At 43.3% G+C, this 72,089-nt stretch overlaps 1 protein-coding gene across 1 annotated transcript; it reads left to right on the top strand.

Moving 5' to 3' along the window:
• Nucleotides 1-26,170: 26,170 nt before the first annotated feature.
• Nucleotides 26,171-61,090, top strand: LOC138747927 (microtubule-actin cross-linking factor 1-like). The gene is made up of 7 exons (XM_069907576.1): nucleotides 26,171-26,490; nucleotides 44,501-44,592; nucleotides 50,208-50,436; nucleotides 50,669-50,985; nucleotides 51,844-52,011; nucleotides 53,515-53,694; nucleotides 60,722-61,090. Exons 1-4 carry the CDS (start codon nucleotides 26,415-26,417, stop codon nucleotides 50,830-50,832), a joined length of 561 nt encoding a protein of 186 aa, XP_069763677.1. The 5' UTR covers nucleotides 26,171-26,414; the 3' UTR covers nucleotides 50,833-50,985; nucleotides 51,844-52,011; nucleotides 53,515-53,694; nucleotides 60,722-61,090.
• Nucleotides 61,091-72,089: the final 10,999 nt, after the last annotated feature.

Raw genomic sequence — 72,089 nt, 5'->3', positions numbered from 1 at the left:
GTTTTCCGCTTACTTTTCCGTGCTCTTCCCCATCTGTTCCACAATGTTGCCCATTTACCCTGATGTTCACCATTGTTCCCCATCTGTTCTGCACTGTTGGTCAATTTTAGCAATTTTTCCACTCTTCCCTATCAGTTCCCACTGTTCCACAACTGTTCCCCACAGTTCCCCATTTTTCCACACTGTTCCACATTTGTTCCACTCTGTTGCCCCTTTTCCCCAATATTTCCCACTGTTCTCCACTTATCCCATTGTTCCCTATTGTTTTGCAACTCTTCTCCACTCTTCTACAACAGTTCCTCACTGTTCCTTACATTTCCACACTGTTCCCCACCAATCCCAAAGTTTCTTAGCAGTTTCCCAACTGTTACCCACGGTTGCCCACTGTTCCCCATCTGTTCCCCACGTATCCCACTGTTTCATTCCTGTTCTCCATTGTTCCTCATAGTTCCCCACTGTTCTGCCCTGTTGCCCATTTTCCACAATGTTCTCCACTGTTCCCCATCTGTTTGCCAGTTCCCTATTTATTCCACTGTACCTCACTGATTCACACCTGTTCTCCACGGTTCCCCACTGTTCCCCACTGATCCCCATCTATTAGCCAGCTGTTCGACATGTGTTCCTCAGCAGTTCTTCCCCATTTCTCCAGTGTTCCCCACTGATCGCTACAGTTCCACATCAGTTCCACATCTTTTCCAAACTGGTTCCCCCACTGTTCTCAACAGTATTCCACATGTTCCCCACTGTTCCCAAGCTGCTTCCCACCAATTCCCCACTTTTCCCCAGCTGCTTCCCACCATTTCCCCATTTTTCACCACTGTTCCCCTATGCTCCACTGTTCCCACCCCCTCCCCACTGTTCACCTGTTTTCCAGGTGGTCCTGAACTGTTCCCTTTTGTTCCCCACAGTTTACCTTTGCTCCTCATTGTTCCCCATTTTTCTTACTGTACCCTACTGTCCAAATCAGTTCCCCACAGTACATCACTTTACTCCACTGTTCTTCACCTATTCTCCAACTGTTTACCACTCCTGCCCACCAATCCCAAATGTTTTCCAGAAGTTTCCAACCTGTTTCCAACTGTTCCCCATCTAATCACCACTGTTCCCAAGCTGTTCCCCTCTTCCCCACTGTTGCCCATTTTTCCTACTGTTCGTCATCTGATCACCACTATTCCCAACTATTCCCCACAGTTCTCCACTGTTCTCCATCTCTCCACTGTTCTGCAGCTGTTCCTGAACTTTTTCCTACTGTTCTCCACTACTCTGCACTGCTTCCCAATGTTCTCCACTGTTCCGCAGTGTTTCCCATCTGATCCCCCTATACCAAATTGTTCCCATCTGTTCCCCACTCTTCCCTATCAGTTCCGCACATTTTCACTTCTGTTCTCCATCTGATCTTCACTGTTCCCCACCCATTCGACACGCTCCCCAGCAGTTCTCTACCATTTCTCCACTGTTCCGCACTGATCCCCACAGTTCCACATCAGTTCCCCATCTGTTCTAAACTGTTTCTCACATGTTCTCCACTGTTCCACAACTATTCCCAACTATTCCTTACTTTTCCCCACTCTTCACCATCTGTTCCACACTGTTGCCCATTATTAGCAATGTTCCCTGTCACATTTGTGGCCCGAAATGTGAAGTTAATAAAACATTAAACACAAGATTTATCAGGTAAACTTTTCAGTGGCTTTTTTTTTCCTGTTTCCTTTGTTCTCCTGCTTGTGTTCTGATCTCTCACTCATACCACGTGACTTCCGGTTTATCTCATACATATTCATTATCATGACATCCCTGCTTTAATCAGAAATAAACTTTACCTTCACTTACCAATATCCCTCGGAAACATACAAACATTGTAACTAATGGTAATACTATAACACAACTACATAAAGTTTACTTCCTACAGCACTCATACATGCACTTTATGATATAAGATTAAAATACTGTCCCAAAGTTCTTATTAAAACTATGGTACAAAGTCTTCGTATCGTTTGGGCGGTTTCCAGTTTCGTTTCAGCCTGCCTGCGATATTGTCATCGCTTCTCGGTTGTTCACTCTCAGCGTCGGAAATACTGCTCGCCACTGCTTCGGGTGTTTCTGGCGCTTTAGTCACTTCATCAGGAGTGCTGGTAACTGCCTCTGGAACATCATCATGTCTCCCAGTATCAACATCTCGTATTGGCCTTTCAACCTCTTCGCTCGATGTATCTCTGGACTGGTACCTTTTTACACCTGCGAAATTTCTCTTATACAGGACTCCAGTCGGAGACTTGACTGTCACCATAGTGCCACTTCTGGATACGACAGTATAGGGTTGATGGTAATAAGGTGTGTCTAGCTTACCACCAGTTTCATGCCTCACTAGAACATTATCTCCTGGCATGATGTCTGAGTACTTGGCTCCACATTGCGAATCTGTGTACAGCTTTCCTGCACCTTTCTTTTCAGCATCGTGGTCCTTCATCTCCTGGTCGTCTCGGATTTCCTTTATTTCTGGCATTTTTGTGCGGATTTTACTCCCAAAAAATGCTTCTGTAGGACTTTTTCCAGTGGTTGCATGAGGCGTTGCTCGATAGACAGCCACATAAGATAGCAATGCTTCTCGCCAATTTTGTCCTTCTGCATGTGCAATCCTCAATCGTTTTTCAATGGACTGATTTTGTCTCTCTACTTCTCCGTTGGCTTGCGGCCATTTCGGAGTTACTTTATGATGGTGGATGCCTGTGGTACTCATGTATTCCGTAAATGTCTCTGAAATGAATTGTGGACCATTGTCAGAGTATAATGTAACAGGTAATCCATATCTTGCGAATATCTCTGCTAACACTTGTATTGTATTTTCAGTGGTTGTGGACTTCAACACCCTGTACTCATAGTATCTGCTGTAGTAATCTATCACTACCATAAATGATTCACGCGTCGGTAAAAGTCCAAGGAAACCAACTGCTACGTCGATCCATGGTCCTGTCGGGAATTGCGTACTCCGGATCGGTTCTGGCGGATTACTCCTACTTGTGATTTGACATCCGTGACAAGTTTTAACAAATTTCTCTGCGTCTTTATCACAACCTGGCCACCATATTAGGGTAACAGTTGGGAAACTGCTAAGAAACCTGAGGTTTTGCTTGGTACCAACAATACCTAGGTGTCCTTCATGCGCTAAGGATACGATCTTCAGTCTCAATCTTTGCGGTATCACCAATCTGCAACCTCTTAATACACACTGTCCGATGCAACAAAGTTAATCTCTAATGGGAATGTAAGCCTTGTGAGTACACTTGTCCCATTGTCCACTCTGTATGCATTCTCTTACTTCCTTGAGTTCTGGATCACGTTCGGATTCTCTCTCGACTTCCTTCATAGTCACAGCTTTCAGTGTCGCCTGAATAGCTACGAAGCGTACAAAGCTCTCTGTTTCTGTTCCCAATTCTGACTTGGATTGTGGACCACCATCCTTCACCAATCTGGACAGCGGATCAGCAATGTTTGCTTTCCCTGCAATGTGGATTACTTTATATTTGTAGGGTTGTAGTCTGAGTATCCACCAGCGTTGTCTCCGCTCCATCCTCAACATCCATTGGAGCGCTTACACCCCTAACGTCGAAGTACTCGAGATGGCAGAGGTCGACAGCATCGAGTCCACGCTGCTGAAGATCCAACTGCGCTGGATGGGTCACGTCTCCAGAATGGAGGACCATCGCCTTCCCAAGATCGTGTTATATGGCGAGCTCTCCACTGGCCACCGTGACAGAGGTGCACCAAAGAAAAGGTACAAGGACTGCCTAAAGAAATCTCTTGGTGCCTGCCACATTGACCACCGCCAGTGGGCTGATAACGCCTCAAACCGTGCATCTTGGCGCCTCACAGTTTGGCGGGCAGCAACCTCCTTTGAAGAAGACCGCAGAGCCCACCTCACTGACAAAAGGCAAAGGAGGAAAAACCCAACACCCAACCCCAACCAACAAATTTTCCCTTGCAACCACTGCAATCGTGTCTGCCTGTCCCGCATCGGACTTGTCAGCCACAAACGAGCCTGCAGCTGACGTGGACTTTTTACCCCCTCCATAAATCTTCGTCCGCGAAGCCAAGCAAAAGAAAGAAGACCCATCTCTCTATTCTGGCACATGGTTTGGATCTAGGTGCATAGATCACCTCTAATGGCTTATGATCTGTGATGAGTTCAAATTCAATGCCGTATAAATATGCATGGAACCTCTCACAGGCCCATACAAGTCCGAGTGCTTCTTTCTCTGTCTGAGAGTATTTTCTTTCCACATCTGATAATGATCTGCTGGCATAGGCAATGATTCTTGGGTCTCCATCATGCATCTGAGCCAACACAGCTCCTAAACCAACCGGGCTGGCATCCGCTATGACTTTGGTTGATGCCGCCGTATCGTAATATCCAAGAGTGTTTGCATTTGTCAGGCTTTGCTTCAGCGCTGTGAACGCTTTCTTCTGCTCAGATCCAAAACGAAATGGTACACCTTTCCTGGTTAGTTTCCTTAGTGGTTCTGCCACTGTAGCGAAATTAGGAATGAACTTCGCAGAAAAATTGACCAATCCCAGGAAACTCTTCACCTCTGTTGCGTTCTGAGGTGCACGTGCCTCTGCAATAGCTTTCACCTTGGCCTCTGCAGGGTTTAGTCCTTTCCGTGTAAGTCTGTGTCCCATGAAGTCCATTTCTGACACACCGAACTGGCACTTGTTTCCATTCATGGTAAGGCCTGCCTCCTGTAGTCTAGATGGTACACGCCTCAACCGTTTGTCATGCTCTTCCTTCGTTGGTGCATGGACTATGATGTCGTCAGAAATGTTGGCAACTCCAGGAATGCCTTGAATCACTCGATGGATTTCATACTGGTAGATCTCCGAAGCTGCATTAATTCCAAATGATAGTCTCTTGTAACGATACAATCCACAGTGAGTCACAAATGTTGTTACATCTTGGGAACCTGGATCCAGTTCTAATTGATAATAGCCCCATTTCAGATCAATTTTTGAGAATATCTTACTGGTAGTCAGTTCTTGAAGTATTTCCTCCACTGTTGGTATAGCGTGTCATTCTCTAATTATAGCTTCATTGGCCATTCTCATGTCCACACATAGTCTTATGTCACCCTTTGGTTTGGGCACAATCACTACAACCAATTCAAACCATTGTGTCGAATGTTCCACTGGTTCAATAATGTCTTGTTCGATCAATTCTTTAATTTTGGCTTCGACTTTCCCATGAAGTCCAAACGGAGTTCGGCGCATTGGTTGTGCCTTGGGTTTGACTGTTTCATCTACCGCTAGCTTCAATTGTCGACTTTTCAGCTTTCCTACTCCTTGGAAGACTGCGCAGAATTCTTGCTTCATATCCTCGTATGACTGAATTGAATTGACACAAGCTCCAATATGAAGTATTGCCATGTCTTGCGCTGTGCTTCTACTCAGCAATGGTTCTCCCTTCTCTTCTATGACCATAAACTCTGCTTCGGTGTACTTATCTCCAGCTTCAACAGTTACAGTAAAACATCCAATGGTCTGCAATGGCTTGGTTGCTGTGTATGGATACAGTTTCTTGGAACACTTCTTTGAGGTACAGATCATCTTTTTCTTTTTCAACTTCTCCCATAAATGTCTATCAATCACATTACTGTCACTACCTGAGTCTACAATGACCTGCACTCTCACTCCACCAATGATCACTGGGACCTTATCATGATGTACTTCATTCAACGTAAATTGGTAACAACTCTGTTCCTCCTGGGTATCATCATCATCACCGTCTATCTGGCGAATGGTATCTTTCTTTCCAGGATACTTTTCTTTCCCCCAGGCTTTGCCTTTGGAAGTTTTACTCTTCCTCTTCTGGTCTGCATTGGACTTGCTTTTGCACTTCTTTGCAAAGTGGTCCTTACCTCCACACTTTCTGCAAACTTTGACTTTGGCCGGGCAATATGGGTCTTTTCCAAAGTGACCTCGGTTTCCACATCGATAACACTCCACGTCATGTGTCGGCGTATATCTTGGCTGATTATGGCGATGTGAGAGCCTCTTAATTTGCTGGCTTGAGTTTTCTTTCAGGGTCATGGTATGAAATTGCCCTTTAACAGCCTCTAATGCAGCAGCAATGGTTAAAGCATCAGTGAGTTCCAACTCACTCCCTCTTTCCAGTTTATCTGATCTGCAGTGCTGTACAACTTGATCCAATAATTGGTTGTCCAAATCAGCTGGCATGTAATTGGATCCAACAGCTAGCTGGCGTAGTCTCATCACGAACTGAGCAATTGTCTGGCCATCTTCTTGTCTCATTCTCCAAAATAAATGCGTTGAAATGTAGCATTCGGTGTCACTACATAGTGTGTATTTAATGCATCTACCACTTTCCGGTACTCATCTTTTCTTCCAGTATTCAAAAGTGTCTTAAACGTTTCCCAAACTGTGGGTCCCGCAGTGAAAAGAAGTAACGCCCTTCTCTGCGCTTTTTGTTCAACTGTACCGGTATCTAGAAATAGGCCACGACTGTCGGCGTAGGTTTCAAATTCTTCTAGCCATGCCTTCCACTTCACACTTACAGTACTTGCATCACCAGTCGGGTCAAAATGAGCAATTCCACTATGTGTTAGAAAGTCAGTTTGCACCAGCCATGAGGAAATATTCCAGCCCCAAAAGTACTGAGACAAAGAGAAAATTCTTATCACCTTGAAGTTGTCTGTAATCCTCTGTAATCTTGTTTAGTCTTTAATTTTCTTCAAGCTTCTTTCATCCTCATCACCAATGTCACATTTGTGGCCCGAAATGTGAAGTTAATAAAACATTAAACACAAGTTTTATCAGGTAAACTTTTCAGTGGCTTTTATTTTCCCATTTCCTTTGTTCTCCTACTTGTGTTCTTATCTCTCCCTCATACCATGTGACTTCCGGTATATCTCATACATATTCATTATCATGACATTCCCCACTCTTCCCTATCAGTTCCCTATGGTTCCCCACATTTCCACATCTGTTCCCCATCTGATCTTCACTGTTCCCCACCCATTTGACACATGTTCCCCAGCAGTTCTCTACCATTTCTCCACTGTTCCGCACTGATCCCCACAGTTCCACACCAGTTTCCCATCTGTTCTAAACTGTTTCCCACTGTCCCTTACCTGTTCCCCAGCTGCTTCCCACCAGTTCCCCAATTTTCACTGTTGTTTCCCCATTCTCCACTGTTCACCATCTGTTTCATGCTGTTCCCGCTGCTCGCCACTGTTTCCCAGATTTCCATCTGTTCCCGAACTGTTTCGCAGTGTTCCCCTTTTCTCCTTAATGTTCCCCTTTTTCCCCCACTGTATCACAATGTTCCAATCTGTTTCCCACAGTTCGCCACTGTTCCCCATCTGTTCCCTTCTGCTCTCAAAATGTTTTGGAACTGTTCTCTACTGTTCTCCAGCTGTTCCTAAACTGTTCGCTACTGTTCTCCACTTTTCTACTTTGTTACCCTTCTGTTCCCCATTTATGCCACTGTTCCCTACTGTTTCGCACCTGTTCTCCACTGTTCCACAACTGTTCCGTCATGATAATGAATATGTATGAGATGTACCGGAAGTCATGTGGTATGAGAGAGAGATAAGAGCACAAGCAGGAGAACAAAGGAAACTGGAGAATAAAGACTCGGAGATGTTTACCTGATAAAACTTGTGTTTAATGTTTTGTTAACTTCACATTTCAGGCCACAAATGTGACATTGGCGACGAGGATGCGATAAGCTTGAAGAAAATTAAAGACTAAACAAGATTACAGAGGATTACAGACAACTTCAAGGTGATAAGAATTTTCTCTTTGACTCAGTACTTTTGGGGCTGGAATATTTCCTCATGGCTGGGGCAGACGGTGACTTTCTAACACATAGTGTAATTGCTCATTTTGACCCAACTGGTGATGCAAGCAATGTAAGTGTGAAGTGGAAGGCGTGGCTGGAAGAATTTGAATCCTACGCCGACAGTCGTGGCCTATTTCTAGATACCAGTACAGTTGAACAAAAAGCGCAGAGAAGGGCGTTACTTCTTTTCACTGCGGGACCCACAGTTTGGGAAACGTTTAAGACACTTTTGAATACTGGAAGAAAGGATGAGTACCGGAAAGCGGTAGATACATTAAATGCACACTATGTAGTGACACCGAATGCTACATTTCAACGCCATTTGTTTCGGAGAACGAGACAAGAAGATGGCCAGACAATTGCTCAGTACGTGATGAGACTACGCCAGCTAGCTGTTGGATCCAATTACATGCCAGCTGATTTGGACAACCAATTATTGGATCAAGTTGTATAGCACTGCAGATCAGATAACCTCAGAAGATGTCTACTGGAAAGAGGGAGTGAGTTGGAACTCACTGATGCTTTAACCATTGCTGCTGCATTAGAGGCTGTTGAAGGGCAATTTCATACCATGACACTGAAAGACAACTCAAGCCAGAAAATTAAGAGGCTCTCACATCACCATAACCAGCCAAGGTATACGTCAACACCGGACGTGGAGTGTTATCGATGTGGAAATCGAGGTCACTTTGGAAAAGACCCATATTGCCCGGCCAAAGTCAAAGTTTGCAGAAAGTGTGGAGGTAAGGACCACTTTGCAAAGAAGTGCAAAAGCAAGTCCAATGCAGACCAGAAGAGGAAGAGTACAACTTCAAAGGCAAAGACTGGGGGAAAGGAAAGTATCCTGGAAAGGAAGACACCATTCGCCAGATAGACAGTGACGATGATGATACCCAGGAGGGACAGAGTTGTTACCAATTTACGAGAAGGTCCCAGTGAACATTGGTGGAGTGACAGTGCAGGTCATTGTAGACTCAGGCAGTGACAGTAATGTGATTGATAGACATTTATGGGAGAAGTTGAAAAGGAAAAAGATTATCTGTACCTCAAAGAAGTGTTCCAAGAAACTGTATCCATACACAGCAACCAAGCCATTGCAGACCATTGGATGTTTTTCTGCAACTGTTGAAGCTGGAAATAAGTACACCGAAGCAGAGTTTATGGTCATAGAAGAGAGCTGAGAACCATTGCTGAGTAGAAGCACAGCGCAAGACATGGCAATACTTCATATTGGAGCTTGTGTCAATTCAATTCAGTCATACGAGGATATGAAGCAAGAATTCCCCGCAGTCTTTCAAGGAGTAGGAAAGCTGAAGGGTCAACATTTGAAGCTAGTGGTAGATGAAACAGTCAAACCCAAGGCACAACCAATGCGCCAAACTCCGTTTGGACTTCGTGGGAAAGTTGAAGCCAAAATTAAGGAATTGATTGAACAAGACATTATTGAACCGGTGGAACATTTGACACAATGGGTCAGTCCCGTAGTGATTGTGCCCAAACCAATGGGTGATATAAGACTATGTGTTGACATGAGAATGGCCAATGAAGCTATAATTAGAGAACGACACCCTATACCAACAGTGGAGGAAATACTTCAAGAACTAACTACCAGCAAGATATTCTCAAAAATTGATCTAAAATGGGGCTATCATCAATTAGAGCTGGATCCAGGTTCCTGAGATGTAACAACATTTGTGACTCACTGTGGATTGTATCGTTACAACAGACTATCGTTTGGAATTAATGCAGCTTTGGAGATCTACCAATATGAAATCCATCGAGTGATTCAAGGCATTCCTGGAATTGCCAACATTTCTGACGACATCATAGTCCATGTACCAACGAAGGAAGAGCATGACAAACAGTTGAGGCGTGTACTATCTAGACTATAGGAGGCAGTCCTTACCGTGAATGGAAACAAGTGCCAGTTCGGTGTGTCAGAAATGGACTTCATGGGACACAGACTTACACGGGAAGCACTAAACCCTGCAGAGGCCAAGGTGAAAGCTATTGCAGAGGCACGTGCACCTCAGAACGCAACAGAGGTGAGGAGTTTCCTGGGATTGGTCAATTTTTGTGCAAAGTTCATTCCTAACTTCACTACAGTGGCAGAACCACTAAGGAAACTAACCAGGAAAGGTGTACCATTTCATTTTGGATCTGAGCAGAAGAAAGCATTCACAGCGCTGAAGCAAAGCCTGACAGATGCAAAAACTCTTGGATATTACGATCCGGCGGCATCCGGATGCCAGCTCGGTTGGTTTAGGAGCTGTGTTGGTCCAGATGCATGATGGAGGACCAAGAATCATTGCCTATGCCAGCAGATCGTTATCAGATGTGGAAAGAAGATACTCTCAGACAGAGAAAGAAGCACTCGGACTTGTATGGGCCTGTGAGAGGTTCCATGCATATTTATACGGCATTGAATTTGAACTCATCACAGATCATAAGCCATTAAAGTTGATCTACGCACCTAGATCCAAACCATGTGCCAGAATAGAGAGATGGGTACTCAGACTACAACCCTACAAATATAAAGTAATCCACATTTCAGGGAAAACAAACATTGCAGAGTCGCTGTCCAGATTAGTGAAGGATGGTGGTCCACAATCCAAGTCAGAATTGGGAACAGAAACAGAGAGCTTTGAACGCTTTGTAGCTATTCAGTCGACACCGAAAGCTGTGACTACGAAGGAAGTCGAGAGAGAATCCGAATGTGATCGAGAACTCATGGAAGTAAGAGAATGCATACAGAGTGGACAATGGGACAAGTGTACTCACAAGGCTTACATTCCCATTTGAGATGAACTTTGTTGCATCTGTCAGTGTGTATTAAGAGGTTGCAGATTGGTGATACCGCAAAGATTGAGACCGAAGATCGTATCCTTAGCGCATGAAGGACACCTAGGTATTGTTGGTACCAAGCAAAACCTCAGGACCAAGGTATGGTGGCCAGGTTATGATAAAGACGCAGAGAAATTTATTAAAACTTGTCACGGATGTCAAATCACAAGTAGGAGTAATCCACCAGAACCGATCCGGAGTACACAACTCCCGACAGGACCATGGATCGACGTAGCAGTTGATTTTCTTGGACCTTTACCGACTGGTGAATCAATTATGGTAGTGATAGATTACTACAGCAGATACTATGAGTACGTGGTGTTGAAGTCCACAACCACTGAAAAATCAATACAAGCATTAGCAGAGATATACGCAAGATATGGATTACCTGTTATATTATACTCTGACAATGGTCCACAATTCACTTCAGAGACATTTGCGGAATACATGAGGACCACAGGTATCCACCATCATAAAGTAACTCCGAAATGGCTGCAAGCCAACGGAGAAGTAGAGAGACAAAATCAGTCCATTGAAAAACGATTGAGGATTGCACACGCAGAAGGACAAAATTAGCGAGAAGCATTGCTATCTTATGTGGCTGTCTATCGAGGAACGCCTCATGCAATCACTGGAAAAAGTCCTGCAGAAGTATTTTTTGGGAGAAAAATCCGCACAAAAATGCCAGAAATAAAGGAAATCCGAGACGACCAGGAGATGAGGGACCACGATGCTGAAAAGAAAGGTACACAGATTCGAAACGTGGAGCCAAGTACTCAGACATCATGCCAGGAGATAATGTTCTAGTGAGGCATGAAACTGGTGGTAAGCTAGACACACCTTATTACCATCAACCCTATACTGTCGTATCCAGAAGTGGCAGTATGGTGACAGTGAAGTCCTGTATAAGAGAAATGTCTCAGGTGTAAAAAGGTACCAGTCCAGAGATACATCGAGCGAAGAGGTTGAAAGGCCAATACGAGATGCTGAAACTGAGAGACCTGATGATGTTCCAGAGGCAGTTACCAGCACTCCTGATGAAGTGACTAGAGCGCCAGAAACACCCGAAGCCGTGGCAAGCAGTATTTCCGACGCCGAGAGTGAACAACTGAGAAGCGACGACAATATCGCAGGCAGGCCGAAGCGAAACTGGAAACCGCCCAAATGATACGAAGACATGGTGCCATAGTTTTAATAAGAACTTTGGGACAGTATTTTAATCTTATATCATAAAGTGCATGTATGAGTGCTGTAGGAAGTAAATTTTATGTAATTGAGTTATAGTATTACCATTAGTTACGATGTTTGTATGTTTCTGAGGGATATTGGTAAGTGAAGGTAAAGTTTATTTCTGATTAAAGGAGGGATGTCATGATAATGAATATGTATGAGATGTACCGGAAGTCACGTGGTATGAGAGAGAGATAAGAGCACAAACAGGAGAACAAAGGAAACTGGAGAATAAAGACTCGGAGATGTTTACCTGATAAAACTTGTGTTTAATGTTTTATTAACTTCACATTTCGGGCCACAAATGTGACATTCCCCACTTACTTTTTCCCACTGTTCCCCATCTGTTCCGCACTGTTGGCCATATTTCTAATATTCACCACTATTCCCCATCTGTCCTGCACTATTGGCCAATTTTAGCAAATTTTCTACTCTTCCCTATAAGTTTCCACTGTTACACAACTCTCCCCAACTGTTCCACACAGTTCCACACTTTTACCCTCTGTTCCCCACTGATCCCCTCTGTTGTGCACAGCTATGCAGTGTTCCCCACTGTTTCCCAATGTTCTCCACTGTTCCACACTGTCCCCAATTTATCCAACTGTTCCCCAGTGTTTCACACCTGTTCTCCACCATTCCACAACTGTTCCCCATTGTTCCTTTCTTTTCCCTACTGTTTCCCATTTGTTGCGCACTGTTGCCCATTTTTCCTACGTTTACCACTGTTCCCGATCTGTTCTGCACTATTGCCCAATTTGCGCAATGTCCCCCATTCTTCCCTAGAGGTTCCCCACAGTTCCTAATCAATTTAACATTCCTCATTGTTTACCCCTTGCTCCCAAATATTTTCCTCTATTTCCCATTTTCTACAGTGTCCCCACGGTTCCACACAGATCCCAACTTTTACCCACTGATTCTCAGTGTTCCCCAATGTTCTGCCCTTTTGTCCTTTTTCCCCAATGTTCCCCACTCTTCCCCATCTGTTCTCCACTGTTCCACAACTGTTCCCCACTGTTCCTCATCTGTTCCACACTGTTGCCCATTTTTCCTAATGTTCACCACTGTTACCAATCTGGTCTGCACTGTTGCCCAATGTTCACAATATTCCCCACACTTTCCTCAGTTTCCCACCTGTTCCCCACTGTTCCACATCTGTTACCCACTGTTCTCCAGCTGTTCTTGAACTTTTCCCCACTCTTCTCCAGCTCTTCCTGAACTATTCACCATTTATCCCATTGTTCCCTTCAGTTTCACTCCAGTTCTCCACTGTTGCACATCTGTTTTCCGCGCTCTTCCCCATCTGTTCTGCAATGTTGCCCATTTACCCTGATGTTCACCATTGTTCCTCATCTGTTCTGCACTGTTGGCCAATTTTAGCAAATTTTCCACTCTTCCCTATCAGTTCCCACTGTTCCACAACTGTTCCCCACAGTTCCCCATTTTTCCACACTGTTCCACATTTGTTCCGCTCTGTTGCCCCTTTTCCCCAATATTTCCCACTGTTCTCCACTTATCCCACTGTTCCCTACTGTTTCACAACACTTCTCCACTCTTCTACAACAGTTCCTCACTGTTCCTTACATTTCCACACTGTTCCCCACCAATCGCAACTGTTTGCCAGCAGTTTCCCACCTGTTCCCCACTGTTCTGCATCTGTTACCCACTGTTCTCCAGCTGTTCCTGAACTGTTCCCCACTCTTCTCCAGATCTTCCCGAACTGTTCCTCACTCTTCTCCAGCTCTTCCTGAAGTCTATCCCATTTATCCCATTGTTCCCTTCTGTTTCACACCAGTTCTCCACTGTTGCACATCTATTTCCCGCTTACTTTTCCGTGCTCTTCCCCATCTGTTCTGCAATTTTGCACATTTACCCTGATATTCACCACTGTTCACCATCTGTTCTGCACTGTTGGCCAATTTTAGCAAATTTTCCACTCTTCCCTATCAATACCCACTGTTCCTCAACTGTTCCCACAGTTCCCCATTTTTCCACACTGTTCCACATTTGTTCCGCTCTGTTGCCCATTTTCCCCAATATTTCCCACTGTTCTCCACTTATCCCATTGTTCCCTTCTGTTTCCCAACTCTTCTCCACTCTTCTACAACAGTTCCTCGCTCTTACTTACATTTCCACACTGTTCCCCACCAATCCCAAAGTTTCCCAGCAGTTTCCCAACTGTTACCCACGGTTGCCCACTGTTCCCCATCTGTTCCCCACTTATCCCATTGTTTCATAACTGTTGTCCACTGTTCTTCACAGTTCCCCACTGTTCTGCCGTGTTGCCCATTTTCTCCAATGTTCTCCACTGTTCCCCATCTGTTTGCCAGTTCCCCATTTATTCCACTGTTCCTCACTGTTTCACACCTGTTCTCCACGGTTCCCCACTGTTCCACACTGATCCCCATCTATTCGCCACTTGTTTGACGTGTTCCTCAGCAGTTCATCCCCATTTCTCCAGTGTTCCCCACTTATCGCTACAGTTCCACATCAGTTCCAAACTGTTTCCCCCTGTCCTTCAGCTTTTTCCCACTGTTCTCAACAGTATTCCACATGTTCCACATGTTCCCAAGCTGCTTCCCACCAGTTCCACACTTTTCCCCAGCTGCTTCCCACCATTTTCCCACTTTTCACCACTGTTCCCTATGCTCCACTGTTCCCCCTGCTCCCCACTGTTCACCTGTTTTCCAGGTGTTCCTGAAATGTTCCCTTTTGTTCCCCACAATTTACCTTTGCTCCACACTGTTCCCCATTTTTCTTACTGTACCCTACTGTCCAAATCTGTTCCCCACAGTTCATCACTTTACTCCACTGTTCTTCACCTGTTCTCCAACTGTTTACCACTCCTCCCCACCAATCCCAAATGTTTTCCAGAAGTTTCCAAACTGTTTCCCACTGTTCCCCATCTAATCACCACTGTTCCCAAGCTGTTCCCCTCTTCCCCACAGTTGCCCATTTTTCCCACTGTTCATCATCTGATCACCACTATTCCCAACTATTCCCCACAGTTCTCCACTGTTCTCCATCTCTCCATTGTTCTGCATCTGTTCCCGAACTTTTTCCTACTGTTCTCCACTACTCTGCACTTCGTCCGAATGTTTTCCACTGTTCCGCGGTGTTTCCCATCTTTTCTCCCTATTCCGAATTGTGCCCTTCTGTTCCCCACTCTTCCCTATCAGTTCCCCACATTTTCACTTCTGTTCGCCATCTGATCTTCACTGTTCCCCACCCATTCGACACGTTCCCTCGCAGTTCTCTACCATTTTTCCATTGTTCTGCACTGATCCCCACAGTTCCACATCAGTTCCCCATCTGTTCTAAACTGTTTCCCACGGTCCCTTACCTGTTCCCCAGCTGCCTCCCACCAGTTCCCCAATTTACACTGCTGTTCCCCCATTCTCCACTGTTCACCATCTGTTCCATGGTGTTCCCCCTGCTCGCCACTGTTTTTCGGTTTTCCATCTGTTCCCGAACTCTTCCGCAGTGTTCGCCTTTGCTCCTTAATGTTCCCCTTTTTTCTCCACTGTATCCTAATGTTCCAATCTGTTCCCCACAGTTTGCCACAGTTCCCCATCTGTTCCTTACTGTTCTCAGAATGATTCGGAACTGTTCGCTACTGTTCTCCAGCTGTTCCCAAACTGTTCGCTACTGTTCTCTACTTTTCTACTTTGTTACCCATCTGTTCTCCATTTATGCCACTGTTCCATACTGTTTCGCACCTGTTCTCCACTGTTACACAACTGTTCCCCACTTACTTTTCCCCACTGTTCCGCACTGTTGGCCATATTTCAAATGTTCACCACTGTTCCCCATCTATTCTGCACTGGTGGCCTATTTTAGCAAATTTTCCACTCTTCCCTATCAGTTTCCACTGTTACACAACTGTTCCCAACTGTTACACACAGTTCCACACTTTTACCCTCTGTTCCCCACTGATCCCCTCTGTTCTCCACGATTCTCCAACTGTTTCCCAGGGTTTCACACCTGTTCTCCACGATTCCACAACTGTTCCCCATTGTTCCTCTCTTTTCCCTACAGTTTCCCATTTGTTGCCCACTGTTGCCCATTTTTCCTATGTTCACCACTGTTCCCGATCTGTTCTGCACTGTTGCCCAATTATCGCAATGTCCCCCATTCTTCACTAGAAGTTCCCCACAGTTCCCCATCAATTTAATATTCTTCATTGTTTACCCCTTGTTCCCAAATATTCAGCTCTATTTCCCATTATTCTACAGTGTTCCCAACGGTTCCACACCGTTCCCAACTTTTCCCCACTGGTTCTCAGTGTTCCCCAATGTTCTGCCCTTTTGTCCTTTCTCCCCAATGTTCCCCACTGTAACCCATCTGATCTCCACTGTTCCACAACTGTTCCCCACTGTTTCTCATCTGTTCCACACTGTTGCCCATTTTTCCTAATGTTCACCACTGTTACCCATCTGTTCTGAACTGTTGCCCAATGTTCACAATATTCCCCACACTTTCCTATCAGTTTTCCACCTGTTCCCCACGGTTCCGCAGCGGTTACCCACTGTTCTCCAGCTGTTACTGAACTCTTCCCCACTCTTCTCCAGCTCTTCCTGAACTCTTTCCCATTTATCCCATTGTTCCCTTCTGTTTCACTCCAGTTCTCCACTGTTGCACATCTGTTTTTCCGCTTACTTTTCTGCGCTCTTCCCCATCTGTTCTGCAATGTTGTCCATTTACCCTGATGTTCACCACTGTTCCCCATCTGTTCTCTACAGCTATGCAGTGTTCCCCACTCTTTCCCAATGTTCCCCACTGTTCCACACTGTCCCCAATTTATCTAACTGTTCCCCAGGGTTTCACACCTGTTCTCCACGATTCCACAACTGTTCCCCATTGTTCCTCTCTTTTTCCTACTGTTTCCCATTTGTTGCCCACTGTTGCCCATTTTTCCTATGTTCACCACTGTTCCCGATCTGTTCTGCACTGTTGCCCAATTATCGCAATGTCCCCCATTCTTCACTAGAAGTTCCCCACAGTTCCTCATCAATTTAAAATTCCTCATTGTTTACCCCTTGTTCCCAAATATTCTCCTCTATTTCCCATTATTCTACAGTGTCCCCCACGGTTCCACACTGTTCCCAACTTTTCCCCACTGATTCTCAGTGTTCCCCAATGTTCTGCCCTTTTGTCCTTTTTCCCCAATGTTCCCCACTGTACCCCATCTGTTCTCCACTGCTCCACAACTGTTCCCCACTGTTTCCCATCTGTTCCACACTGTTGCCCATTTTTCCTAATGTTCACCACTGTTACCCATCTGTTCTGCACTATTGCCCAAATTTTTGCAATATTCCCCACACTTTCCTATCAGTTTCCCACCTGTTCCCCACTGTTCCGCAGCTGTTACCCACTGTTCTCCAGCTGTTACTGAACTCTTCCCTACTCTTCTCCAGCTCTTCCTGAACTCTTTCCCATTTATCCCATTGTTCCCTTCTGTTTCACTCCAGTTCTCCACTGTTGCACATCTATTTCCCACTTACTTTTCTGCGCTCTTCCCCATCTGTTCTGAAATTTTGCCCATTTACCCTGATATTCACCACTGTTCACCATCTGTTCTGCACTGTTGGCCAATTTTAGCAATTTTTCCACTCTTCCCTATCAGTTCCCACTGTTCCACAACTGTTCCCCACAGTTCCCCATTTTTCCACACTGTTCCACATTTGTTCCGCTCTTTTGCCCATTTTCCCCAATATTTCCCACTGTTCTCCACTTATCCCACTGTTCCCTACTGTTTCACAACACTTCTCCACTCTTCTACAACAGTTCCTCGCTCTTACTTACATTTCCACACTGTTCCCCACCAATCCCAAAGTTTCCCAGCAGTTTCCCAACTGTTACCCATGGTTTCCCACTGTTCCCCATCTGTTCCCCACTTATCCCACTGTTTCATAACTGTTGTCCACTGTTCCTCACAGTTCTCCACTGATCCCCATCTATTCGCCACTTGTTCGACATGTGTTCCTCAGCAGTTCTTCCCCATTTCTCCAGTATTTCCCGCTTATCGCTACAGTTCCACATCAATTCCACATCTGTTCCAAACTGTTTCCCCCTGTCCTTCAGCTTTTTCCCACTGTTCTCAACAGTATTCCACATGTCCCCACTGTTCCCAAGCTGCTTCCCACCAGTTCCCCACTTTTCCCCAGCTGCTTCCCACCATTTCCCCATTTTTCACCACTGTTCCCTATGCTCCACTGTTCCCCCTGCTCCCCACTGTTCACCTGTTTTCCAGGTTTTCCTGAACTGTTCCCCTTTGTTCCCCACAGTTTACCTTTGCTCCTCACTGTTCCCCATTTTTCTTACTGTACCCTACAGTCCAAATTTGTTCCCCACAGTTCATCACTTTACTCCACTGTTCTTCACGTGTTCTCTAAATGTTTACCACTCCTGCCCACCAATCCCAAATGTTTTCCAGAAGTTTCCAAACAGTTTCCCACTGTTCCCCATCTAATCACCACTGTTCCCAAGCTGTTCCCCTCTTCCCCACTGTTGCCCATTTTTCCCACTGTTCGTCATCTGATCACCACTATTCCCAACGATTCCCCACAGTTCTCCACTGTTTTCCCTCTCTATTGTTCTGCAGCTGTTCCCGAACATTTTCCTAATGTTCGCCACTACTCTCCACTGCTTCCCAATGTTCTCCACTGTTCCGCAGTGTTTCCCATCTGTTCCCCATTTTCTGAATTGTTCCCTTCTGTTCCGAACTCTTCCCTATCAGTTCCCCACATTTTCACTTCTGTTCTCCATCTGATCTTCACTGTTCCCCACCCATTCGACACGTCCCCCAGCAGTTCTCTACCATTTCTCCACTGTTCCGCACTAATCCACACCGTTCCACATCAGTTCCTCATCTGTTTTAAACTGTATCCCACTGTCTCTTACCTGTTCCCCAGCGGCCTCCAACCAGTTCCCCAATTGTCACTGCTGTTCACACATTCTCCACTGTTCACCATCTGTTCCATGCTGTTCTCCCTTCTCGCCCCTGTTTCCCGGTTTTCCATCTGTTCCCGAACAGTTCCGCAGTGTTCCCCTGCGCCTTAATGTTCCCCATTTTTCCCCACTGTATCCTACTGTTGCAATCTGTTCCCCACAGTTTGCCACTGTTCCCCATCTGTTCCCTACTGTTCTCAAAATGTTTCGGAACTGTTCACTACTGTTCTCCAGCTGTTCCCAAACTGTTCGCTACTGTTCTCCACTTTTCTACTTTGTGAACCATCTGTTCCCCATTTATGCCACTGTTCCCTACTGTTTCGCACCTGTTCTCCACTGTTCCACAACTGTTCGCCACTTAATTTTCCCCACTGTTCCCCATCTGTACCGCTCTGTTGGCCATATTTCTAATGTTCACCACTGTTCCCCATCTGTTCTGCACTGTTGACCAATTTTAGCAAATTTTCCACTCTTCCCTATCAGTTTCCACTGTTACACAACTGTTCCCAACTGTTACACACAGTTCCACAATTTTACCCTCTGTTCCCCACTGATCCCCTCTGTTCTCCACAGCTATGCAGTGTTCCCCACTGTTTCCCAATGTTCCCCACTGTTCCACACTGTCCCCAATTTATCCAACTGTTCCCCAGGGTTTCAGACCTGTTCTCCACCATTCCACAACTGTTCCCCATTGTTCTTTTCTTTTCCCTTCTGTTTCCCATTTGTTGCCCACTGTTGCCCTTTGTCCTATGTTCACCACTGTTCCCAATCTGTTCTGCACTGTTGCCCAATTTTCACAATGTCCCCCATTCTTCACTAGAAGTTCCCCACAGTTCCTCATCAATTTAACATTCCTCTTGTTTACCCCTTGCTCCAAAATATTCTCCTCTATTTCCCATTATTCTACAGTATTCCCCACGGTTCCACACTGTTCCCAACTTTTCCCCACTGATTCTCAGTGTTCCCCAATGTTCTGCCCTTTTGTCCTTTTTACCCAATGTTCCCCACTGTTCCCCATCTGTTCTCCACTGTTCCACAACTGTTCTCCACTGTTCCCCATCTGTTCCACTCTGTTGCCCATTTTTCCTAATGTTCACCACTGTTACCCATCTGTTCTGCACTGTTGCCCAATTTTTGCAATATTCCCCACACTTTCCTATCAGTTTCCCACCTGTTCCCCACTGTTCCGCATCAGTTACCAACTGTTCTCCAGCTGCTACTGAACTTTTCGCCACTGTTCTCCAGCTCTTCCTGAACTCTTTCCCATTTAACCCATTGTTCCCTTCTGTTTCACACCAGTTCTCCACTGTTGCACATCTGTTTCCCGCTTACTTTTCCACAAGACATTTTCCAAATGTTTACCACTTCTGCCCACCAATCCCAAATGTTTTCCAGAAGTTTCCAACCTGTTTCCCACTGTACCCCATCTAATCACCACTGTTCCCAAGCTATTCCCCTCTTCCGCACTGTTAACCATTTTTCCCACTGTTCATCATCTGATCACCACTCTTCCCAACAATTCCCCACAGTTCTCCATTGTTCTCCATCTCTCCATTGTTCTGCAGCTGTTCCCGAACTTTTTCCTACTGTTCACCACTATTCTCCAAGGATTCCCAATGTTCTCCACTGTTCCGCAGTGTTTTCCATCTGTTCCCCCTATTCTGAATTGTTCCCTTCTATTCCCCATTCTTCCCTATCAGTTCCCCACATTTTCACTTCTGTTCTCCATCTGATTTTCACTGTTCCCCACCCATTCGACACGTTCCCCAGCAGTTCTCTACCATTTCTCCACTGTTTCGCACTGATCCCCACAGTTCCACATCAGTTCCCCGTCTGTTCTAATCTGTTTCTCACTTGTTCTCCACTGTTCCACAACTATTCCCCACTGTTCCTTACTTTTCCCCAATGTTCACCATCTGTTCCACACTGTTGCACATTTTTAGCAATTTTCCCCACTCTTCCCTATCAGTTCCCTCCGGTTCCCCACATTTCCACATCTGTTCCCCATCTGATCTTCACTGTTCCCCACCCATTCGACACATGTTCCCCAGCAGTTCTCTACCATTTCTCCACTGTTCAGCACTGATCCCCAAAGTTCCACATCAGTTCCCCATCTGTTCTAAACTGTTTCCCACTGTCCCTTACCTGTTCCCCAGCTGCTTCCCACCAGTTCTCAAATTTTCACTGCTGTTCCCCCATTCTCCTCTGTTCACCATCTGTTTCATGCTGTTCCCCCTGCTCGCCACTGTTTCCCGGTTTTACATCTGTTCTCAAACTGTTCCGCAGTGTTATCCTTTGATCTTTAATGTTCCCCTTTTTTCCCCACTGTATCCTACTGTTGAGGTCTTTGCCCTCAGACAGCTCCAAGAAAAGTGCAGAGAACAAAACAAAGGACTCTACATCACCTTTGTTGACCTCACCAAAGCATTCGACACCGTGAGCAGGAAAGGGCTTTGGCAAATACTAGAGCGCATCGGATGTCCCCCAAAGTTCCTCAACATGATTATCCAACTGCACGAAAACCAACAAGGTCGGGTCAGATACAGCAATGAGCTCTCTGAACCCTTCTCCATTAACAATGGCGTGAAGCAAGGCTGTGTTCTCGCACCAACCCTCTTTTCAATCTTCTTCAGCATGATGCTGAACCAAGCCATGAAAGACCCCTGTTTACATCCGGTACCGAACGGATGGCAGTCTCTTCAATCTGAGGCGCCTGCAAGCTCACACCAAGACACAAGAGAAACTTGTCCGTGAACTACTCTTTGCAGACAATGCCGCTTTAGTTGCCCATTCAGAGCCACCTCTTCAGCGCTTGACGTCCTGCTTTGCGGAAACTGCCAAAATGTTTGGCCTGGAAGTCAGCCTGAAGAAAACTGAGGTCTCCCCACCATGACTACCAGCCCCCCCCACATCTCCATCGGGCACACAAAACTCAAAACGGTCAACCAGTTTACCTATCTCGGCTGAACCATTTCATCAGATGCAAGGATCGACAATGAGATAGACAACAGACTCGCCAAGGCAAATAGCGCCTTTGGAAGACTACACAAAAGAGTCTGGAAAAACAACCAACTGAAAAACCTCACAAAGATAATCGTATACAGAGCCGTTGTTATACCAACACTCCTGTTCGGCTCCGACTCATGGGTCCTCTACCGGCACCACCTACGGCTCCTAGAACGCTTCCACCAGCGTTGTCTCTGCTCCATCCTCAACATCCATTGGAGCGCTTTCATCCATAACGTCGAAGTACTTGAGATGGCAGAGGTTGACAGCATCGAGTCCACGCTGCTGAAGATCCAGCAGCGCTGGATGGATCACGTCTCCAGAATGGAGGACCATCGCCTTCCCAAGATCGTGTTATATGGCGAGCTCTCCACTGGCCACCGTGACAGAGGTGCACCAAAGAAAAGGTACAAGGACTGCCTAAAGAAATCTCTTGATGCCTGCCACATTGACCACCGCCAGTGGGCTGATAACGCCTCAAACCGTGCATCTTGGTGCCTCACAGTTTGGCGGGCAGCAACCTCCTTTGAAGAAGACCGCAGAGCCCACCTCACTGACAAAAGGCAAAGGAGGAAAAACCCAACACCCAAACCCAACCAACCAATTTTCCCCTGCAGCCGCTGCAACCGTGTCTGCCTGTCCCGCATCGGACTTGTCAGCCACAAACGAGCCTGCAGCTGACGTGGACTCTTACCCCCTCCATAAATCTTCGTCCGCGATGCCAAGCCAAAGAAAAGAAAAAAATCCTACTGTTCCAATTTGTTCCCCACAGTTCGCCACTGTTCCCCATCTGTTCCCTATGTTCTCAAAATGTTTTGGAACTCTTCTCTACTGTTTTCCAGCTGTTCCCAAACTGTTCGCTACTGTTCTCTAAACAGGTCATATACATTGAATGGTAGACAATTGAGGAGTGCAGTGCAACAAATGGATTTAGAAGTTGTGGTAAATAGTACCCTCAAAGTTGATACTCAGGTAGATAGAGTGGTGAAGAAAGCATTTGGAATGTTGGCCTTCATAAATCGGAGTATTGAATTCAAGAGTTGGGATGTTATGATGAAATTATACAAAGCATTGGTGAGGCCAAATTTGGAACTATAAACAAAATAGAGAGAGTGCAGAGAAGGTTCATGAGAATGTTGACAGGATGTCAGGGTTTGAGTTACAGAGAAAGGTTGAGCAGCCTGGGGCTTTTTTTCTCTGGAGCGTAGAAGATTGAGGGGGGATTTGATGGAGGTGTTCAAGATTTTAAAAGGGACAGAGAGAGTCAACGTGGATAGGCTTTTTCAATTAAGAGTAGGGGATATTCAAACCAGAGGCCATGATAGAGGAATTAGGGGATATGGGGAGAAGGCAGGTACGTGGAGTTAGGTCATAAATTAGATCAGACATGATCGTATTGAATGGTGGAGCAGGCTCGATGGGCCATTTTTGTCCTAATCCTGTTCCTACTTCCTATGTTCTTATGTTCCTAGGCCATGGTTTGAGATTTAAAGGGGAAAATTATAAGGGGAAATTGAGGGGAAATTTCTTCACGCAAAGGGTGGTTGGGATGTGGAATAAGCTTCCGGCGGAGGTGGTTGAAGCAGGAACATTATTTACATTTAAGAAAAACTGGATAATTATATGGAGGGGAGAGGATTGGAGGGGTATGGACCAACTGCTGGTCAGTGGGACTAGGAGGGTGGGGATTTATTCCGGCATGGACTGGTGGGGTAAACTGGCCCCACAGTTGTCCCTGGACAGCATATCTGGGGGCTCATTGAGCCTCCCTGGATGGTAAAGAATGTCGTAATTATATGTAGAAAATTCTATCCTTCAGGCGCAAGATTTTATGGTTTTTTTTAATCTTCTCTTGTTCTGGTTGTCGAACGTAAAAGCCATGGATCATTGGTCCTGATGAGGTTTCCATGCCAGATAATGTCTCCAGTGCCTTACCGCTTCCAAAGTGGCTGTAGCCTCCTTTTCCACTGCTGAGTCTCTCACTTCTGACCACTGTAGGGTCCATGAGAAAAAGGCTATCGGTCGCCCCTCCTGGTTCAGTGTAGGAGCTAGCGGTCCATCTGATATATTGGTCTCCTCTTGGAATGGGATCGTCTCATCTATGGATGGCAGGGTTGCTTTTGTAATCAGGTCCTTAATGTCTGTGTAGGCTTTGATAGATGCTGGGCAGGTGGGGAACTGGAGGCTTTTATCAGTGGGCAAGCCCTGTCCTCATAGTTGGGGACTCACTGTGCATAATATGCAAAAAGTCCCAATCATCTCTTTAAAGTTTTCTGTGAGTGTGGGACTGGGAGGTCTGGGAGCAGGTGCATGCGGACCACATATCCCAGGATGGCCAGTTACCTAGTGCTAAAGACACATTTGTCCCTATTATACATTAGATTGTGTTCCTAAGCTGCCTGAAAAAAAAATAAGGTTAATGTTGTGGTCAGCTTGTGAGTGGCCACCTACCAACTAATCCCTTCGCCGTGCGGACACTCGGTCCTGGGGAAGTGTGTGCACCCTCTGGGAAATTGGGGTTTGCTAGGAGTGTCTCAGAGATATCAACCCATCCAGGAGATCCTGGCAGTAGATCGTGCTCAGGAGGGCGACTTGTCATACGCCTTCTGCCTGTACTTGTCGCGATCCTTAATTGTAAGTCAGAAACCCAGGTGGTTGCATGACCAATCCCAGATCCGTTGAATTAACTAACAGGCGGGGCTCTTGGCCACTCTTTACCTGCTCCAGCATACTTCTGTCCCCCTCATAGTCCACGGTCGCTGGGTGAGTCCTTCTCTCCATGACAATTTCGGTCCGTACTTGGTTTCACGCGTGTGGGAGGAATCTCCATTTCCAGGTCCTTAGATCAGTTTTCGGTGGAGTCAAGAGGTGGGCGAGGGCAGAAGAAGCTTTCATCCCAGTTAGTCTGTTAAATTGTGACTAAGATCAACTACACGAGACAGAGAGCAAATTAAATGCTAGTTTTAATAGACAAATATATAAAACAAGTTCTTGCCTCTGTGCAAGCCTAGGTAAGAATGGAGGAGCCTAGGACTGGTCGGCTTTATATATGAGGTAGTCAGGTGGTGGTCCTGGTGACCTAGAGGTGTAATAGCATTTCACCACAGTATATTCTCCACTTATATAAATGCAAAGAATTTATTTTATAAAGAAGGCAAGGCAGGTCAGGTGCCTATACTTTGGAGGTGAAAAGAATGGTGTCCTTAGAACATAGAACACTACAGCACAGTAGAGACCCTTATGCCCTCAATGTTGTGCAGACCCATATATTCCTTCCAAAATAAAATACTAAACTCTTCCTACCTTGTGACCCTCTATTTTTCGCTAATCTAGGTGCCTGTCTAAGGGTCTCTTTAATTCCCATAGAGGGGAGGCAGCGCCCACTTTGGGAATCACTATGCGATGTTAACTTTTGGTTTACGGTAGCTTGACCCTTTCTCCAGCAAGGTGAAGGATGTGAATATGTCACAGAATTTACTATCTTCCATTCATCTTCACGTCCAACCCAAAACTGTACTCTCCGAATGTGATCTTCCCAACAAGAAGCCAGCACAATTCTCTGGTGTTCCATAAATGGAAGACAGGTATTTCAGCTACTGAATGGTGCTGTCCTGGTCAGCCTGCCTGAAGGACAGTGCCCACAGAACATCCGTGTAGGAATCCACCATTGTCCTGGGAGTTGGGGATTAATGGGTTAGAGAAGAACACATTGTCGAGGTTGACCACGGCATACCAGGGTTTGTCGCCCTGCCTGTGATATCCTCCACCAATTTAACCACATCGTAAACGACTGCTGCAAGAGTAAGTTGGGGGGAGAGAGTGAATTTGTCCAATTTACAGTATCATTTACCACGTACCATTTTTCTTACAGACAGGCCAGATTGGGCTGTTTTCGGGGGGCACGGTGGGTCTTATCACACCTCCTCATAGAGGAAGATATCAATCACTTCCCCGATCCCCTCATAGCCCCCGGCACCCAATCCAGGCAGGTGCAGACTACCTGGAATGGAGGGGCAATGACAAGAGGAGTCTACCTGGCTTCCCCGACCACAATATTTGGCGGGAGACACTCAAATATAAACTGCCCCTTGAGTACATTCATTCCAAGAATGTGGGGGGGGGGAGTTGGGGGGTCTCATTGTGACATCAGAGTGACAGAGTAAATATTGAGAGATTGCCATGGTTTCACTTGTCTTTCTGTATTATTGTGTAACAATCAACCCATTGATGACATCAAGCAGCCAGCAAACCCAGTTGCTGAGACTGCAGTCGTGTTCATTGTGAGGGTTGAACGTGGTGCGAGTGCGTGGCACAGTCTTTGTCAAATACCAGGGCTTTTTGGCCAAGTGAAGCTCATGGTGGTGACGTATTTGAATTACTACATCATACGTCACTGAAAACACCTCGCGTGTGACTTGCCGGAGAATGGGCAATGCCTTGGGCAATGCCTTGGGGAAGAGGAGCAGAATAGGAGATCCCTCACTCCTCGGAAAAGAATGACGTGCAACTGCTGCAAGAAGATCAGAGGCAGATGGTTACATTCCCGAGTTGCTGCGGAGGAATCGCCAGACTTCAATGTCGACCGCAGGGAAGAAAACACGCAGCAGGTACTCTCGCTCACGTGTCAAACCTTTTATGAAGCAATGTAGAAACGAACATAAGTTGTACTGTGTGCACAAGGTTCATTACTCACATAAACATCAGACACTCATCATACAAGGAGAGTTTTGTGTTTCGCAGCTAATTATCTCCAATTCAGTGTTGGTAAATCATTTATGCTTTGTCCAAAGCATCTACAGATTGGGTGCTTCTTTTATTCTGAAACTTAAACAAGGACATCAACAAGTGAATCCTACTTGGACTTTATACATTCCTACTTTATAAATGGGTCCAGATAGTCTTATTTTTGTAAATTAAAATGAAAAACATTCTCTTTCGAGGATCCCCAAGGTTTAAGGTGTAAATGATAAAACTGGAATTACTGGATATTTCAATAAAAACAGAAAAGGCTGTAAATTCCCAGCAAGTCAGTATGTGACCAACCTGCTAACTAATTCTAAAATTTTCTGTTGTTACATTTGAAGTATAATTATTTTAAATATTTCTTCTGGGAACAATTGGCTGTCAAAGGCAGGAATTAAATTCTTTTTATTGTTTTGGGGTAGGGAGAGTTTAGTGCTTTTTTTAGGAAGGAATATATGGGTTGGCACAACATCGATATAAGGTTAATTGGGATAAGGGTGAAATGATGCCTTTGACAAGAATGGATTATGCAAACTGCAGAGATATTGTTAAATTTAAGTGGTTGGATAAAATTAAGTATTTTGGGATAAATGTAGATGATAATTATAATCATTTATATGAGTTGAATTAGAGACCATTATTGCATAAAATTAAATTAGATTTAAATAGGTGGAAAGATTTACCGATAACTTTAAAAGGGTACTGTAGCGGAGCAGTCTCTCATGGTGTGTAACGCCACATGGTGGAGCAGCCATGGGAAGATAGCGCTGTCAAGGTTTTCTCTCTGCCTCAAGTCGCCTGCCCAGCGCATGCCTGGGGCAGTGATTCTGATGTCACAATGCATGCTGCCTTTAAGAGTGAACGCGCTGAATTTGAATAAAAACCTAATTAATGGCTTTCAATGCAGTGGCTGAGTCTTTCTTGGTTGTGTCCAGCACGACAGTGTTTTAAAATGAATGTTTTCCCCCGTATTCAGTATTTTTGTCAATTGATTCCATGTAGGATTCCTAAAAAGTTTTATAAGGATTTTCATGCGCTGGGAAAATCTTTATTATGGAAAGGTAAATTAGCAAGAGTGTCTATACAAAAATTGTTTTGGAGTTTTATAATTACCACATTTTCAGAATTATTATGAAGCGGCACAATTCAAGTTTATTAATAGAATGGTTGGATCACAACAATCTTTATGTTGGGCTAAAATCCAAATGGCTCAGCTTCATGAACAAAGAATGAAACAGTTTATTTACAAATGGAATGCTCAACTTTTCCAAAATTATCCTTTACTGGTGTTAAAACATTTGATCGAATTATGGTATCGGACCAACGTTGTTATTAGTGCTGAGGGTAAAATAAGATGTCTAAGTCGGATATTTATAAAGCGAGAAGTAAGCGGAAGGAGGATTTGTCGGTTTCAATTTCTCAGGATGATTGGATGACATTATGTGAGGACAGTGTGACTAAGCCAGTAAACGTAAAATATAGATTCGTTCATTATAATTTTATTCATCAACTTTACTTAACTCCTGAGAAGATGAAGAGGTATGGATTTATCTCTTCGGATATGTGTTTTCAATGAGGGAAAGAGATAGGGTCTTTTTTGAATTCAGTATGGTTATGTGATAAGGTGAAACCCTTTCGGAAGGGAATTATGGAACTTTTGCAGGGGTTGTTTAAATTTAAGCTCTCATTAAAGTTGTTAGTATTTTTATTGGGACATATTAAGTAAAATGGAGTTTGGAAATGAAATTGGATAAATTTCAAATTGCATTTATTCGGTTGGCATTGGCAGTAGCAAGAAAATGTAAAGCTATAACCTGGAAAGATGAAATTGAATTAAGTATTCAGAGATGGCACATGGAATTGCAATTATGCACTCCATTGGAAAAGATAACTTACAATTTTCACCATCAGTCTAACTTTTTTGTTAATGTGCGGGGACCCTCTGTGAAATTTATGGGTCTAAATATGTCATGGTTGATTGGTGACATCAAACCCGACTATGATGGCTTGTTTTTTTAGTTTGAAGTTGTAGGGGATGGGAGGGAGCTAAGAAAGGGGGTGGGAGGGGGGTATATATGGGGCAAATTTTTATATGTTAATATAATGTATTTTATTGTGGATTTTGAATTTGATTTTAAATAAAGTATACAAAAAGAAGGTTACTTTGTAGACCACATGCTAATTGTTCCTTTCATTGTTGTTCAATAACAACTGATCCTTTCCTGCTTTGAAACCGTAGTTCAGTGAAATCTCCACACAGCGGCTTCTCTGTGTATTTGTGGCACAACCTGATCCCATGCACTAATTCATAAGGTGGTGTCTGCAACCTATCTTAAGGAAGGCTGAGACGACCACAGATTACTTGTGATTGTTGTTTACTTTCAAGCAGAATTCTGAAAGTTGGCTCGGCCAAGTGTTCTTCTCAGATCTCTGAATGTGCAGTGTGACAAGAGTTGTAGAGGTGGCTTGGAATGAATTACTAGAGCACCTTGCCCACACACATTTGAAAACCCAGAATTTTAGCCGGACTTTTCCATCCTACTTTTTGCAGAGGATCAACAAAATATCCACATACAGCTCGCCTAGGAGAGCATGTGACTTTAGCAGGTAGAGTCTGAACACCTTTGCTCTCAGAGAGGGAGGGAGTGAGAGAGAAGGAGTCACAGAAATCAGTTCCAGAGGGACAAGCTGCCAAACTTTGGAAGGCTGCCTGGTCAAAGGAGAAGACTGATGGTCTGAAAGATGACCTGAAAGAAAAAGGATCATCCGGAGAATCCTGAAGGGTGAAGGTTTTGTCAGAAAGACTGATTGAGAAGGAATCAGTTGCTTATGCTCTGGAAATGGAATCTCTCTCTCTGAAAACCAGCAAGAACCCTCCTGAGTGGTAACCATTTGTCTGTTAAACACCAAAGCCTGGTGAACTTTGCTAATGTTAATCTATGTGCACAGTGCAAGAATTGCCTGCAACCAGTGAGATTGGACTGTGATCCAAAGAACTTTTCTAATCTTCAATGCACATTACACACACCTTCACTTAGTATTTGAGGGCGGATTAAGTGGGTTAGGTAGGTTAAGTAATCAGATCAAATTCAATTGTGTTTCCTTGTTCAAATATAATTTTGAACTACTTTTGTTTAAATAACCCAGTGTGGTCGTGCATATCTATTGCTGTTGGATTTTGGGGTCGTCTGGACTCTGTAACCTTTTATGGGGGCTCATCCTTTAGGATTTGATCATTGCAGTTTTATGATTTATTAGTTGATTGGGTTGTTTTTGCAGGCTATTTTTGCATGCTAACTTAAAGCTTGTGTCTGGAAAAACTGCAGCAATGGATGTTGATACATTTTTGTTACAACCATCACCTGCATAACTGCAGAAGGTGAGAAAATAGGAACTGATGGCTATTTCTGAGGCATTGAAAATTGTTGAACTTAAACATTGGATGAGAAAAGTACAAACGTAGAGGATTGTAATAGTGAAATATTATATGTGAAGGAAAATTTGTTGAGGAAGACTTCGAAAATTTTCCAGAGAATAGATCTTTTGAATTGCAATTGGAATTGGAGAAATCAAGGGTGCAAGATGACCGGGAGAAACCTAATTTTGAGTTGCAGAGACAACAATATGAAGCAGTCCAAGCTGGAAAGCAAAGAGAAGAGGCTGAAAAACAGAGGAAATATTAGTGAGAGGAAATTGAAAAGGACAGACAGTTTCAATTCGAGAAGTTCAAAATGGAGATGGAGCGAAGTAAGAGGATTGAGGCTGTAACTCCTGGGGAGAGGTATTTGGCGAATGAAGAGGTAAATCTAGGGTCTCCTTTTGATGAGGGAGATAAAGATACATATTTTCAGCTTTATGAAAAGGTTGGTGAGAGCTCAAGAGGCTGAAAGAAAAGTGGCCTCTCATGCTTCAAGGTGTATTGAAGGGAAAAGCACAAATTTCATCCTGTAGCTTGATTGCAGAGCAAGTGGCAGATTGTACAGAGATACCTTCCCCCTAACATTCTTCTGCCTCCTGGATTGGTTTAGCATTAGGTAATTCTGCCCACGTGGATTCTAACTTCTTATCAGTTTATGTGCCTTCCTGTAAACTTGTTAGCCAGGAAATATCATGTCTTTGTTCTTTACTCATTCATCAATCCCCAAGACTTGCTAAAGCTATCTACTTGCTATCCTGTTTTGAAGATCCTTATTTTATTATACTTTTATAACACTTCCTCCCATTCCAGCATCCCTTCACCCTGATTTAACCCATAATACTTCATTTCTAATGAGCACTTGCTTGACTCCTCACATTCCAGTATCCCTTCACCTTAAGTTAACCCATAATACTTCGACTCCTCACATTCCAGTATCCCTTACAATCCACCCTTTTTCTTTAGCTAGGCTTAGTAAATCCCCATTCGGTAGTGTTCTGTTAAGCTTGGTCCCTTTCCCAGCGAGTGAGTAAACGAACTGCGGCCTCAGCGTCATCAGACGGAGTTTGGGAAGCATACATCATTTGGGTTGCAGTGACCTGCTGAAGGGCCCGTTAAATTAAACACTGCACACAAGTCTTTAGGCAGGGGAGCACCATAATGGCCAGAATAGCAAGTCCAGCTGCTATAAGGGCTGTGGGTATCAGACTCCAGTTACCAATAAAAGTCTAGTTCATCCCACACCGGACTAAGGTTGCCCCATCTGAACCTAGGCATGGGAAGATTTTTGAACTCCTGAAGAAGTGTCTTTAACCGCCTGACCGTTGTGAGCATTGTCCTTAACCAGTCTTTCACAAACTCTGCCTTCAGCAGCCAACGAGTAATTGAGAGCCAGGCGGTTTTGTTGAACTGTGGCTCGTATCTGTCGTTTTTCTTCAGCCCCTAAATTCAGGGCCATTGCTATCTGTTCGGTGATTATCTCCAAGGCTGCCTAGAGTCTGATTAAACGATTTAAATACCAAGCAGCCTTAGTATTCTGGAGCAGCTTACTCGTTTACAGCTGGAACTCCCCTTACAGTGGTGGGTTTTTTTTTAACATTCCGAATGTCTGAGTGACCCAAAGGATGCTTTACAGGAGACCAAGTTGGGGAGGGGTGTTTCTTGTCACTTAACCTGTGAGTTGCAGCTTGTCTGCAAACATTAGCATAAGTATCACTGAGCCTGTGAGTTGCAGCCTGTCTGTGAACAATAGCATATGTATTAACTCTATCTCTGCCACATGTACAATCCTGACTACCATTCTGTCTGTCTTTGTCCCACCATCTCCTTTGTGCTATCCCTTTAAAACTCCTCTCTTTAATACCTGTAGAGGCCAAAATACAAATCAAATCTACTCCGCTAGAGCCGTTCTGTTCCCCTGGTCCATGTTTGGATCCTATATTAACCCATACCCAACTATGACTATACTTTATATCTATGCCCTGTCTACATTCTAAAGGTAAATAATTGTCACCTCTGCTGCCCCTATTCCAGGAGGACTTAATACATCGTGAATAATCTACAAGTAAACAATACAGTAAATGGTAAAAACAACATTACAGCACTTTTTCCCAGCGTAGTGTAACTTTCAGATCAGAAGGATGAAGGACAGTACGCCCGGTGGAGGGTAGATTATCAATATCTTTAATCCGTGGATCAGCAGCTTGTTTAATTAGTTGTATTTGAGTCCACACTGCAGTGTCTGTAATCAAAAGTACACAATAGGGGCCATCCCAGACAGGTTTTAGTTGGTGATCTTCCCAAGCTTTTACATATACCCAATCACCAGGTTTAATAGAATGAATAGGATATTCCAGGGGTGGGCAGTAACAGCTGCATGTCTATTTTCTCCATTAGCGCAGCCTGTTTGGAAGCTGCATCTGCCTGTCTGTTCCCCTGTGCTTCAGGACTGTCACCACTTTGATGGCTCCGTAATGAACTACAGCTATTTCCTCAGGTAATGTAAGAGCATCGAGAGATTGGACAATTACGTTTTCATGGATCAACTTTTGTCCTTTTCCAGTTATCATTCCCCGCTCTTTCCAGATCTCCCCAAAGGTGTGCACTACACCAAAAGCATACTCTGAGTCTGTGTAGATCATGCCCACCTTGTTCTCTAGACCCTGGAGAGCTCTACAGAGGGCATACAATTCACAAGATTGTGCTGACCAATGACCGGGAAGGTGACCGACTTCAATCACCACTCCTTCTTTCCCATCTACTAGACTATACCCACTATAGCGAGTGCCATCAATGCAACGAGAAGATCCATCAATAAACCACCTTTCACCCTCCTGTAAAGGCTCATCACTTAAATCCTCTCTAATTTTGGTCTGTAAATCTATTACCTCTAAACATACATGCTCTACCTCATTTATGGTATTGTCAGAATTTGGAGAAACCAAGAAAGCTGCTGGATTGTGTTCTTTATTCGTAATCAGAGTCAAATCATCCCTATCCATTAGGATCGCTTCATATTTTAAAATTCTAAAGTCTGTGAGTCACCTTCCAGCATGTTGTAAGAGAATATTGCGGACTATGTGAGGGGTGTGAACTATCATCGGGGCACCAAACATAATCTTTTGTCCTTCCTCATCTATAATAGCAGTGGCTGCGATGGCTTGCACACACTCTGGCCAACCACGACAAACAGGGTCTAAAACTTTTGACAGAAAATCAACTGGCTGTCTACAGCCTGCCCTCTCTTGTGTTAGTACTCCGGTGGCTACACCTCCTTTCACATTGGTATATAGGTCAAATGGCTTATTTAGGTTGGGTAAAGCCAACACTGGGGCACTAATAAGACACTGTTTCACCATGTTAAAATCTTTAATCTCTTCCTCTGTCCAGACAACAGCTTCGACCCCTAGAATCGTGAGTTTATCATAGAGAAATCTGACCAGGCTAGAATAATTTTCAATTCAGATTCTACAGTATCCCACTAAATCAAGGAATTTCCTAAGTTCTTGGGCATTCTTGGGAGGGGGGATCTGTAGAATACCATGTATCCTCTCTGGACTTATTTTCCTGGTTCCCTGACTTACCAGATGATCTAAGTATTTAACTTCTGATTGAACAAATTGTAATTTGGATTCGCTCACTCTGAGACCCTTATTCTCCAGAAAATTCAAAAGTTCAACAGTATACTGTTTAGCTAATTCATACGTTTTTCCCATAATTAACAAATCATCAACATATTGTATCAACTGACAATTCTCTCTCCGAGGAGCCTCATCTAGTATTTGTTCTAAGACCTGACTGAATAAATTTGGTGATTCTGTAAAGCCCTGTGGAAGGACTGTCCGCAGATATTGATTCTTGCGTCCAGTAAAAGGATTTTCCCATTCAAAGGCAAACATGTCTCTGCTCTCTGTTGCTAACGGACAGGTCCAGAAAGCATCTTTGAGGTCAATCACAGTAAACCATTTACTATGTGGATCGATTTTACCCATTATTGTATAGGGATTAGGTACAACCGGGTGACGGGTGAGAATAATTTTGTTCAGCTCCCTCAAGTCCTGCACTAATCGATAGGTACCGTCTGGTTTTTGGACAGGTAAAATTGGGGTATTAAAAGGTGACATACAAGGTTCGAGTATACCATCTTTCACCAACTGGTCAATTACTGGCTGCAGCCCCTTTCGGCTAGCTATAGGAATTGGTACTGTTTTCATCTAATTACTTGTTGAGACTCTTTTAAAGTAACTTGCAGGGGAGGAATATCTAACACTTCTCTATTGCCTCTTTCTGCCCATACTCCAGGATTTATTAGTTCTCCACCTTCCTTGCTTAATACATACAATTGAACCCTGATACTTGATTCCTGTGGTCTGGTGCCGATAGCCAATTGGTCCTGTAAATCTCGTCCACATCTCCATCGGGCACACAAAACTCAAAACGGTCAACCAGTTTACCTATTTCGGCTGCACCATTTCATCAGATGCAAGGATCGACAATGAGATAGACAACAGAGTCGCCAAGGCAAATAGCGCCTTTGGAAGACTACACAAAAGAGTCTGGAAAAACAACCAACTGAAAAACCTCACAAAGATAAGCGTGTACAGAGCCGTTGTCATACCCACACTCCTGTTCGGCTCCGAATCATGGGTCCTCTACTGGCACCACCTACAACTCCTAGAACGCTTCCACCAGCATTGTCTCCGCTCCATCCTCAACATCCATTGGAGCGCTTTCATCCCTAACGTCGAAGTACTCGAGATGGCAGAGGTCGACAGCATCGAGTCCACGCTGCTGAAGATCCAGCTGCGCTGGATGGGTCACGTCTCCAGAATGGAGGACCATCGCCTTCCCAAGATCATGTTATATGGCGAGCTCTCCACTGGCCACCGTGACAGAGGTGCACCAAAGAAAAGGTACAAGGACTGCCTAAAGAAATCTCTTGGTGCCTGCCACATTGACCACCGCCAGTGGGCTGATAACGCCTCAAACCGTGCATCTTGGCGCCTCACAGTTTGGCGGGCAGCAACCTCCTTTGAAGAAGACCGCAGAGCCCACCTCACTGACAAAAGGCAAAGGAGGAAAAACCCAACACCCAACCCCAACCAACCAATTTTCCCCTGCAGCCGCTGCAACCGTGTCTGCCTGTCCCGCATCGGACTTGTCAGCCACAGACGACCCTGCAGCTGACGTGGACTTTTTACCCCCTCCATAAATCTTCGTCCGCGAAGCCAAACCAAAGAAGAATTTAGTATATGTGTCATCTGAGTCCAGCATGTTTTTTAAATGAAGTGATAGGAGAATCAGTTTATTACACAGCATAAGAATAAAGCTTAACAGAGCTCTGGTTCAGTCATTAGTTCTTAGGTCACCTGCACAGTGAGCTATTCCCCAAGACTGACCTCTACTGTCCAGTCTCTACAGTTTATATAGGTCAACCTAATCATACAGAACAAAAGTTGGCTTCCTTTGCTAGATTTCTTGTATAAAATTTATCACAAGTAATTTCCTGCTCTGCAGTTATCTGGGGTGTAGAGCTCCCATCTTTTTTAATCCTCAAGGTCAGAATATCCTGTTGTTTTGATCAGAAATCAATTCATACCCCAGATATTTCTAATTATTTCTTTGTTCTCATCTGGCCATATTCTTCTGTTCTACTAAACACCTCCTTCTGTCTTAGCTTTTACTGATTCCATTCTCTTTGTTTCTGACAGTCCCTGTCAGATTCTTTTTGTTTGTGCTAATCAACACCTCCTTTTGCCTTAACATTCCTACTAAATTGTTTCATACATATCCTCTCTTTTGTATTTTGGGAGCAGGCAATTCTAAACCTACTGTAATCAGCCAACTTTGCTACATACTGTGGCTACCCCTAACTTACATTACTCTTTCCCTTCACCATGAGGTAAACATTAAACTGCCACATAGTACTGGATCCATGCACACAAAGTGAACAGTACATAAGCACACACTCCACACACTCCCCACGATTAATTAACCCCTATATTCTAGCACATCAGTGCGTAAGATCGCGTCTCCCTGGCTTGCATTGGGCATTCTCTCTTAAAATGTCCCTCCTTTTTACAATGGTAGCAAACTAATGCTCCTGTTTCCCAATTCCTACCGGGATTACCATGAGGTCACAGGAATGGTCGTCATCCCTGGAATTCCCCTCGACCCTTGCCCCTGCTCTGGTCTCTACTCTCCCACTCCCGGAGCTCCTCCCAATGTCCAGGAGCTGGCACACAGCCCCTACCCTTTCCTTGCTGTCCCTCAACGACTTCCTTGACTGCCTGCATCAAAATCTTAGCCTTTCCTTTCTGTTTATTGGGCATTCTCTCTTAAAATTACGCACCTCCGTACTAGTCAGGGGCACATTTACGAAACTGAGACCCCCTCCCATGGGAACTTCCCGTAAAGGTCTCATCCAGTTAATTTATGGCTTATCCTCTCCTTTATAATGTCTAGATTCCTGTTCTCTGGGAAATGAATCAAAGGGTTCTGCCCTTTCTTCCCGGAGGGTCTCACACTGCTCTGAATTAAAGTCGCCTCACTCTCTTGTCAATAGAGGTGGTAATCGAGTACTTTGTGAAGGGTCATCATACGACCCTACTTTCTTCTCCTTTCTTTAGCTGTGGGGGAGGAGGGGAAGGTGCAGAAGGGTAGAGCATAGGAGGGGGGAAGATAGGAGCTGGCATAGGAGGAGCATAAGGTGGAGGAAGGGAATGTAACACATCCCATCCTTGTGTTTCAGGGACAGAAGGTACCTCATCCTCCTTGTCCTTACATTCCTTTTCATTCAAAACCAATTGATCAACTGATCCACTGAGCCAGCAGGCTGTATATTCTCTGCTCTCAATATTATCTCTTTGATTTTGATAGAGTCAGATGTTCAATGCCTGACACATCCAGTCCTCATCGGATCCGAACTTTGGCCAATATACCGAATTCCTTTTTGTCGGGTTTTTTAACCCATTCCAGACAGCAATACCTGACCATGGTCTGTTTGTCTTTCCCACGGGTTTTCCCCGCACCCCAATCAGATAGCATTAATCCTAATGGATTTTGCTTAGTTATTTGATTGTCCCGTCCTTCCTTAGGACTATTTCCCTTGCTACTCACACCTCCCATACTAACAGGTAAGTAAAATTCCTCTTAAAGGGATCCAGTAGCTATTCCTAGCGTGCTTCCTTAACATCCTTCTGTCGTTTGTTCTCAATGCCTCTTCTCGGATATCACTCGTTTCGTCCACTGACAAGTCACCCGCCGTCCGTGAGTCCAGCTGAATCAGCCGGGGTGCACCTACCTTCGTCGTCGGGCACTCTGTCAGTGGAGGGAGTGGAATCCCGGACGAGTCCCCATTTGTGAGAAACAGAAGTACCTTCACAGAATTTGCTTGAGACAAAAATTGAGAACAAAGAACTTTTATTGTACTATTACAACCATGCAAAGTTGGGTGCTTACCCTTACCCCGGGAATACACACACATACTGGGGCTCACCCAACTTTTATACAGTTCATTTCAGTGTAGAGGTACCCTCCCCCCTAACATTCTTCTGCCTCCTGGATTGGTTTGGCATTTGGTAATTCTGTCTGGTCTGCCTACCTGCAGTTTCTTGTAAACTTGAAAGACCATTGGGTATCCTGTCTGGGTTCTATCATGTCATTGTCCTTATTCATGAATCTGCCTTTGTCCTTATTCACACATCTCAACCCCCAGGACTTACTAATTCTATTTGCAGAACTTACTAATTCTTTCTATCCTAGACCCTTATTCTATTATACTTGTGTAACACTTCCTCACACTCTTATCGGAATTCATCCCTACTCAGCACTTACTTAACTTCCTCTAGTCTAGTCTAGTATTCCTTATTTCATTCATACTAACTTTACTTCCTATATTCTATTATCTCTCACAATACTGTTAAACAAGCAGTAGTGAAAGCTTGTTGGTTCCGGAAGCTCACAGACAAAAATTTAGTGCAAACATGGAATCAATCTTCTGTGGTCTTTGCTCTGAAAACAATCTGTGTGTTTGGACCGTTGGTGCACATCAAAAGTAATAAACAATGATTTTGTCAGATTGAGAGAATTAATATTAATAGAGGAAATTAAAAGGTGTATCCCAGAGGTGATTAAAATTACGCAAGGGTGAGAGAAACGTGGGGATGTGGCAACAGGTGGCAAGAGTAGCCAAAAATACATTCCAAAATAATAGATATTTTTAGAGAGCTAATGTGGACCAGATTAATAAACCTGTTCGTAAGGTTAGGATGGAGCAGGATAGTAGGCCTGAAATAAAGTCTGGAGAAAATGTTCAGAAAAATGATGAAGGAAAGGTAGGAAAGGACAGAACTTCTGCATTTATATGCCATTTGTGTAAGAAAGCTGGTCATGTGACTGCAAATTGTCTAGAAAAAGAAAAGAGAAAAACAGGTTTAACCAGAAGCATGTATACACAAACAGTGGAATTTAAGGAGAGCTGAGTTGCATAATCTGGTAAGGAGGTCATGGATGTTTTCAAACCTTTTGTGTCAGAGGGCTTTGTCTCAATAAAGGAGGGAGAACCACAGGTTCCAGTTAACATTGTTAGAGGCTCACCATCCCTGGGCCCCGTCCTTTTGCGACGCCACGTCCGGTACTCAAAGAACGACCCCTTGGTCGACTGAGTGACTCTACTCCACGCGAACCCGCATTACGCCTACGATGAGTTCCCCACGGGCGGGAGGACACTGTTTCGGTGCGGGACCTAGCTCAGGACGCGGTAGACCCAGCAAACCCCCCAACCCAACCTTCCCCAACTCTTTATTCCCCAGGCCCCGTGCAGCAACAGAAGGACCAACAGCACCCCAAAGACCCGGGCCACCTTGCCGACAACACGACTGGGGAATTCAGCGAAGGAGCGGTCGCACCCGACGAGCCCATTGGCGACACCACTCCAGCGACCCCAATCCCGGCACCACAGCGGTCATGCCGGATGGTCAGACCCCCTGACCGTTACAGTCCTTAACCTACCCCTTCCTTTCATTCTCTCCCTCGTTTTTTTTTGTTTATTTTTCCAGGGTCAGTTCTCCAAGAAGGGGTGAATGTGATAGTACAGATCTATCACCAATGTATATAGTGTATATAGTTACAGTATCTAGACTGTGCTTACAGTGATTGGATGAGAGCTAAGCCACGCCTACTGTCTGGGCCTTAAAGTGTTGTGTCCCTACCCAGGTCAGAGGCTGCTCAGTCATTGTTGTTAGAAACCGTTTTAACTGTGGATCTAAGGACAGACACAGAGGAGACAACTTTGATTAAAGGTGTTGGAGATGAGGTAGCGTCAATATTACTTCACAAGGTTGTGCTAAATTCAGAATTAGTCAAAGGATCCGTTGTAGTAGGAGTTACCCATGCAAGGTGTCTCGTTTTCGTTGGGGAACGATTTGGCAGAGAATAAAGTTGGGTCAGTTTTAAGATTGACAAATTGGCCTAGTAAGGATGTGGTTAGAGAGGATGGTGAGATACATCCTGCATGTGCGGCAACTAGGTCTGTGACTAAGAAAATTATGACAGCTGAAGATGATCCAGTTACTAGAGATTTGCCCAGTTCTTCTGAAGTATTTTTGAAAGAAGAGGGTCATTGTGAGAGTAAGGATTTCTCTTTTTCAAGGAAAGAGTTAATCCAGCAACTGAAAATAGATTCATATCTTGTTAGCTTAAGGGAGAAAGCAGTAACTAAACAGGAGAATAAAGAAATGGCTTGTGGATATTACTTAAATGGTGAAGTGTTGATGAGAAAATGAAGACCTCTTGATATTCCTGCTAATGAGGAGTGGGGAGTGATCTAGCCCACAGTACTCCATTGGGTGGTCATTTTGGTGTAAAAATAAACATGAATAACATTTTGGAAAAATTTTTCTGGCCTGGTTTGAGGAAGGATGTTGTAAATTGGTGCTGGACATGTCATGTTTGTCAGGTAGTGGGGAAACCTAACCAGGATCCTCCAGTGGCTCCATTACAATCTATTCCTGTTGTTGGGGGACTTTTCACTAGGGTTATTGTAGATTGTGTAGGTCCCCTGCCAAAAACGAAGTCTGGTAATCAGTACATTAACAATTATGTGTGTAGCGTCAAGATTTCCACAACTTAGGTTTGTCACATAAATATGTTGAAACCTTATTACGAGAATAAGGGTAGTGGAGAACAATCTGTCTCAGCGGTCTTGGCTGTTTACAGAGTGGAGGAAGTGGAAGATCATAAGATTATGGAAACAGAATCTTGTGAGGGTTACCTTAAAGAAACCATGGTTTCTGTGCACCTGTCAAACTCAGCAATTTTGGAAAATTTGGAAGAAAAGTTAGACCATCTTCAGTTACAAGAGCAGATGCAGTTGAAAGAATAACTTTTGAATTACACAAATTTGTTCTCTGATATTCCAAAAAAGACATCAGTGATTTAACATGATGTAGATGTAGGAGAAGCAAATCCCATAAAACAGCCACCATATAGAATAAACATTCAGAAGAGTAAAATCATGGATCAGGAGGTGGAATATAGGATGATGAATGACATTATTAGACCTTCGAACTCAGATTGGAGTTGTCCTTGTATTCTGTTACGAAATCCAGATGGAACTGTTAGGTTCTGTTCAGATTGTAGGAAGGTCAATTCAGTAACTAAAACAGATACTAATCCTATTCCGAGAACAAAAGACTGTATTGATAAAATTGGCAAAGCTAAATTTCTTACTAAGTTGTATTTGTTGAAGGGTTACTGGTGTGTGCCTTTAACTGAGAGAGGAAAGAATATTTCAGCTTTTGTAACTCCAACGGTTTATACAATTGTGTTACAATTTGGCGTGAAAAAGGTCCCCTGCCACATTCCAGAGGATGATTAATTCTGTAATCCAAGGGTTACAAGATGCAAGATTATCTAAAGCAAAGTTAACTGTTAATTTAGCAAAGAGTCCATTTGCAAATGCCACGGTAACGTATTTGGTTAATGTAGTTGGTCGTGGCAAAGTTACACCTATTCAAGCTAAAGTGAATGCAATTTCTGAGTTTCCTACTCCCAATGGCAAGAAAGCATTGAGAAGGATTTGAGGAATGGCAGGATGTTACTGGAAATTTGGCTCAGGTTGCTCTTTCTTTAACCAATCTTTTGAAGAAAGGGGATAAATTGGTGTGGACTAAAGATTGTCAGACTGCTTTAGAAAATTCAAAGGAGATGCTATGCTATTGCCCTGTGTTAAAATCTCCTGATTTTGACAGACCATTTTCTGTAGCAGTGGATGCCAGTGAGGGAGCAGCAGGACCAGTTTTCTTGCAAAAACAGAATGAAAGGTGACCTGAAAGAAAGAGGATCATCTGAAGAACCCTGAAAGGGGCAAGTTTCATCAGCAAGACTGATTGAGAAGGAATCAGTTGCGGATGTCCTGGAAAAGCAATCTCTCTCTGAAAACCAGCAAGAACTCTCTTGAGTGGTAACCATTTGTCTGTTCCGCAACAAAGACTGGTGAACTTTGTTAATGCTAACTTCTGGGCACAGTCCAATAATTGCCTGCAACATGAGAGATTGGATTTTGATCCAAATAATTTTTCTAATCTTAAATACACGTTACACACACCTGCGCTTTGTATTAGAGTGGGGATTAAGTGGGTTAGGTAGGTTAAGTAAGTAGGTTAACTGATAAGTTAAAGTTTAATTCTGTTTTCTTGTTCAAATGTAATTAAAAACTATGTTTGTTTAAATAACCCTGTCCAGAACAGCAGTGAAAGCTTTTTTTCTCTACAAGTCACATTTTGTGGATTTCTAATTGGCAGCAGGATGCATCAATTTTCTTTCCATCTAGCATGAATTAGGAAGTTGGTTGGGGATAAGAGGGAGGCCTATGCTAAATATAAGAAACAAATGATTGATGAGATGCATGATCCTTACTTAGATTGAAGAAAGAACCTTAAGAGGGAAATAAGAAAGGGAAAAAGAAGGTATGAGGTGTCCATGGCTAATAAGGTGAAAGTGAATGGTGAGGGTTTTTAAAGGTACGTGAGTAGTAAAAGGAGGGTTAAGGATAGAGTAGGTCCACTGAAAAATGGGAACAGTGAACTATGTGAAGAACCATATGAGATGGGGGAGATATTGAATGATTTTTTTCCAGTCTGTATTCAGGGGGGAAAGGGACATTGGACTATGTGAGATAAGTGAGGCAAATGGCTTAGTTATGGAAATGATAGAGATTAGTTAGAAGAGGGTTTTGGAGCTCCTGGTCCTGATGGGATCTTTCCCAGGATGTTCAGGGAGGTCAGGGAGTAAATAGTGGGGGCTCTGACAGTGATTTTAAATGATCACTGGAGAAGAGTGTGATGCTGCAGTATTGGAGGGCTGCAAATGTAGTTCCATTGATTAAACAATGGCACAAGGTGCAAGCCAAGTAACTATCTGCCAGTAAGTTTATCCGGTGGTAGGGAAAGTTATGGATACTATGTACAAATATCTGGATAGGCAGGGATGGATCAGGGACACCCAGCACAAATTTGTGAAGGGAAAGTTATGTTTGACGAATCTTGTTGAGTTTTTTGAAGAGATAACAAAAGTGGATGATGGTAGGGCGGTTGACGTGATCTATTTGGATTTTAGTAAGGCTTTTGATAAGGTTAGTAAGGAAGGTTCAGTCTCTAGGGATTAATAAAGAGATGGGTTCAGAGGTGGCAGGAAGATAGACACCAGGGAGTCATGGTGGACAACTGGGTAAGCAAATATGCAGACAGTACGAAAATAGGGGGAGTGGTGGATAGTGAGGAAGGTTTTCTTGGATTACAGAAGGATTTGGTTTGTTTGGAAAACTGGGCTGAAATGTGGCAGATGGAATTTAATGCAGACAAGTGTGAGGTGCTGCATTTTGGAAAAAAATAACCAAAATATCTATTCCATTCATAATTGTAAATACCTCTACCAAATCCCCTTTCAACCGTCTACATTCTAATGAATAAAGTCCCAGTCTCCTCAATCATTCTCTGTACCCTCAATGTTAAGGAAAGAGCATTGAGGAATGCAGAGAAACAGAGGGATCTTGCAGTTATGGTACAGAGTTCCTTGAAGGTGGATTCCCATGTAGAAAGGGTAGTTAAGAAGGGATATGGTATGCTGGCCTTCATAAATCATAGCATAGTGTATAGGATCTGGGAAGTGATGCTGTGACTGTTTAAGGCATTGGTGAGGCCAGATTTGGAGCATTCTATTCAGTCCTGGTCTCCAAATTATAGGAAGGAAATAGATAAGGTGGAGAGGGTGCAGAGAAGATTTACAAAAATGTTGCCTGGCTTACAACATCTAGAGTGTAGAGAATGATTAAGGAGACAGGGATTTTAATCATTGGAACGTAGACGGTTGAGAGGGGATTTGATAGAGGTATTTAAAATTATGAAGGGAATAGATAGACTAGACGTAAGTAGACTCTTTCCCCGAAGGGCAGGGGAGGTTGGAACAAGAGGGCACAAGTTGAGGGTAAGGGGGCGAAACTTTAGGAGAAATGTTAGAGGATGCTTCTTCACTCAGAGAGTGGTGGCAGAATGGAATAAACTTCCAGAGGAGATGCAGCAGGGTCTTTTCTGTCATTTAAGAAAAGGTTTGAGGGGGTTAGAGGGTTATGGGCAGAGAATAGGAGGGGGGGAACTAGTGGAGGTGTTGAAGTGAACCGCCACAGACACAAAGGGCCATTATGGCCTGTTTCCATGCTGTCAATTGTCATATGGATATATGTGACTGAAGATTTTCCCAACATTTTCTGGGAGACAGTCACATTATAGGGTAGGCCACAGACTTTGGGAACAAGACAGTTTGAGGAGTGGAGTCATTGTAAGAGTGATTGGCAATGAGGGAGCAAGTCTGAAGAGGGTGGTGAGAGTGGCTTCGCACTAGAAGAATTTTGGGCAAGTGGGAGACAGCTTATTATGATGGTAAGGAAGAAGCTAAGTGGAGAGAGAGTGAAGTGAAAGGGGAGGGAATAGATGAAGGGGCCCGAGAAAGGAAGGTAGTGTTAGGGAGACAGGAGCAGGGAAATGACAAAACGGAATTCCGTCAATGCCCGTGTGTGTTCGGTTAAAGAGAGTCGGTGGGCCTGTCAGTGTATATGAGGCTGGTTTTTCGTATTTTCCATCCTTTTCAGTCCAAGACTGGGCAAGACCACGTGTTGCCCATTTGCATATTTATATGAAATTGTGTGGAATGGCCACACAACAGGCATCTTCCACTCAAGTGGTTTCACATCCTCCTCAATCCCAAGGGTTTGCAAATAGATGACAGAATATGGAATTGCTGCCAGGAAAAGTTCAACAAGCTAACAGGATTTTGCAATTTGTAGGCAACAACAGAAGAGAACCTACAAAAACATCAGAAGAAAGTAGGTGATCTTCTGAAATGGTTGGCAGTCGAGGGTCACTATGGAGATCATATCACTGAAGATGAATTCTATGCTTTAGGTGATGGTTTCCAGCTGGAAGAAGAGGACGATGCGATGCGGTCATTTGCTGAGATGGGCGAAAGACTGAATGACCACCAGCAAGGCCTGAAGGTATGAACACTTCCAGTTGTTTTGGATAAGTGGATGTTCGAACAATTGTAAAAATATTTTGGATTGGACTTTTCATCAGAACCTCTGATCAGTACAGATTTGATGAAAGGCTACTGACTTAATTTAACTTAAATAATGACTAACACAATTTCTAAATAAGGTTGAATTGAATTTTGACAGTCTTCTCCAAATCCTATTCAAAGATCAATCAGATCCTCTTTCTAACTCAGCCCTACTTTCTGTTCTTTGCTCTGGCCCAGTCACACACGTGATGAGAGATGATGGGAATATGATTAACTCATTAGTGAAGGGGCAGTGATTGACGATGGTCACAGAGGCCCTGCACTAACAATCTCACCATGGCAGCTTCTTAACAAAAACTCTTCATCTCAGTAATGCTGTTTTCTTATATAATGAGGATATTGATGTTGTAAAGGGAAGAACCTCCTCTCCAATTTTGATAACTCCAGGCACCCACTCATGTGATTAACTCTTTATAACCCATTGAATTGGCCATGCAAGCTATTCAGAACCAAAAAGGGATGAGAAAGCATACACCACCGGAATGAATTGTGGCGTAGCAACATCACCGTTCGTCCACTCAGCCAGGCCAGATCCTTGTGCAGATCAGGTGATTGGTTTGGAAAAGAGAGTGAGTAAGGTTACACACCCTCACTACCAAAATTTACCTGTTGTTGAGGCATCTGTTGGTGACAGCAGGAGCAGAAAGATCCATCCCATGTTACTCCAGGGGCTCCCTCAATTGTGGTGTGTGGTAGCACCATTGTGCCAAATGGGATAGATTCAGAATAAATTGACAGCTGGAATCACAGTGGCCAAAAGGTACGATGGGCCTTTAACATTTGCAGCAGGAAAGTGTTACTTACCATCGTTAGTGCTCCCATTACAACCAAGCCAAGTCATCACCATGGTTTAATAGGGAATGCAGATGCACATAGAGGGACACATGAGGTGCCAGACTGATAATCTTACAATACTGGACAGTGGGCACACAATGCAGAGAAAAAAATAACATTCCAAAGACAGAATTAACCGCAGATGAAATTTGAGCTCTGTCGTCCTTCTGGCTGGGTCATGAACAGTAAACAGGAAAAGAGGGATCAAGGGTCTCCTCATTCTCAGTGGAGGTAGGCCTCAGCTTCTGAATAACAAAGTTGGGGTTAAGACACTTTCTAGCATGTTCCATAAGGTTCTTCCGACACCATCACAGAAATCACTTTCACCCCATTTGAGTTACTCAGGAATACCAAGTGCAGCAGACAAATAGGACCAGACTCCATTACATTCGAAGTACTGAAGAAGTTCAGTCTAGATTTTTTTGCACTTTTGTCACAGTTGATTCACTGACATCCTTCTGATAAAGTGGCAAATTCTTCAGGTATATGGTCCATCTTCCAAATGCAGGACAAAGCCATATTTTATTGAATCAGCTGCCCAATGATAGTGTGGCCCACACACTGTGTCATAAAGTGGCATTGTTCACCAATAACCTGCATAATGGTACTTCAATTGGGTTTTGTCACATGACTCCAGGTCTCCTTCTCACTGTGGTCCTAACATGGACCAGCCACTTTGAGTACTGTGATAACCAAAGCAGATCAGAGGCTACGTGTCAAGCAGTAGGTGGCAAACCATTACTCCGCACTTGACTGGATGAGCACAATTCCCAAAGAGCCCAAAGACCTCAACAGCAGAGCAAAGCAGTTGGCTTGATTGGCCCTCCATTCATTCTCTCCACTGATGTGTTCCTGTATCCTATCAACGGAGTGAACGACATCTACTCGACTCCAACAATATGTCCAAAGAGGTGCCATCTGACATGGAGAAGGATGTGCGGTAAGTCCGTAGGAACACTACTACCTGCTGATTCCCCTCTACACTCCTCTCCCTTCTAACTGGGAAAGATATTGCCATTTGTTCTCCATCTCAGGGGCTAAATTCAGAACTCCCAACCTTACAACTTTGTAGAAGGACCTTGACAAGTTGCATGACAGCTATTCAGGAAGGTGGTCCATGATGACATTGCCGGCAGTGAGGCAGAACTAATCAGTTTGGGCCCTGGCAGGGACACCTGCATGTTGAAGCACTAATGTGAAAGTGATAACTACCCAGAATGTTTTCACTAAAATGGGGATAGATTTTCATGTTCGTCATTCCATAATATGCAGTGCTCAAGTCAGATTTTCATAGTGAAAAAAGAGCAAAGATCTTTAAACATTTGCAAATTGGTGTTATCTTCTTTTAGTAAAGCATTGCTTAACATGTATGCAAATTATTGCCTTGTGTGTGCTTGACAGCCTGTTGTGTTTTGGAATAAGGCTACTTGAATAAAGACTTGTAAAGACCTAAGGATGTTGAACAAAATGGTAAAGATAAATACAATAAAGTCACTGTTATGTCTCTCTGTGGGTGGCTTTTTAAATAACTTAGAGATGTAAGTTATTTATCAGACTGCTCAAACTACAGGGGAATCACGCTGCTCTCCATTGCAGGCAAAATCTTCGCTAGGATTCTCCTAAATAGAATAATACCTAGTGTCGCCAAGAATATTCTCCCAGAATCAGTGTGGCTTTCGCGCAAACAGAGGAACTACTGACATGGTCTTTGCCCTCAGACAGCTCCAAGAAAAGTGCAGAGAACAAAACAAAGGACTCCACATCACCTTTGTTGACCTCACCAAAGCCTTCGACACCGTGAGCAGGAAAGGGCTTTGGCAAATACTAGAGCGCATTGGATGCCCCCCAAAGTTCCTCAACATGGTTATCTAACTGCACGAAAACCAACAAGGTCGGGTCAGATACAGCAATGAGCTCTCTGAACCCTTCTCCATTAACAATGGCGTGAAGCAAGGCTGCGTTCTCGCACCAACCCTCTTTTCAATCTTCTTCAGCATGATGCTGAACCAAGCCATGAAAGACCTCAACAATGAAAACACTGTTTACATCCGGTACCGCACGGATGGCAGTCTCTTCAATCTGAGGCGCCTGCAAGCTCACACCAAGACACAAGAGAAACTTGTCCGTGAACTACTCTTTGCAGACGATGCCGCTTTAGTTGCCCATTCAGAGCCAGCTCTTCAGCGCTTGACATCCTGTTTTGCGGAAACTGCCAAAATGTTTGGCCTGGAAGTCAGCCTGAAGAAAACTGAGGTCCTCCATCAGCCACCGTGACTACCAGCCCCCCCACATCTCCATCGGGCACACAAAACTCAAAACGGTCAACCAGTTTGAGTCAATCACTTTCATCCCTAACGTCGAAGTACTCGAGATGGCAGAGGTCGACAGCATCGAGTCCACACTGCTGAAGATCCAGCTGCGCTGGGTGGGTGACGTCTCCAGAATGAAGGACCATCGCCTTCCCAAGATCGTGTTATATGGCGAGCTCTCCACTGGCCACCGTGACAGAGGTGCACCAAAGAAGAGGTACAAGGACTGCCTAAAGAAATCTCTTGGTGCCTGCCACATTGACAACCGCCAGTGGGCTGATATCGCCTCAAAGCATGCATTTGGCGCCTCACAGTTCGGTGGGCAGCCACCTCCTTTGAAGAAGACCGCAGAGCACACCTCACTGACAAAAGGCAAAGGAGGAAAAACCCAACACCAAACCCCAACCAACCAATTTTCCCCTGCAACCACTGCAACCATGTCTGCCTGTCCCGTATCGGACTTGTCAGCCACAAACGAGCCTGCAGCTGATGTGGACATTTACCCCCTCCATAAATCTTCGTCCGCGAAGCCAAGCCAAAGAACAGAGAGATGCAAGTTTCAAATAGCAGTAGAGATTTTAGTTATTGATGCCTTCCACCATGCCAGGAAATGTTCATAGTCACATAGACATGCGCCCCACAGTGGTGCACGAGATTTACGACAGTGAAAAGGGTGTGTTATCTCGTCAGGATCATGTGAACTCTTTTGTAACTTCCTAGGAATACACCCTTCTCACTATCGTAAATGTCGTGCACTACTGTGGGGCGTATGTATATGAGTGTGAGTGTGAACAATTTCCTGAGATGGAGGAAGGCATCAGTAAGTAAACTCCCTTCTGTTATTTGAATCTTGCATCTCTAAGTTATTTAAGAAGCCTCCCAGGTAACATGGAGACAGAACATGTTGGCAGCGGTCGGTGGAATGAAGAAGAATAAAACTATAAAATTGATTGGAAGTCACTGAAATCTGAAGGGGAAGAAGAGAAAAAGTATACCTGAAAATGAATGGCTGGTGCAACAGCATTTCACCCAGTGATGGACGGGAGGCTGAAGACATTGTTGAATCGTTTAAAACGTTTCAGCAGAATTGCAATTTAGCATTGAAAAGCTCCTTTAAAAATGCAACAGCGGAGGAGAAGGTCAGTTCTATACATGTCTGGACAGGGGAGCGAGGTCGTGACTTATTTAATCGCTGAGAGCTCACGGGGTGGAGAAAAATGATCCAGAGCAGATATTTGCAAAGTTTGTTTCTCACCTTGAACTCAGCTCTAATCCTAGACTTGAATGCAATGAATTTCAAGGTTTTGTGTAAGAGACTGATGAGACTGTTACTAACTTCCTTACTACACCAAAAACTAATGCTGCAAAATGCAGATGGAAGGATAAAGAGGAAAGATTAGCTGATCCACTAATATGCCCATCCTGAAATGCAAAAGTCTCTTATAGGGAAGGATAGCTTGAAACTGGCCAAAGATATAGACACAGCCAGAGTCTTCAAAGGCACGAGGACACAAATGAAATCCCTATCAATGCAGACCCGCCCACAGCAAAGAGAAGGAAGGGTTGATGCTATAAAAATACAATCATAAAAGTGCCACCCCCAGGACCTGGAGAAAGGGCAGCAGACAACATCCATCCGTGACCAAAATGCGGGGTGCATACGGTTCTGAATGTGGAGCCTACGGCATAGCAAACCAAAGAGAAGATGTGCAAGTCTGGGGTGAAGGAAACAGTGATACCAGTGAAGAAAAAGACAAGAAGACCCTCCATCTCTTGAAACTGTTCACACACTCATATACATAGACATCCACCCCACAGTGGTGCACGACAGTTACTACAGTGAGAAGAGTGTATTCTTACACAGTTACAAAATAGTTCACATTCTCCTGACTAGATCACAGTCACCTCTAGTTAGATTTCACATGTTCTCTTTTACATCATGAAAGAATATTAAATCCCTGAATGGAAAGAAAAGGATGAGATCATTCAAATGACAAAAGTTTAATGTGCTTAAGTTTAAATAAAAGTAAGTCTGTTTGACGGGGAAGGGATTGTGTACAAATAGTGAAGGAGAGGATTTATTTTCTTGTCAGTAAAATTAAATATGCAATATATTTTATTCCATCTCAGCAGGATTCATCCTTTGACACAAGCAAAGAATTTTTGATCAAGGTAGTTGATTAAACCTCCGAAAGGATAAAAACATTTAGGTTTCTGGACTTGAAATACGTTTCCTGTGTGTATTTAAAGGTGTTTTGGTACACTGATTTTTAATAAATTGGGAAACCTGAATATTTTATTTCAATTGCAAATGCAATAAATAGAAACCTTACTTCCCCCAAGACAACTTGGAGCAATAAAAATGAACCTAAGATTGTTTCTTTTCTAGGAACATCGCCAAAAGTTGTCCTGGAAAGAGCAAGAGTTGGTTTTGGTCACAGAGGCAGCTCAGACCTTCCTGGATCAAAATGTCCAGGACCCTTTGCGAGAAGAGGAAGATGTACTGCAGGAGAAATTGAATGTCTTGATGGAGGAGTACGAATCCGTTTTATCAAGTGCAAATTCTCAGTTAAACGTGATTGATGATCTGCATATAGAATTGCAGAAGTTCCGAAAAGGTGAGAGAAAATATTCATTTATTTTCCAGATTACTATAAAATACTATTTACTGAGAGTTGAAAAGAATTCTGAGTAAGACAATAGAAAGCTACATGTGGTTTGGAATAACTCCAACTTGTAATTATTACAGGATTCTGTCAATGTGTCAAAGTGTATATAATGTGGTATTTTTTGATCATTTTGAATGCTTTAAATCATTCAAATATTTGACCATTGTATTCCTTTAAACAGATCACGATGAATTTGAAACATTCATGATTCATTTAGAGAAGGAACTAGCAAAGATAAAAGCTGGGGAATTTGACTCCAAGTCATTGACATTCAAACTTAAGAAGCAGCAATTCCTCTTCAAAGATCTTCAATTTCACAAAGGAGATCTAAGACACCTCAAATGATCTTGGAAAAGTGTCTTCGATGCTGCCTTTCACTTTGAAATCAGGAACGCAATTGAAAGCTACAAGATCCAAATTGATCCTGATGCCATAAGCCAACGTGTGGAGGAGACGGTTGAAAGCGCCGATGCTCGTTTCAACACACTTTGATCAGAAGTATGACATATCTCCATTTTTTTTAGACTAAGCATTTAAACTCCAATTTTATTTAAGATCAGTAACTTGAGAGCATTTTGATAGACTGAGCAACTCGTGTAAGTTTTAGTCTTATAAGAGTGGCTCTGGAAAAGGTTTGCGGCTGTGATTAATAATACCCATAAAGAACAGGAACAATGATCAAATCTTTCCAGTATTGTGGAGCTCTCTTGGTGGCCGAATTCACTCAAGTTGGACAGAGACCATTGCAGAAAATAAATCATGATCTCATTTCCTTTTAATAAAATCAAATGTCGAACAGATCATAACTGGTGAAGATTTTCCAGACTGGACTTCCATGTGCATTTGTCACTGAACAAGGTGTAATGTGTCCATTCCACAAAGGTCACATCACTAGTTCAGTATCTCCTAAACCCAAGGGTGAGGCTTGAATGGCATAACAGAAATGCAGAGTGTTCAGCTGGAACAAGCCCAGCCCAAAAAAGATTTCTGTCAAATCTTCACTGACACACTAAATTTGTGAAGGTTTTCAATGCTTCTGATATATTCCTGACCATCAGATTTTTTTTAAAGCAAACTCAAAATAGTAATTAAAAGATTTATTGACATAACAAGAACATGGAACAGTACGGCAGGGTAACAGGCATTTCACCTTTGGAGAGGAGTGAACATTGCCTTTTTGTCTGTGACCCTCAAAAAACGATGCAGGGAACAAAAAAATGATAGTTGGCATAAGTAATGGACCAGTAATGTATCACTTGACCCATTTTGGATCGATTGGACACTTGATATTTGATAGCATCACAAATTCATACATTTTAAAAATCCACATACTCATTCATTTCTTTCACTCTATAGTGCATTGAACTTGGATCCCGTCTTGGCACAAAGTTATTTCAACAATGGCAAGAGAAGGCAGATGAGCTGTGTTTGTGGCTAGAGAGCGTAGAAAGAGAAAGAAGAATGGTTCAGCTGGAGGCCATCGCTAATCCAGAAATCTTGCAGCAAGAACTTGAAAATATCATGGTAAATTAAAGTTGTTATTTCATAAATCACTGTGTAATGTTGCTTATTCTAATTTAGGAGTAGAAAGATGAATGCTTTGAAATAATGTTAATGTCCACATCCTATAACAGTGGCTAAAGCCACATGGGAGGTTTGTAAGTTTGGCACCTGAAATAGGAAGTTGAGCTCCATCCATTCCACTTTGATGAGGTTTTAATGGGAGCCTGATGAAGAGCCAACAGCCAATTTACTTCCAGATGGTGGGGGCGAGATTGGAAACTGTAACAAAGAAGCCAAACAGTTCTGCTCTCATTGTGTGTATATTTACAGTACGGGTTTCCTCGGACCTTATGTTGCCTGCATCCATGTTTAATGGGGGCCTGGTGACTAAGGATATTGTGGCAGAATTTTGGACGACCTCCAAGATTATAACAGCAGAACAAAAAAATTCAGGAAATCATTAATGGGATCATCAGGTGAAGAGACAATAACACCATAGATGGGGGTTTCAGGAACAGGTGAAGGGAGGTGGGAGGTAAGTGGTGATTTGGAGCACATTTGGAGGTCAGATTTGTTTGCAAGGTTGCAGAGATTGATTTATTCCAAAGAAGTATTCGAACCATAGAACCTTACAATATTACAGAACAGAAACAGGCCCCTTTGGCCCTTCTAGTCTGTTCCGAACCCTTTTTCTGCTGAGCCCCTCTGACTTGCATCCAGTCCATAGCCTCTCCCATCCATGTACCAGTCCAAATTCTTTTCAAATTTAAAATTGAGCCCACAGTCATGTGAGAGATGAGAAAAACTGATATTGCAATATGAACATGAAGAAAATAAAATTGATACATAAGTAAATGAATGAAGCCAGTACAAACAACATGAGATATGGATATTAAAAGGCAGGAAGCTGACACTGTCTGAGTAAGATAAGAATCTCCTAGAGAATCAGCAGGTTCACTAACTGAAGGAGATAAGGACAGACAATTCATGATAGAAGTAGAGTTAGTCTGAATGAGATAAGGGTCTCCAAGCCCCAGATAGAATTAGCAAGGCTTGCATAAATAATTTGAAAACCTTAGACAGTATTAGCCAGTTCTACATATATAATTAGTAAGCCTTACACAGATTTAACAAGTTATGTATATTAAACTAGTAAACTCTCGACAGGATTAGCGAACTCTGCATATAAAGAGACTGTAGCTCTGAGTGGTGTGAATGGGGACAAGGGCAAGGTTATGAATAAGGACAATGAGGATAATGACATGAGAAGACACCAACAGGATACCCCCTGGTCCTCCAAGTGCACAGAATCAGCACGTAGGCAGGCAGGATTGCCTAATGCCAAACCTCTCCAGCAGGAGGCAGAAGAATGTAAGGGGGGGGGGGGGTTATTCCTATACTGAGATAAACTGTATAAATGTTGGGTGAGCCCCAGTGTATGTGTGTATTCCCAGGGTAAGGGGAAACACCCAACTTTGCATTGTTGTATAATAAATGTTCTTTGTTCTCAATTTTTGTCTCGAGCAATTTCTTTAAAGGTAATTCTGTTTCTAACAAATTGGAGCTCGTCCGGGATCAAACTCCCTCCACTGGACTCACAGACGACGGGTGGCTGGTCAGTGGAAGAAGCGAGTGATATCCGAGAAGAGGCATTGAGAACAAACGACGGAAGGAAGTGCGCTAGAGCATTGCTACTGGAACTCGGTAAGAGGAATTTTACTTGCCTATCAGTATGGGAAGTGTGGGTAGCAAGGAAGAGAGTCCTGGTAAAGGATGTGAGGATCAGATAACTACGTACAGCCCACTTGGGTTGATGTTATCTCAGTAGGGCGCTGGAAGGACCCGTGGAAAGGACAAACTGACCATGGTCAGGTATTGTTGTATAGAATGTGTTAAAAGCCCGGTTAAAGGGAGCTCCGTGTACTGGCCAATGCTCGGATCCAAGGATGACTGGATGTGTCAAGCATTGAACATCTGGCTCTATCAAAACCAGAGAGATAATCTTGAGAGCAGGGAATATGCAGCCTGCTGGCTCAGGGGATCATTTGATCAATTGGTTTTGAATGAAAAAGAATGCAAGGACAAGAGAGAGGAGGAACCTTTTGTCCCTGAACCACAAGGGTGGGATGTGCTACATTCCCTCCCTCCACCTTATGTTCCTCCTATGCCGGCTTCTATCTTTCCTCCCCCTCCTATGCCCTACCCTTCTGCACCTTCCCTTCCTCCCCCACAGCTAGAGAAAAGAGAAGAGAATAGGAGTGGTATGATGACTCGCTCACAAAGCACTCGATTACCACCTCTGTTGACAGGAGAGAGAGAGATAACTTTAATTCAGAACAGTGTGAGACTCTTCAGGAAGAAAGGGCAGAACCCTTTGATTCATTTCCCAGGGAGCAGGAACCCAGACCTAATAAGCCAGAAACCAACTGGATGAGACCATTGCGGGAAGTTCCCGTGGTAGAGGGTCTCGGTTTCGTAAATGTGCCCCTGACCAGTACTGAAGTGCGTAACTTTAAGAAAGAACTGACCTCCCTGATAGAAGATCCCCAGGGATGTGCCGAAGTTAGACCAACTTTTGGGACCAAATATATATACTTGGGTTGAGTTAACATCTATCTTTAAGACTCTGTTTACTTTGGATGAGTGTGGAATGATTCGCCAGGCAGGGATTAGAGTATGGGATAAGGATCACCAAGGGGGACCAGATGCGGTACCTGGAGAAGCTAAATTCCCCTTGGTTAGACCTAATGGGGATAAAAATATCAATGATGGTCGGGTATTGATGGAAGAATACATTGCCATTGACTTGGATTGGTCTGTGAACATTGAAAGAGAATCCACAGATCCTCAGTGACTTGGCCCAGCGTTCTGGATGGTTGGGCATGGGGGGGGGGGGGGGGGTGGAGGGTGGAGAGCATGACTCTCTCTTGTTTCTTTCTCTGACTGCAAGAGGCATTACGGGCAATTTCTGCCAATGGCGAATCTGTCTGCCACACAGCAGGAAAAAAGCAATTTTGTGTGATATGACACTTTTTAATTACATGACAGTAAATTGTCTCCTGAAATGGAGAGAGAGGTTCAAGTTTCAAACTATTACAAACTTAACTCACCAGAGGTACCTGGATTATACTTCTTCCCAATTTTTTTTTGTTGCAAGGTCACCACTGATTTTATCACAACTCCTCTGGTGCCTCTGTCCTGTGACAGATTATATATTTTACATTGTTTATAGATATGTTTTTGAAGGATAGATTGTAGGAGTCGTGTAGGTCACAAACACTTCACAAAATAGCTCTTACTTAAAATGCAAATGCCGTGATGAGAGTGAGAGCATTTGCAAAGATAAAGCAAGGAGACTGCTTTGCTAAAGAATTTCAAAAGCAGGTGTAAATGGAATATTGTTTTTAAAGCAACAGATGAATGGACTCAGAAGTTTAGGTCTGGTGCAGTGATCTGGCTGGTTGAAGTTTGCTGTTGTAAGAAGGTCATGTGGCTTTGCAAGCAGAGAGGAGAGACCAAATAGGTTTTTTTTCTAAAAGAGTGAGAGAGAGAGAGAGAGAGAGAGAGAGAGAGAGAGAGATGGCAAGCTGGCATCTTGTTGAAACCCCAATTTGAAGATCGATTGTTAGTAATCAGTTCAGCCAGTTGAAAAATCTTGTTGTCCATACAAGAGGAAATGGCTGGCTAGAAATGCTGTTTCACCTGAAATAAGGGAAACAAAAGGAACTCAATGGTGATCTGCAGAAGAGGTTATCATTTGGAAATCCCTGATGAGGAAAGTTACTTTGGCAAGACACCAAAGTGGCTGATAAGAGGGAATCAGTTTTTGTATGTCCAATGAGCAAGAAATCCCTCTCTGAACCCAACAGGAGCCTTCCTGGAGGGTAACCATTTACCTTTAAGCACCAGAGCTTGGTGAGAATTCATAAATGTTGAATTCTGTGCACAGTATAAGAAATGATAGACAGCAGTGAACTTGGAGTTGTGTCAAAGAACTTATATACACATTAAATACACCTGTGCTTAGAATTAGAAGGGGTTAATGTTAGGCAGTTACATTAATAGTGATAAGTTAAAGTTTGATCCTTTTTATTTGTTTAAAGAAAATTAAAAATGACATTTGTTTAAGTATTCTTTGTCTTGGTGATTTTCTATTGCTGCTATGTTTTGGGATTTTCTGGGCCTGTAACAGTCCCAAGATGAGGTCTTCTACTCCAGGATACCCAAAATGTCTTATTTCAATAAATGCACATTCCCCCATACTGACTTTGATAAAGTCTGCACCCATATCTCCAATTCTATTTCTGCCGTTATCACGTCTCCTCTCCGGCAGAACAAGGACAGTATCCCTCGGGTTTCTCACTTACCACATCTCACCTGCTACATTTAACCCGCTCCACTCATATCCTCTTTTCACAGGGGCACGTCCTTATTGGTCAGGAAGCACCTACACTTCCCAAGGAGATTGAGGAGGTCAAGGCCAAGGGCTCTCATCCTGAGATTTTACAGGAGCTCAGTTGAGCCTCCTGTCTGGCTGCATCATTGGATGGTCTAGTAGCTGTAAAGCATCAGACAGGAATGATGCACAGAGTTGTGAGGATCACTGGGGTCTCCCTTTCTTCTGTAGATGACATTTACTAGGAGTGTTGTTCAAATAGGGCTCAAAGTATTGTAAAAAGACCATTTCCATCCAGTGCACAGCATCTTTAATCAAGTCCATCATCGAAATCAGGACTGCCAGGCTGGGGAATAGCTTCTTCCCACAGGCTGTAGGATGGAAGAAAAATATCCTTTATGTGCAATAATCATCCCAAATATTTATATATGTAGTGGCTACTTCAATAAAGCAACACACACACACACACACCAGGTTAGTCAACACAAGACTGCTTTATTCAGACTTTACAGGCTTCTTTTATTTACCGCGTGTCCCATGCTCCATGGGACATGGTGGGACATCATGATGAGTTTGCTACTGATCCACATGACCACAGGTTCAAATTAAGCCCCGTGAGTGTCCCGTACCTTCTGGCAGGGGAATTCAAAGATTAATGTGCCGTTCCTCGGCATGCAGCACCATGCACGTGCGGTCAATTAAATGGATGAGTACCCAGCTGTCCGTCTTATGAATTCTCGCGCGCGCCAAAGAACCGTGCCCGCTCACCCCACTACACAGCTGCTACACACCCCTCCCCCCAGAACTGTCACCAGAAACTAAAGCACCAGATACATGCACCTTAGATGGATGCCCTCGCCATCTGGGCTGGGGACACTGAATAGGTGAAGTGGGATCCACATGGGCAGGCTTGAGTCTGTCCACACTAAACAGCTGTGAATGTCCCCAATATCCAAAGTATACACAACCCCATCCTTCTTCACCACATGGAAATGGCCCTCATACGGTCATTGTAATGACACTCCTGGGACCTGTGTGTGCGCATAAAAACAAAATCAGCATCCAGGAGTGATGGGGACACATTCTGTTTATGGGATCCATGCCAGTGGGTAGAAAAAGGTTTGCTGATCGGGACACCACGTTGAAGCTGCTGAAGGACGTTCAGATCAGAGTTGGTTGTGAAATGAATGTCCCATGAAACTGTAAGGACCGTACAATAAACCATCTCTTCAGACAATGCAGACATAACTTCCTTTGGAGCCGTGCGCACTCCCAATAGAACACATGGCAAATCATCGACTTAATTGGGACCGGTGAGTCGGGTCTTCAGTTGCCGGTGGAAACACTTCACAAGGCCATTGGATTGTGGGTGAATTGTGTTCCGTGGTCTGAAGTAATGTGGGTCGGGAAACCAAATCTAGCCATCCAATTGACGATGAATGCTCTGGCCCTTGTCTGTGTCACTGGATGGCAACAGGACAGCCTCTGGCCAGCGCATCAAACATTCTATGACTATTAGAATGTATCTCATGTTTTGAGATACTGGCAATGGTGCGAGCAGGCCCACATGGATGTGTTCCATCAACCTGTGTACAGCCGGGAAAATTGAAGAGATGCCTTAGTGTGGTGCTGAATTTTGGAAGTCTGGCAGGAGGTACATGTGCAGACCTATTGCATGATGTGTTTTCTCAGTCCATGCCATACATTTTTATTTGACATGAGCTTGACAGATGTTCTGAAGGACGGATGAGACAAGCTGTGTATCTGGTCAATAAAGTATTGCCTGAAAGATGGCGGAAACATTGGTCTATAGGAGACCAAAGACATGTCACAAAGTAAGGTTGGCCGCCCAGTTGTGGTACCACCTGCTGTTTGTCCAGGTTAGTCATGGCCGTACTGTATGCCTGAACATCGGGGTCCATTGCCTGGACACTGGCTAATTCAGGAATATCAATCTCACCCTGAATATGATATACAGTCAGTCTGGACAGTATATTCGTGATGAGATTGTTTTTACCAGAAATATAGTGCACGTCCATGGTAAATTCTGAAATGTATGTTAATGACGCTGCTGTCTTGCCGACCATGGATCCATTATTTTGCTGAAGGCAAACACGAGTGGCTTGTGCTCTGTGAACGCAGTGAAATGCCGACCCTCCAAAACAAATCGGAAGTGCTGTGTGGCTCGATACACTATATTTCATCTCCGATGGCCCTAAATGTCAGCTAAAGAATGTGAGGAGTTGGCAATGGCCATCGACATACTGTTTTGGAGGTATTGAAATTAGGAGAGATAATACTGGGAAATTCATTGATCAGGGCAGCATATGCATCTTTGTTCAGGGTATGCACTCCGAGATGGGAAACTCTCCATTTCCTGCATACCAGTGGGTATCTTTGAAAAGTGGTGGCATGAACCAATTACCTCCACTTTACGTCTTCTGGCAAGTCATGGGACCTTAAAAAATCTGCACCCATAATGGGCTGTGCAATGGAATGTCGCATCTCCTATCCCAATCGTGACCCATCCTGTGCCAAAGCAGGGAATTGTCCTCCCATTTGCTGTTTGAAGAGCCAGGGGTTGTTATTTATGTGTTATTTTCAAAATAGGTTGGCGGGAGCAAATGGACCACAGCACTCGTGTCTAAAAGAAATGTGCTTACCAGCATCATCTTGAAAATACAATAGGCCCGTACTTGTGCCAGTTTCCGAGGCCATTAATGGTATCCGGCTTTTTCGTTTCCTGCCTTTTTTCTCTAATAGGGGACACATTTATGGGCATTTTTTCCGCAATGGTAAAATAGGATTCTCACCGCCTGTTAGCACGTTCATCCTTCTTTGACAGAACTGCCGATATAGGAGGCTCATAGGACACAGGAGATGGATCTGCTGTGAAAACAGACTGTACGTGAGCAGACTCTTGCGTTGAAGTATGATCGAGCCTGTCAGGCTCCCGCACTATGTCATGGGGATGGCGGAAATCCATGTTAATGATTGGTATTGCGACATGACCTGGAAGTTTAGACAGGAATAGAGTCTCAAAAAGGAAACAATGGGAATGACCATCTGCTAATGTGAGCATCTCATTCATTAGATCAGATGGATCTCTGTCATCGACACCCTCCATATTTAAAAGCTCATGTCCAGTCAATTCCAGCGTGTCCAGGAGAAATAGACGGAACCTGGTTTTATTGGGTCACCAATTGTAGCGGTGACTTCGGTAGAGCTACAAAAGTTATACACACACACACACACACACACACACACACACACACACACACACACACACACACACACACACACACACACACACACACACACACACACACACTAGGTTCGTCAACACTAGACTGCTTTATTCAGACTTTACATGCCTCTTTTTTATACCACATTACTTGTCAGGGAAGATATTACAGCGGAGCGGAGGCAAGAGAAACTGAAGGCTCATCGAGGGAGGCGGTATGGGTAAAACTAAAAAATAAGAAGGGTGTGGTTACTATTATAGATTAAGGAGACTGCGACTTTATTCATTGGAACATAGATGGCTGAAGGGGGTTATGATAGAGGTATTTAAAATTATGAAGGGAATAGATAGACTAGACATGAGTTGACTCTTGCCACTGAGGGCAGGGGAGGTTGGAACAAGAGGGCATAAGTTAAGGGTAAGGGGGAAAAACTTTAGGAGAAATATTAGAAGATGCTTCTTCACTCAGAGAGTGGTGGCAGAATGGAATGATCTTCCAGAAGAGATAGTTGCGGCAGGGTCCTTTCTGTCATTTAAAAGAAGGTTGAATGAGTACATGAATATGAGGGGGTTGAGGGATATGGGCAGAGTGTGGGAGGGGGAAACTAGTGGAGTGGTTCATGTGAACCAGCACTGACTCGAAGCACCGACATGGCCTGTTTCCATGCTGTGAACTGTCATTTGGTTATATGTGCCGGGCTCCATGGGACAAGATGGGACATCATTAAGAATTTGCTGCTGGCAGGTTTAAATTAAGCCCCGTGAGTATCCTGCACTTTCTGGCAGGAGACTCCAAAAATCAATGTGCCATTCCTTGGCGTGCGGCACCATGCGCGGTCGATTAAATGGGTGAGTACCCAGCTGTCTGGCTTATGGATTCACGCTCCCACTGAAGAACTCTTATTCTGCCTCATCTCACTGACCAGCATCCGGTCCTTAGCCCTCCATCCCTCTTGTATCCCTGAACATGTCCAAATTCTTCAATGCTAACATTGAGCTCACATTTCCTCATGCAGCTGGCAGCTCCCACCACCTTGTGTAGAGAAGTTTCCCCTAATGTTTCCACTAAACTTTTCCCTTTTCATCCTTAGCCCATGTATTAAGGACTTCTCCAAGAGGCGGAGTCTCAAGAAAACAACTTCTATCCTCAAGGACCCTCACCACCCAGGCCAGGCCTTCTTCACCCTGCAATCATCAGGGAAACAGGTCCAGGAGCTTGAAGACAAACATCCAATGGTACAAACACAGTTTCTCCCCCTCTGCCATCAGATTTCTGAATGGACAAAGAACAACAGTCACTCCATCACTTAACTCTTCATTTTGCACAAAGGATTTCTTTTTTTAAAAATGTAATTTAGAATATTTGTACCTGTACTGTTGCCACATAACGACAAATTTTGTGACATGTTCATCACAATAAATTTTTAATTCTGAAAACTGCGCGTACATCAGAAAATAATCATAGCTCAAAAAACAATTTGAAAAGATGAATAAACTATTTCCATTCACCCTCCCCTTTTACGTCTATTTTTCTAAATCCACTCCATAATCTAGACATCTCCACTTAACCCAACCCACATTTCTTCTCCCATACAAAGCACTCAGTAATACACCAAGGCAGTAAAACAAAAATTCAATGCTGGAAATACTCAGCAGGTCATCTACTGGAAAAATAATCGGAGTTAAAACCTTCAGGTCAATAACCTTTCCTTGGGATTCAGAAAGATGATCAAACAAACCTGATTCTATTTGCTGAGAAAAAGAAGAGAAATAACAAAATGAATACGTGCGATGAAAAGCCCAAGCACCAGAAATGGCAATGGTGCTGGATGAGTGGAGTCGACATCTGTCTGGATGGAGGGGTAAAGGATAAAAAGACAAATATGATGTCATCACTGTGAGGTACAATACGACAGCTGCAGAGAATCTGAAATGAAGGAATGCTGAAAATACTTGTTTTTGGATCAATGTGACAAAATTTGACCTGACAAAAGAAAACAAAATTGTTTTGCTCTGCCAGAACTCTCTCGATCAAGGGGCACAATAAAATTGTCCAAAAGCCAACGTTATAAAATTGAAGAGCCAAGTTATAGAAATCGACAGTAAGAGATAAAACAGAGTTACATAATCCCATGAAAGTGGTGTCACAGCAAGACAGGTTTCGAAAGACAGCTTTTGTCATCTTGGCCTTCATTAATTAACATATTGAAAATAGGAGATGGGAAGTTATGGAGGGGTTGTATAAAATGTTGGTCAGGCCAAATTTGGAGTATTTTGTGCCTAGTTCTGGTCTCCTAGTGACAGGAAGGGTATTAGTAAGATAGAAAGAGTGCAGAGAAGATTTACTAGGATGCTGCCAGGTCTTCAGGAGTTGAGCTACAGGGAAAGGTTTAACAGGATGGGACTTTATTCCTTGGTGTGTCGAAAAATGTGTAAGAGGTTGCTTAAAGTGGCATATGAATGAGAAAAAGGGCTGAGAAAGACTGCTGAAGACCCAATAGTGAAGGAAAAATTTTGCTTGATAAAAATTGTCATTGGCCCATTTCCTCTGGAGTTATGAAACCACGCACAGAACAAGTCAATGAGGTATGATTAAAATAGTGGTTTTCAAACTTTTTTTCCCAATCACATACCACCATAAGTAATCCCTTACTAACAGAACATTTCTGGCACAGGGATTAAGTGGAATATGAGCCGAGGGGTTGAGAGGGTGGGGGGGTAAGAGGAGGAGTTTGAAAATCACTGCTCAAGATGAAAGGTTTTCTCCATCTCCGTTTTAAGCAGACATCCTTTTATTCTGAGGTTGTGCCCACTGGTCCTAAACTCTCCCACTACTGCCAAAATCCTCTCTATCCAGCCCTTTGACTATTCATCAGATTTCATCAGTCCTGCCTCATCCTTATAAACTCGGGCGAGTACAGCCCAGAGCCATCAAATGCTCCTCAAAACATTATTCCTCTCATCCGTGGATTGGATGGTGTTCAAAGAGTCAGCTGAAAGGGGGGGGGGGGTGCTCGTGGAAAGATGGCATAGGAAAACGACATGAGGAGATACGTCTCCCTGATTGAACTAATCAATACTAGAACTGTAGTGACTTTTTTGACTTTATCAATGTTTTGAACAGTAATTTACTACTGTAGGATTCTGGAAATGAAGGAAGGAAAAAAAGCAGTGTTGGGCACTACATCACAGAGACAAAGACTGAGGGGAATGATAGGCTTTATTACACACAAGACTGCAGGCCCGGGTCCAAGTGAGGGAAGTGAAGGGAAGGAAGAGGTGGCTCGACCTTATCACCTGGGTCACAGGGGAGGAGTCCAGGGTGGAGTCTAGGAGAGGATGTCATCAGGAGGGTGGGCCAGCCCATGCCTGTACTGGTCAGTACAGGCATGAAAAGTACAGAAAAGTACAGAAGCAAGGCTGACCTTCCAGAAGGAACCTCAGGAGCAGTTAGAGATGGATCCGAAGCCTCAACATGGAAGTCGGGAGCAGCTGGAGGAAACGTCCCCATCTTCAGCGCATCTGGAGATGCAAGATGGTGCCGATATCTTTGGCCTGGCGTCGGGCCAAGAGGAACATGAGCGTGGAATCCGACATGAGCTGGGCTTGACTAAGGAGAGCAGGGGGGTGGGTGACTGAATGCGAGCGCAATTTAGCGGGGAGGGGACTGCCTGTATGCAGTGGTGCATCTGGAGATGCTCCCCTGCAGGCTACTGAGCTTCTCAGCATGCGTGGAAATTCTCGCATGCACGAAATTCTGGATCTCATCCAGAGTAGGGCTGCCAGGTATGCGGTGGAAGAGAAGAGGTGGAGGAGGACAACTCAGAAGTTCTAGAAGAAGAAGAGCAAGAATTATTGCAGCTGGACTCATTGAAGGTCGGCCAAAGGCTTTTAGAAAATCTCCTTCTCCAATGAAAGCTGTTGTTTCACCAAAGACACCTTCCCCAGTCTTCAAGGCTCCTATAACAGGGATGGAAGTCAACCTCATGTCTACAGAATTTATCCAACAATATGAAAAGATGATGTATTCTATGACCTAAGGTTTTGAAACTTTAAATGATCAATCTGCTGGTTATGAAGAAAAAAAATGGCCAGTATGTGTGAAGAAATTAAATCTATTCAAGTTGATATTAATGTGTTTAACAGCAGTGGACACTGGACAAAATCAATTTAAGAAGATAGAAGAAGTTTGATTGACTGTAAGGACTGTGTGGATAATTATGCAGAAAAAATGGATCATATTGATGATTTGTTTATAGGCTGGGATGTCCAGAAGAGAGATTTGTTACAAAACATTGATTCGTTGGAAAATCAAAGTTGTCGTAATAATATTAAGATAGTTGGTCTGCCGGAAGATATTGAAGGTTCAGATCCTGTAAAATTATTTTTGGAAATGGATTCCAGAGATGTTGGGAGTCAAGTTTTTTAGATCGGGTTCATAGGGCATTAAGGAGAAAACCTTTTCTGGGTCAAATGCAAAGAGCGGTTCTTTTAAGATGTTTGTGATATCAGGATAGAGAAATGATTTTGCGGCTTTTGGTTCAGAAAGCTCGCCTTGATCAAAGCCTTGGTTCAAGGCAAAAGTCAGATTATTAAGTGATGGAAAGAGCTTAACCTGGTCAAAGCAGTGTTGTGGAAGAAAGGGTATAAGTTTACTTTTCGGTATCCAATAATATTTAAGGTGATTTATGGGCCAGATCAGTCTCAATGTTTTGAGAGTCCTTATGGTGCATTAATTTTTGCGAATTCCTTCCCAGATTTGAAGGAATCGATGGGGAAATTGCCTGAGGTGAGGATTGGGAAGGGAACGGGAAAAAGAAGTTGGAATCAGAATGGGTGAGTGAATGAAGCTCAAGCTCAATGTGGGTGTTATCACTGGGATGACTGATGGGTTTAATGTTCAGTTGGGGGGTGGGGGTTGACTCTGCTACTTCTAAAGTCATCTGCAACTTGTGGTATTGACTGCACCTGGTCCACAGAGGGGGACCAACTCTTGTTGTTTTTTTTTTATAGGGTTTTCTTCCTGTTTGAAAGGGGTTTTGGTTTTTGAAATATATATATATATATAGATATATATCTATATATATATATAGATATATATATCTATATATATATATATATAGATATATATCTATATATATATATATAGATATATATAGATGTATATAAAATTGTAATTGCTGTGTGAAGTGTCAATCTCAGGAGGAAATTAAGTTATGGCTCATTTAAAATTTGTGATCTTTAATGTTTAAGGACAATAATCCGATTAAAAGGAAGAGAATATTGGCATATATAAAGAAAATGAAGGTTGATCTTGATTTTTTGCAAGAAACTCATTTGTCTGAGAAAGAACATATGAAATCGAAAAGAGATTGGGTAGGACATGTTTTGGCATCTTCATTTAATTCGAATGCTAGAGGTGTTGACACTTTGGGTCATAAGAAGAGACCGTTTCAGTTGGAATCATTCTCTGCCACATTGGTGATTGTAAAATCTTTGCTGAAGCAAGGATTTTGATGAATGTTTATCCACCCAATGAAGATGATGAAGAAGTTATTTCTGAAACTTTTTTTGAATCTGGGTCAAGCTAATGAAAATATTTTAGTTGGTGGGCATTTTAATTGTGCGTTGGATACATCTCCAAAAACTGTGCAAAGAACCAAAATGGCTAAATGGATGTTAGACTCAATGAAAGATTTGAATTTGGTGGTAATCTGGAGGAAATTTAATCTGACAGAAAAAGACTTTTTTTTTCCACCCAGACATGATCCTTTTTCAAGAATCGACTTTTGCTTAATGTCAGCCCAATTACAGGGTAGATTTATAAATGCAGAGTATAAGAGTAGGATTTTGTCTGATCATTCTTCATTGTTAAGTAGAAGTACACAATCCTTTAGCCCGACATCTAAAATCTGGAAAGCTTCAAACACCAGCAAGTGGGGAGTGAGATGGAAGCGTGAGCCAGGCGGGTGAGGGATGGGGGGAAAATGTCAGCATGACTGGGAGTGGGGGTGGATACAGCAGCATAATTTGGGTTGGCATAAATCTGGCTTTCCGAAATCCAGAAAAATCTGAAATTCGAAACATAGTGACCCCCTCCCCCACAAGAGTTCTGGATAAAGGATTGTGTACCTGCACATCTTCTGGTTTGCATAATGTAGAGACCCCTTATCAGTGAAGATTTAATGGGATGTTATTGAAGCAACCAATGTTGGAAATGGTCAAAGAAGCTGTTGGCCTGAAACACTTAGCTGTAATTCAGGTCGTGCCCAGAGGATCAGTGCAAGCTCGGACCAATGCTGACTCGAACTGAGACCCTCGATCTGTTGTAATACTGCCTGGAACAGCAAAAGATGGAATCCAATGATCCACAAAAGCCCAAGCAATTGTCTCTGCAGAGATGCCTGTCACCTGGTGGTTCAGTCCTCACACACGAGCAGATAAGTACATTGTCAAGATGGTGGAAGTGGACCTTCCAAGTCACAAGGTGCACGTGCTGGAAATGGGAATCCAAAACAACAAAATCCCTCAGACTGAATTTCATGTGCCTGGAGACTTTAAGGCTTTGACTCAGCAAGCGAGTCCTTGCCCATAATCCAACATTCTGTTTAACACGAAGCCAGCTAAAATGTTCCTTAACCAGTTTGATTGATGCCCATAAATCACCTTAAATACCTTAAAAATCTCCTGCCTCACAGCTGCCCACACAAACAGCCTAGTCCTTCCTGTTGGGGAAAAAAAATCACAGACCAGCATTTCACCCAATTCTTCCAGGGTCACATCTTGAAGATGGAGACCAGAGTTGATCTGGTTACACCGGATTAATTCGGGATCAGTGTGCCATGCATGAGCCATGGCAGTGAAATAGATGACAGTAGTTTTATATAATTTCACACCTGGATAGGGCACCAGCCACAGCATTCGCTTTTCCTCAGATGGGCTGTGTGTCCGATGAAAATTGGAGGATGAAGTCCAAGTGCAGAATCTCTCTGGGCAAGTAAAGATGTGTGCTTGTACTTGCAGTATGCATAAGAGGCTGGTGGTCTGTACATATGGTCAAAGGATGACCTTCCAATAAAAAGCTGAAATATTGAACTGGAGATTGGGATTCATGAGAGAATTACAAAGAAATTTATTTCAAAGTTGTATCTACTATTTCAAGAGGAATCACCAAACCCAGACTTGAATATATCAAAAGAAAGATGAGAATTGGATTTGGGAACTGAAATTGTCCGTTTTTGCTGGTCTGACATTTGTTGGGACAGTAATGAATGTTTTCGATAGATTAGTTAATTATAAATTTATTCATCAATTATATTTAATGCCACATCAATTAATTTATTCCAAATATTTCAAATTTATGTTTTAAATGTGGCACAGACATTGGTACATTTATAGATTCTCTGTGATCATGTCTCAAGATGACATCATTTTGGAAAGATGTGGGCAATTTTTTGGAACAAATTATAATAATGTTTACCATTAACACCCAAGCTTTTACTTTTGGAAAATGTATATGATTTGGAAGCCTAATTCAAGTTCTCAAAAAAAAAACAATTAATTATTTTAATAAGTCGGATTGGCAGTGGCCAGGAGATAAAAAGCTATTCCATGGAAATCTGAATCCCATCTTAAAATTGATTGTGGGAAATGCAAAATTGTATTTCCTTAGCAAAGGTGACATAATATTAGAACTGGGTATGATGCATACTTCAAAATATGGAAACCATATTTAGATATGGGTTTGGATATCTAATGTTTTCACTTCTCCACCCCACCACCACTTTTCATTAATATTAATGGTTCAACCTTATCATGTTGGTTTAATTCTACTATTTTATTAATATCCTGTAGTTATCACAGTAGCTTTGCACATAGATCTGTATTTTTTTTTAAATTTTTTCTCTTCTCACTTTTATGTACAGTACAATATTTATTTTTTATTCTATTTTGATCATTGTAAGTATCATTTGGATACGATTCTATTATTATATTGTACTGTTTACAAAACTATAAATATATTTTTGTTTAAAAACTGAAACATTTCACTGCGAGATAGATAGCTAAGAGTTCTTGCCCAAATGTACTATACTTTGCCTGAGCCGCTGGATAAAAACACCAGAGGTTCCATTTGCCCACAGACTCGTTGTTCGAACACTGCTCCAACAGCATTGACAAATGCATCTGTGGTAAGAGAGCAAGGCCTTGGGCTTTTGATGTACAAGCTTAGTGGCATTTGGAAGAACAGTGTTCACATCATGGAAAGCATACACAGCATCGTCTCCAAAAGTTAAGGTCTTTTTAAAACAGACATCAAATCATTTAAGTTGTTCAGCAAAAGGTAATAGAGATGTTGCAGCAATAAAAAATACCTCGTGCCTAAAAACCATCACAACTGGCCAAATGTAACGGGAGGAGGAAATTCTCAAATTCCACTCACTTTCCATTCATCAGGCAAAATACTATGTTGCATAAATCTCGGTCACAAAAATACAAGATCAGCAGAACCGGAAACACTTTCCTGGGATTGATCACGATGCCATATTCCTTGAGCCTCGGAAACAGTGATATAAGGTGGCTCTTGTGCTCCTCTTCACCCACATTGACAACCAGAATCTCCTCGATCAACACAAGCACCAAAAAAACCCAAGCCCAGTGAGTTCATGGTCCATGAACCACTGGAATGTCTGAGTTGCATTCCATAGACCAAATGGTATTCTCAGAAACTCAAACATGCCAAACGGGAACATCACTGCTGTCTTCATGACATCCGGAGACTCAAATGGAATCTAATAGTAAGCACGTACTAGACCTATTTTGGCAAATGCATATTTGCCGTGGAGGTTTGCTGAGAAGTCTTGTAAATTTGGAATATTGTATCAGTCAGGCACGGTGGAATTGTTCAGGGGACGATCATCTCTACAAGGCCGCCAATCCCTAGATTTTTTCAGAGCCATATGCAACCATGAAGCCCATCAGCTGTCAGATCTGTGGACTACGCCGAACTCTTGCCAATCCAATTTTGCAATTTTAAGATAATCCAGGTGTATTATGAGCCTGCATCTCATAGACACTGCCTTTATATGGTGGCTTATTGCATGTCTGTACACTGTTAAGATGGGGTCATGAGGTGATGGAAAAACTTGAGCAAGGCTTGGAAAGGGCAGGATCCAGGTTGAAGGCTTGTCAGGCAGCAGATGGGATTGGAAGGACAACAAATGCAGCTCACTTGCATTCAAGAGCTGCAGTCCACACAACAGCATTTTTTTCCAAATACATCACTGAAAAATGTGACAAGAATCCACTCCCAAAATGGAATTTGCCACATTTACAACTGAAAAACTACTATAAATGATTGCGAGACTGAAATGAAATGCGAGTGACCTCTGGCCATGTTTGAATAAGAGAATCATTTGTAGCTGAAAGAACACATGACATATTAGAAAGTCTATGTTCCTCATGCATTGGAGGGACCAGCACTGCTCCAAAGTGACAGATAGTTTTGAAGTTTTACATATAGATGTCAAACGAATAACCTACTCTAACAACCGCCTAAAATAATTCCAATTTTTTCAGTTGCCTTCAATAATCTCTCTCAAATGAGAACAAGATCACAGACAAAGGACAGAACCAGGCCACTAGGCCCATTGCGTCTGCTCCATAAACCGACACTAAGCTACTCTACACTCCTTCCAATTGCTGGCCTTTTTCCCATATCCCTTCATGCCCTCACTAACGAGATACTTGTCTATTTCTTGTTTAAATACTCCCAATGATCTGGCATCCACTGCTGTATGCGGCAGCGAGTTCCACAGATCCATGACCCTCTGGCTAAAGAAGTTCTTCCAAATCTCTGTTTCCTATGGATAACTTATAATTTTCTTGTCCTTGATTCACCCACTAAGGGAGACATCTTACGTGCATCCACCCTATCTCAACCTTTCAAAACACAAAATGCCTCCATGAGATTACTTCTTTAATTTCTTATACTCCAATGAATACAACCCAAGAGCTGTCAAACACTCCTCGTACATTATCCTTTGCATTCTGGGAATCATTCTAGTCATTCTCCTCTGCACCCTCTCCAACATCACATCCTTTCTCAGATAGGGGGCCCAAAACTGCACACAGTACTCTCATTGAGGTCTCACCCATGCCCCAAAAAGCCTCATCAACACCTCTTTACTCTTGTACACTATTCCTCTTGAAATGAATGCCAACATAGCATTCACTTTCTTCATTACCAATTTCACCTGGTCATTCACCTTTAGGTTTCCTTGCACAAGGACACCCAGGTCCCTTTGCACATCCAAGGTCTGAATTTTCATCCTATCCAAATAGTATGCTTCCTGTTTATTTCCACTGCCAAAGGTGTCAAATCTCATCTGCCATAATTTTGCCCAGTTTCTTAATCTGTCTATATCCTTCTGCAACTTTATTGTTTCTACATTTCCTACTCTGACACATATCTTGGTGACCTCTGCAAATTTGGCCACAAAACCATTGAAACCACAATCCAAATCATTAATTTCTTTTTCCTTGGAATATATCTATCATGTATTTCTTTTATTACTGCCACATGCCATTCCAGAATCGATCATTACTGAACCTGAACATGTTTATTGTGATGAACGTCTTCTAATAAATATTCTGGGTTTAATTTTTAAAAATCTTGTGGTTCCTCTTCATCACCTCTTTGCAAGTTGAATTCACAAAATCTTCCAAATATTTTTTTCAGTAATAATTCTGTGGTACAGAGGTTTACTAATCTTTCCTAGAGGTTAAAAGTTGCATTTAGTTTTTCTGGTCTCAACTGAACATTGCACAAGGTGAAGGCTGATTAAAATGGATTCAGTAATGATAGCCTTCAAATTTTGCATTATTGCTGTGGCTACACAGCTTGAATGATAAACTGCTGTTTCTACAGGGAATTAACTCATGGAAATGTTCTAAATACATTCATTGGAGATAGACCTCTGTGAAAAGTTTACTGCCATCGGCAACAATCCTTGAAAAGAGATGAATCATTCCACAACAGTGGAGCTCAGGAATAGGCCATTTGGCGAACAATGTCAGTGGTGACCAAGAAGCTCATTTAAATTAATCCCAACTGTCAGCACATGGTCCATACACATCACCCAGTCCCTCTTGTTCATGTGCCCAACCAAATGCCTCTTAAATCGTGGCGATTTCACCACTATCCTGACAGTGTGGACCAGACCCTCAAGGCACTGTGCAAAAACCTGCCTCACTTCTCTCCTTTACCCCTCTCATGTTCAATATAGGCATCGTAGTATTTTTACATTTCCCACAGTGGCAGGGGAAGAAGAAATAGACCTTCTCCAGGACTACAATAATTGTTTCAATTTCAACCGTCATCTCTCAGCCTCCAATGTTGCAGAGAAAATTATCCAAATTTGTCCAACCTCTCCTCAGAGCCAATGCTCTAACCCAAGCAAACTCCTGATAAACTCCTTTTGTCATACAGCAACAAGAATTGCAAAAACACTCAAAATGTTGCCTAACCACATTTATACTTCATGCCCTGCTCAATGAAGAATACTTTCTTTAACTCCCTACAATTGTGTTGCCACTTTCAAGGAGCTAGCACTTGCACCCCAAGATCCCTCTTTGCAATACTAGTACAAGCCCTCTCAAAGTGCAAGACACTTGTCCAGATTAAACTCCATCTGCCATTTCCTTGCCCACATTTATAAGTCATCTGGTTTGGAAGGGAGAATACGAGGGGAACTGGGTGAATCAGCAGAAGAGAGAGTGAAACCTGGGGGAGGGGGGTGGTGGGCAGGTTACAAGAACTTGGAAAATTCCATATTCATACCATCGAGTCATAGACTACAGAAATGCAATAAGAGATGGTTCCTCTGGATTTGACCTCACCCTGACAATGGAGGAGGCAGAAGACAAAGGTCAGTGTGGGAATGGAATGGAACTTAAAACGGCTTGTGACCATGAGCCAAGATGGCCATTGTGATTAAAGTGCAGGTGCTCAGCCAATCTGTCATTTACTCTGCATTTGGGTTTCCTGCCTCAGAGGGTACAGACATGGTTGGAGGAGGTGATGTGAAACTTTACCCTGCATGAGAATGGTTGTTTAGGTCCCTGGATGGTGGTGATTGATGCAGATTGCAGGAGAAAATCCCCGAGGACAGGAAGGAATGTGTGAGGAGAGATGAGTGAATGAGAACGTCAGGATGAAAGCAGTTCCTGGCAAAAGCAGAAAATTAGGAGGGGAAGGTGCGACTCCATCATGTCGTAGGTGGCAAAAATGATAAAGTTACTGGGGATTGCATGTGGTAATTAGGAGTCTGTAATAAGTTGAAAGATGTTACTGCAAAATTCATCACCAATGAGTAGGAAAGCAGCGTCAGTCTATTCTCCCTCTCAGAAAAATTTAGTTAATAAACAAAACAATCTTTTAGCACAGCCAGATTCAAAAGG

The sequence above is a fragment of the Narcine bancroftii genome, chromosome 13 (assembly GCF_036971445.1).
Source record: "Narcine bancroftii isolate sNarBan1 chromosome 13, sNarBan1.hap1, whole genome shotgun sequence".
In the NCBI taxonomy this organism is placed as follows: domain Eukaryota; kingdom Metazoa; phylum Chordata; class Chondrichthyes; order Torpediniformes; family Narcinidae; genus Narcine; species Narcine bancroftii.
This window is presented reverse-complemented; position numbering and strand designations above follow the sequence as displayed.

Coding starts and splice junctions, on each gene's coding strand:
- LOC138747927 (XM_069907576.1), top strand. CDS start 26,415: ATGGTTACATTCCCGAGTTGCTGCGGAGGAATCGCCAGACTTCAATGT. Junction 26,491..44,500: donor GGGAAGAAAACACGCAGCAG/GTACTCTCGCTC, acceptor TCTATGCTTTAG/GTGATGGTTTCCAGCTGGAA. Junction 50,437..50,668: donor ATTGCAGAAGTTCCGAAAAG/GTGAGAGAAAAT, acceptor TCCTTTAAACAG/ATCACGATGAATTTGAAACA.